Genomic DNA, 72089 nt, shown 5'->3' with positions numbered 1-72089 from the left:
ATTTGCAATTCCCAGTGAAATCATTCTTTGAGTGCTTAGAAAAGGAAATTCATACGGATGTATAACTGTGTTAGACGTCTTCATTTATATTCCGATTGAACGTTTGTAAAAATCAATAATTAAGTCACACTCAAGGAACATATGAACGTGTCCATCAAAGGAAATATCGCCGCTCGTGATGCAGCGCACACTAATCAACATTTGCACTTGCAGACCAACTAAATAGTTGCGGAGAAAACACATTTAATTGATGACATTACTATGTTTAGCTTAGGACTTTTCAAAAGCGAAGACTGGACTCTTTAGCCATCTTCGTGTTTATAGGAATGATTAATGGAGGACTTTTAAAAGCGAAGACTGGACTCCTTAGCCATCTTCGTGTTCATAGGAATGATTAATGGAGGAATTTTAAAAGCGAAGACTGGACTCCTTAGCCATCTTTGTGTTCATAGGAATGATTAATGGAGGAATTTTAAAAGTGAAGACTGGGCTCTTTAGCCATCTTCATGTTTAAAGGATGTAGTTGAGGATTTTTTTTCAAAGAAGATCGGTCTCCATGACCATCTTCGTACTTATAGGAAAGGATATTGTATTCATTTTTGAAAAATTGAGGATTTTTAGCTGAGGACTAGATGTAGTAATATTGTCATCAATTGAATTGTTGATCCAAGACGAAATTGTTGGTTATGTCTGTGCATTTGTAGACAACCCAACAGTGCACATCCTTTTTCTTGTTTTGCATTTTTTTCACGTGCTACAATGCCTTGGACAAAGCATCATCATAACTTGGAATGTTAAAAGGCATTCAAAAAAACAACAAAGAAGAATGAGTTTGTAAAATAACCGGTTATTTCGGCTCAGTTGAATAATAGTTGGGACATAATTAGTTGAGTGCAAGCTTTGACGCTGATTCAACTCACTCGACATTAGTTGAGTGCGAAGTTTGTGAGGCTGATTCAGCCCTCAAACCGGATGCTTGTAGACCACCTTCAATAGCTTGAACACGACGTCATCAAAAATATTGTTACAGTCAGTTCATCAAAATGAAGCTGTAGGTCAACAAGCTCAAAACAGGAGTCAGTGAAAAAAGCAAGCCTGAAACTTTTTATTGGGCTCCAACTATTCAACTGATGCACGTTTGCAAAACAAGAGTTAAAAAAAAAGGATGAAAATATAAGCCATCAGATATATGATGATTGTGCAGGAACAGTTGGGATTGTCGTTTGTATCACGCTCATCTCTACCCTATCCATTGAGACACTGTGAAGTGATGTAACCAGTGAGGTTTTGTAACAACTTTATTGAATTGTAATGAGGATATCTACAAACATTTGTGTACAAATGTGTGCTAATTAGCAGGTCTTTGACCTCTGCACTTAATGTGGTGATCAAAATGTATTTGCAATTCCCAGTGAAATCATTCTTTGAGTGCTTAGAAAAGGAAATTCATACGGATGTATAACTGTGTTAGACGTCTTCATTTATATTCCGATTGAACGTTTGTAAAAATCAATAATTAAGTCACACTCAAGGAACATATGAACGTGTCCATCAAAGGAAATATCGCCGCTCGTGATGCAGCGCACACTAATCAACATTTGCACTTGCAGACCAACTAAATAGTTGCGGAGAAAACACATTTAATTGATGACATTACTATGTTTAGCTTAGGACTTTTCAAAAGCGAAGACTGGACTCTTTAGCCATCTTCGTGTTTATAGGAATGATTAATGGAGGACTTTTAAAAGCGAAGACTGGACTCCTTAGCCATCTTCGTGTTCATAGGAATGATTAATGGAGGAATTTTAAAAGCGAAGACTGGACTCCTTAGCCATCTTTGTGTTCATAGGAATGATTAATGGAGGAATTTTAAAAGTGAAGACTGGGCTCTTTAGCCATCTTCATGTTTAAAGGATGTAGTTGAGGATTTTTTTTCAAAGAAGATCGGTCTCCATGACCATCTTCGTACTTATAGGAAAGGATATTGTATTCATTTTTGAAAAATTGAGGATTTTTAGCTGAGGACTAGATGTAGTAATATTGTCATCAATTGAATTGTTGATCCAAGACGAAATTGTTGGTTATGTCTGTGCATTTGTAGACAACCCAACAGTGCACATCCTTTTTCTTGTTTTGCATTTTTTTCACGTGCTACAATGCCTTGGACAAAGCATCATCATAACTTGGAATGTTAAAAGGCATTCAAAAAAACAACAAAGAAGAATGAGTTTGTAAAATAACCGGTTATTTCGGCTCAGTTGAATAATAGTTGGGACATAATTAGTTGAGTGCAAGCTTTGACGCTGATTCAACTCACTCGACATTAGTTGAGTGCGAAGTTTGTGAGGCTGATTCAGCCCTCAAACCGGATGCTTGTAGACCACCTTCAATAGCTTGAACACGACGTCATCAAAAATATTGTTACAGTCAGTTCATCAAAATGAAGCTGTAGGTCAACAAGCTCAAAACAGGAGTCAGTGAAAAAAGCAAGCCTGAAACTTTTTATTGGGCTCCAACTATTCAACTGATGCACGTTTGCAAAACAAGAGTTAAAAAAAAAAGGATGAAAATATAAGCCATCAGATATATGATGATTGTGCAGGAACAGTTGGGATTGTCGTTTGTATCACGCTCATCTCTACCCTATCCATTGAGACACTGTGAAGTGATGTAACCAGTGAGGTTTTGTAACAACTTTATTGAATTGTAATGAGGATATCTACAAACATTTGTGTACAAATGTGTGCTAATTAGCAGGTCTTTGACCTCTGCACTTAATGTGGTGATCAAAATGTATTTGCAATTCCCAGTGAAATCATTCTTTGAGTGCTTAGAAAAGGAAATTCATACGGATGTATAACTGTGTTAGACGTCTTCATTTATATTCCGATTGAACGTTTGTAAAAATCAATAATTAAGTCACACTCAAGGAACATATGAACGTGTCCATCAAAGGAAATATCGCCGCTCGTGATGCAGCGCACACTAATCAACATTTGCACTTGCAGACCAACTAAATAGTTGCGGAGAAAACACATTTAATTGATGACATTACTATGTTTAGCTTAGGACTTTTCAAAAGCGAAGACTGGACTCTTTAGCCATCTTCGTGTTTATAGGAATGATTAATGGAGGACTTTTAAAAGCGAAGACTGGACTCCTTAGCCATCTTCGTGTTCATAGGAATGATTAATGGAGGAATTTTAAAAGCGAAGACTGGACTCCTTAGCCATCTTTGTGTTCATAGGAATGATTAATGGAGGAATTTTAAAAGTGAAGACTGGGCTCTTTAGCCATCTTCATGTTTAAAGGATGTAGTTGAGGATTTTTTTTCAAAGAAGATCGGTCTCCATGACCATCTTCGTACTTATAGGAAAGGATATTGTATTCATTTTTGAAAAATTGAGGATTTTTAGCTGAGGACTAGATGTAGTAATATTGTCATCAATTGAATTGTTGATCCAAGACGAAATTGTTGGTTATGTCTGTGCATTTGTAGACAACCCAACAGTGCACATCCTTTTTCTTGTTTTGCATTTTTTTCACGTGCTACAATGCCTTGGACAAAGCATCATCATAACTTGGAATGTTAAAAGGCATTCAAAAAAACAACAAAGAAGAATGAGTTTGTAAAATAACCGGTTATTTCGGCTCAGTTGAATAATAGTTGGGACATAATTAGTTGAGTGCAAGCTTTGACGCTGATTCAACTCACTCGACATTAGTTGAGTGCGAAGTTTGTGAGGCTGATTCAGCCCTCAAACCGGATGCTTGTAGACCACCTTCAATAGCTTGAACACGACGTCATCAAAAATATTGTTACAGTCAGTTCATCAAAATGAAGCTGTAGGTCAACAAGCTCAAAACAGGAGTCAGTGAAAAAAGCAAGCCTGAAACTTTTTATTGGGCTCCAACTATTCAACTGATGCACGTTTGCAAAACAAGAGTTAAAAAAAAAAGGATGAAAATATAAGCCATCAGATATATGATGATTGTGCAGGAACAGTTGGGATTGTCGTTTGTATCACGCTCATCTCTACCCTATCCATTGAGACACTGTGAAGTGATGTAACCAGTGAGGTTTTGTAACAACTTTATTGAATTGTAATGAGGATATCTACAAACATTTGTGTACAAATGTGTGCTAATTAGCAGGTCTTTGACCTCTGCACTTAATGTGGTGATCAAAATGTATTTGCAATTCCCAGTGAAATCATTCTTTGAGTGCTTAGAAAAGGAAATTCATACGGATGTATAACTGTGTTAGACGTCTTCATTTATATTCCGATTGAACGTTTGTAAAAATCAATAATTAAGTCACACTCAAGGAACATATGAACGTGTCCATCAAAGGAAATATCGCCGCTCGTGATGCAGCGCACACTAATCAACATTTGCACTTGCAGACCAACTAAATAGTTGCGGAGAAAACACATTTAATTGATGACATTACTATGTTTAGCTTAGGACTTTTCAAAAGCGAAGACTGGACTCTTTAGCCATCTTCGTGTTTATAGGAATGATTAATGGAGGACTTTTAAAAGCGAAGACTGGACTCCTTAGCCATCTTCGTGTTCATAGGAATGATTAATGGAGGAATTTTAAAAGCGAAGACTGGACTCCTTAGCCATCTTTGTGTTCATAGGAATGATTAATGGAGGAATTTTAAAAGTGAAGACTGGGCTCTTTAGCCATCTTCATGTTTAAAGGATGTAGTTGAGGATTTTTTTTCAAAGAAGATCGGTCTCCATGACCATCTTCGTACTTATAGGAAAGGATATTGTATTCATTTTTGAAAAATTGAGGATTTTTAGCTGAGGACTAGATGTAGTAATATTGTCATCAATTGAATTGTTGATCCAAGACGAAATTGTTGGTTATGTCTGTGCATTTGTAGACAACCCAACAGTGCACATCCTTTTTCTTGTTTTGCATTTTTTTCACGTGCTACAATGCCTTGGACAAAGCATCATCATAACTTGGAATGTTAAAAGGCATTCAAAAAAACAACAAAGAAGAATGAGTTTGTAAAATAACCGGTTATTTCGGCTCAGTTGAATAATAGTTGGGACATAATTAGTTGAGTGCAAGCTTTGACGCTGATTCAACTCACTCGACATTAGTTGAGTGCGAAGTTTGTGAGGCTGATTCAGCCCTCAAACCGGATGCTTGTAGACCACCTTCAATAGCTTGAACACGACGTCATCAAAAATATTGTTACAGTCAGTTCATCAAAATGAAGCTGTAGGTCAACAAGCTCAAAACAGGAGTCAGTGAAAAAAGCAAGCCTGAAACTTTTTATTGGGCTCCAACTATTCAACTGATGCACGTTTGCAAAACAAGAGTTAAAAAAAAAAGGATGAAAATATAAGCCATCAGATATATGATGATTGTGCAGGAACAGTTGGGATTGTCGTTTGTATCACGCTCATCTCTACCCTATCCATTGAGACACTGTGAAGTGATGTAACCAGTGAGGTTTTGTAACAACTTTATTGAATTGTAATGAGGATATCTACAAACATTTGTGTACAAATGTGTGCTAATTAGCAGGTCTTTGACCTCTGCACTTAATGTGGTGATCAAAATGTATTTGCAATTCCCAGTGAAATCATTCTTTGAGTGCTTAGAAAAGGAAATTCATACGGATGTATAACTGTGTTAGACGTCTTCATTTATATTCCGATTGAACGTTTGTAAAAATCAATAATTAAGTCACACTCAAGGAACATATGAACGTGTCCATCAAAGGAAATATCGCCGCTCGTGATGCAGCGCACACTAATCAACATTTGCACTTGCAGACCAACTAAATAGTTGCGGAGAAAACACATTTAATTGATGACATTACTATGTTTAGCTTAGGACTTTTCAAAAGCGAAGACTGGACTCTTTAGCCATCTTCGTGTTTATAGGAATGATTAATGGAGGACTTTTAAAAGCGAAGACTGGACTCCTTAGCCATCTTCGTGTTCATAGGAATGATTAATGGAGGAATTTTAAAAGCGAAGACTGGACTCCTTAGCCATCTTTGTGTTCATAGGAATGATTAATGGAGGAATTTTAAAAGTGAAGACTGGGCTCTTTAGCCATCTTCATGTTTAAAGGATGTAGTTGAGGATTTTTTTTCAAAGAAGATCGGTCTCCATGACCATCTTCGTACTTATAGGAAAGGATATTGTATTCATTTTTGAAAAATTGAGGATTTTTAGCTGAGGACTAGATGTAGTAATATTGTCATCAATTGAATTGTTGATCCAAGACGAAATTGTTGGTTATGTCTGTGCATTTGTAGACAACCCAACAGTGCACATCCTTTTTCTTGTTTTGCATTTTTTTCACGTGCTACAATGCCTTGGACAAAGCATCATCATAACTTGGAATGTTAAAAGGCATTCAAAAAAACAACAAAGAAGAATGAGTTTGTAAAATAACCGGTTATTTCGGCTCAGTTGAATAATAGTTGGGACATAATTAGTTGAGTGCAAGCTTTGACGCTGATTCAACTCACTCGACATTAGTTGAGTGCGAAGTTTGTGAGGCTGATTCAGCCCTCAAACCGGATGCTTGTAGACCACCTTCAATAGCTTGAACACGACGTCATCAAAAATATTGTTACAGTCAGTTCATCAAAATGAAGCTGTAGGTCAACAAGCTCAAAACAGGAGTCAGTGAAAAAAGCAAGCCTGAAACTTTTTATTGGGCTCCAACTATTCAACTGATGCACGTTTGCAAAACAAGAGTTAAAAAAAAAAGGATGAAAATATAAGCCATCAGATATATGATGATTGTGCAGGAACAGTTGGGATTGTCGTTTGTATCACGCTCATCTCTACCCTATCCATTGAGACACTGTGAAGTGATGTAACCAGTGAGGTTTTGTAACAACTTTATTGAATTGTAATGAGGATATCTACAAACATTTGTGTACAAATGTGTGCTAATTAGCAGGTCTTTGACCTCTGCACTTAATGTGGTGATCAAAATGTATTTGCAATTCCCAGTGAAATCATTCTTTGAGTGCTTAGAAAAGGAAATTCATACGGATGTATAACTGTGTTAGACGTCTTCATTTATATTCCGATTGAACGTTTGTAAAAATCAATAATTAAGTCACACTCAAGGAACATATGAACGTGTCCATCAAAGGAAATATCGCCGCTCGTGATGCAGCGCACACTAATCAACATTTGCACTTGCAGACCAACTAAATAGTTGCGGAGAAAACACATTTAATTGATGACATTACTATGTTTAGCTTAGGACTTTTCAAAAGCGAAGACTGGACTCTTTAGCCATCTTCGTGTTTATAGGAATGATTAATGGAGGACTTTTAAAAGCGAAGACTGGACTCCTTAGCCATCTTCGTGTTCATAGGAATGATTAATGGAGGAATTTTAAAAGCGAAGACTGGACTTCTTAGCCATCTTTGTGTTCATAGGAATGATTAATGGAGGAATTTTAAAAGTGAAGACTGGGCTCTTTAGCCATCTTCATGTTTAAAGGATGTAGTTGAGGATTTTTTTTCAAAGAAGATCGGTCTCCATGACCATCTTCGTACTTATAGGAAAGGATATTGTATTCATTTTTGAAAAATTGAGGATTTTTAGCTGAGGACTAGATGTAGTAATATTGTCATCAATTGAATTGTTGATCCAAGACGAAATTGTTGGTTATGTCTGTGCATTTGTAGACAACCCAACAGTGCACATCCTTTTTCTTGTTTTGCATTTTTTTCACGTGCTACAATGCCTTGGACAAAGCATCATCATAACTTGGAATGTTAAAAGGCATTCAAAAAAACAACAAAGAAGAATGAGTTTGTAAAATAACCGGTTATTTCGGCTCAGTTGAATAATAGTTGGGACATAATTAGTTGAGTGCAAGCTTTGACGCTGATTCAACTCACTCGACATTAGTTGAGTGCGAAGTTTGTGAGGCTGATTCAGCCCTCAAACCGGATGCTTGCAGACCACCTTCAATAGCTTGAACACGACGTCATCAAAAATATTGTTACAGTCAGTTCATCAAAATGAAGCTGTAGGTCAACAAGCTCAAAACAGGAGTCAGTGAAAAAAGCAAGCCTGAAACTTTTTATTGGGCTCCAACTATTCAACTGATGCACGTTTGCAAAACAAGAGTTAAAAAAAAAGGATGAAAATATAAGCCATCAGATATATGATGATTGTGCAGGAACAGTTGGGATTGTCGTTTGTATCACGCTCATCTCTACCCTATCCATTGAGACACTGTGAAGTGATGTAACCAGTGAGGTTTTGTAACAACTTTATTGAATTGTAATGAGGATATCTACAAACATTTGTGTACAAATGTGTGCTAATTAGCAGGTCTTTGACCTCTGCACTTAATGTGGTGATCAAAATGTATTTGCAATTCCCAGTGAAATCATTCTTTGAGTGCTTAGAAAAGGAAATTCATACGGATGTATAACTGTGTTAGACGTCTTCATTTATATTCCGATTGAACGTTTGTAAAAATCAATAATTAAGTCACACTCAAGGAACATATGAACGTGTCCATCAAAGGAAATATCGCCGCTCGTGATGCAGCGCACACTAATCAACATTTGCACTTGCAGACCAACTAAATAGTTGCGGAGAAAACACATTTAATTGATGACATTACTATGTTTAGCTTAGGACTTTTCAAAAGCGAAGACTGGACTCTTTAGCCATCTTCGTGTTTATAGGAATGATTAATGGAGGACTTTTAAAAGCGAAGACTGGACTCCTTAGCCATCTTCGTGTTCATAGGAATGATTAATGGAGGAATTTTAAAAGCGAAGACTGGACTCCTTAGCCATCTTTGTGTTCATAGGAATGATTAATGGAGGAATTTTAAAAGTGAAGACTGGGCTCTTTAGCCATCTTCATGTTTAAAGGATGTAGTTGAGGATTTTTTTTCAAAGAAGATCGGTCTCCATGACCATCTTCGTACTTATAGGAAAGGATATTGTATTCATTTTTGAAAAATTGAGGATTTTTAGCTGAGGACTAGATGTAGTAATATTGTCATCAATTGAATTGTTGATCCAAGACGAAATTGTTGGTTATGTCTGTGCATTTGTAGACAACCCAACAGTGCACATCCTTTTTCTTGTTTTGCATTTTTTTCACGTGCTACAATGCCTTGGACAAAGCATCATCATAACTTGGAATGTTAAAAGGCATTCAAAAAAACAACAAAGAAGAATGAGTTTGTAAAATAACCGGTTATTTCGGCTCAGTTGAATAATAGTTGGGACATAATTAGTTGAGTGCAAGCTTTGACGCTGATTCAACTCACTCGACATTAGTTGAGTGCGAAGTTTGTGAGGCTGATTCAGCCCTCAAACCGGATGCTTGTAGACCACCTTCAATAGCTTGAACACGACGTCATCAAAAATATTGTTACAGTCAGTTCATCAAAATGAAGCTGTAGGTCAACAAGCTCAAAACAGGAGTCAGTGAAAAAAGCAAGCCTGAAACTTTTTATTGGGCTCCAACTATTCAACTGATGCACGTTTGCAAAACAAGAGTTAAAAAAAAAAGGATGAAAATATAAGCCATCAGATATATGATGATTGTGCAGGAACAGTTGGGATTGTCGTTTGTATCACGCTCATCTCTACCCTATCCATTGAGACACTGTGAAGTGATGTAACCAGTGAGGTTTTGTAACAACTTTATTGAATTGTAATGAGGATATCTACAAACATTTGTGTACAAATGTGTGCTAATTAGCAGGTCTTTGACCTCTGCACTTAATGTGGTGATCAAAATGTATTTGCAATTCCCAGTGAAATCATTCTTTGAGTGCTTAGAAAAGGAAATTCATACGGATGTATAACTGTGTTAGACGTCTTCATTTATATTCCGATTGAACGTTTGTAAAAATCAATAATTAAGTCACACTCAAGGAACATATGAACGTGTCCATCAAAGGAAATATCGCCGCTCGTGATGCAGCGCACACTAATCAACATTTGCACTTGCAGACCAACTAAATAGTTGCGGAGAAAACACATTTAATTGATGACATTACTATGTTTAGCTTAGGACTTTTCAAAAGCGAAGACTGGACTCTTTAGCCATCTTCGTGTTTATAGGAATGATTAATGGAGGACTTTTAAAAGCGAAGACTGGACTCCTTAGCCATCTTCGTGTTCATAGGAATGATTAATGGAGGAATTTTAAAAGCGAAGACTGGACTCCTTAGCCATCTTTGTGTTCATAGGAATGATTAATGGAGGAATTTTAAAAGTGAAGACTGGGCTCTTTAGCCATCTTCATGTTTAAAGGATGTAGTTGAGGATTTTTTTTCAAAGAAGATCGGTCTCCATGACCATCTTCGTACTTATAGGAAAGGATATTGTATTCATTTTTGAAAAATTGAGGATTTTTAGCTGAGGACTAGATGTAGTAATATTGTCATCAATTGAATTGTTGATCCAAGACGAAATTGTTGGTTATGTCTGTGCATTTGTAGACAACCCAACAGTGCACATCCTTTTTCTTGTTTTGCATTTTTTTCACGTGCTACAATGCCTTGGACAAAGCATCATCATAACTTGGAATGTTAAAAGGCATTCAAAAAAACAACAAAGAAGAATGAGTTTGTAAAATAACCGGTTATTTCGGCTCAGTTGAATAATAGTTGGGACATAATTAGTTGAGTGCAAGCTTTGACGCTGATTCAACTCACTCGACATTAGTTGAGTGCGAAGTTTGTGAGGCTGATTCAGCCCTCAAACCGGATGCTTGTAGACCACCTTCAATAGCTTGAACACGACGTCATCAAAAATATTGTTACAGTCAGTTCATCAAAATGAAGCTGTAGGTCAACAAGCTCAAAACAGGAGTCAGTGAAAAAAGCAAGCCTGAAACTTTTTATTGGGCTCCAACTATTCAACTGATGCACGTTTGCAAAACAAGAGTTAAAAAAAAAAGGATGAAAATATAAGCCATCAGATATATGATGATTGTGCAGGAACAGTTGGGATTGTCGTTTGTATCACGCTCATCTCTACCCTATCCATTGAGACACTGTGAAGTGATGTAACCAGTGAGGTTTTGTAACAACTTTATTGAATTGTAATGAGGATATCTACAAACATTTGTGTACAAATGTGTGCTAATTAGCAGGTCTTTGACCTCTGCACTTAATGTGGTGATCAAAATGTATTTGCAATTCCCAGTGAAATCATTCTTTGAGTGCTTAGAAAAGGAAATTCATACGGATGTATAACTGTGTTAGACGTCTTCATTTATATTCCGATTGAACGTTTGTAACAATAAATATAACAACAAATGTGTGATAATTAGCAGGTCTTTGACCTCTGCACTTAATGTGGTGATCAAAATGTGTTTGCAATTCCCAGTGAAATCATTCTTTGAGTGCCTAAAAAGAAATTCATACGGATGTATAACTGTGTTAGACGTCTTCATTTATATTCCGACTGAACGTGTGTAACAATAAATATAACAACAAATGTGTATTAATTAGCAGGTCTTTGACCTCTGCACTTAATGTGGTTATCAAAATGTGTTTGCAATTCCCAGTGAAATCATTCTTTGAGTGCCTAAAAAGAAATTCATACGGATGTATAACTGTGTTGGACGTCTTCATTTATATTCCGACTGAACGTGTGTAACAATAAATATAACAACAAATGTGTATTAATTAGCAGGTCTTTGACCTCTGCACTTAATGTGGTTATCAAAATGTGTTTGCAATTCCCAGTGAAATCATTCTTTGAGTGCCTAAAAAGAAATTCATACGGATGTATAACTGTGTTAGACGTCTTCATTTATATTCCGACTGAACGTGTGTAACAATAAATATAACAACAAATGTGTATTAATTAGCAGGTCTTTGACCTCTGCACTTAATGTGGTTATCAAAATGTGTTTGCAATTCCCAGTGAAATCATTCTTTGAGTGCTTAAAAAAGAAATTCATACGGATGTATAACTGTGTTAGATGTCTTCATCTATATTCCATTGAACGTTTGTAACAATAAATATAACAACAAATGTGTGATAATTAGCTTGTCTTTGACCTCTGCATTTAATGTGGTGATCAAAATATATTTGCAATTCCCAGTGAAATCATTCTTTGAGTGCTTAATAAAGAAATTTGTCTTATATTTACCTGTCATATTTTCTTAGTTTTACCTGTCATATTTTCTTAGTTTAACATGTCATATTTTCTTTGTTATGCCTTTCATATTTTCTTAGTTTTACTTGTCCATTTTTCTTAGTTTTTCCTGTCATTTTTTTCTTAGTTTTACCTGTCATATTTTTTTAGTTTTACCTGTCATAAGTTCTAGTTTTACTTGTCATATTTTCATAGTATTACCTGTCTTTTTTTCTTAGTTTTACATGTCATATTATCTTAGTTAAGCCTGTCATATGTTCTTAGTTATACCTGTCATAGTATCTTGTGTAACACGTTTATCATTTGTAATGACTGTGGTATATTTCACTAGTACACCATTAACATATGTTGGAAGAAATTATAGTTCTAGTTTAATATTATACACTGTTGCTTGAACTTCATTTATATTAACATTATTACTTTGTTACCTATTCTGATTTCCGATTCCTTATCTATTTATTTCTTGGTACATTATAGTTTGGAGAATTAGATTCTTGTCTTTGATGTTGATAATAAATTTCTCTTTGGTGATCTAGATTCCAATAATATTGCTTTTAACAGGATGCATTTCTTTCTTTGTTCTTCTATTAATGAGTTAATAACACTCAAAGTCTTGCCACTTAGTTTACAGATGAATATATTAGAACAAGTATCTTCATTGTAATTGCAAGTTTTACAGATAGTCTGAAAATAACTATTTATTTCATCAGTTTCATAAGGTCCCTCATTTTTTGCCTATAAATATTCTCTTTATGTTCACGCTTGGTAGTTTTTTTGTCTCCCTTGTTTTGAATTGCAGCTTTTATTTTTCAGTTTTTTTTTTTTTTTAATTTCTGATTCTTTGTCTGGTTTTGCATCCTTTTAATTTCTTTCAGCATCTAGTTGCATTTCACTCTTCTCTTTGTGCTTTGTAAATATTCTCTATATGTTCACGCTTGGTAGTTTCTGTTTTGTCTCCCTTGTTTTGTATTGCAGCTTTTATTTTTCAGTTGTTTTTTTTTTTTATTTCTGATTCTTTGTCTGGTTTTGCTTCCTTTTAATTTATTTCAGCATCTAGTTGCATTTCTCTCTTCTCTTTGTGCTCTCGCCAACTCTTTCAATATCAACTTGATTTTCTTTCCTTTCCATTTATGTCAAAACATCTTTCTTTTCTTCATCTTTAAGACCAAACGATTCAGCAACTTTCTTTAGTTCAGTATATCCATCCATGTATCAATTAATACTTATCAAAAGTACAATGGCATTCTATATTTTTTTATAGATAATAATGATATCTAATATCTTTTATAGTTTACAATCACTTACAATATTATCAAGCCAATACTATTGTGATTAACATAACACACTAAATTGTCAACAATTTAATAATCAATGTCATAATCAATTATTATGTTTTTACAATATATTATTTGGTCATATAGAAAGAGAAAACAAAATTAATAAAATATTATAATGTAAAAAAAAAATGTAACAAAGTTTATACCAAAATGTTACAATTATATAAATGATGATATGATGATGACTCAGTGCACTGAAAACTTTGATTAAATTGAGGAGGATTCGAGCAACACATTGACCTCACTCTCTTACCCTAAAGCACATCCTGTTCCAAAAGCAAGATTTGGTCAATATATAAAAACAAACAAGCACAGCAGGAAAAAAAGACAGAAAATTTTCAAGAAATACTACATATACTTACAAATATAAATAAAAATGACTTAAAGACCCCAAGAAATTGTGCACAATATTAATACTATGTAAACATTAAAATAAACAATAGTCTAAACACAAAAATCTACTAGTGTTAAATCTGCGACCTCTAAAACCTTATGTTCTGATCATATATATATATTTTTTTTACACATTGAAAAAAGACAAAATTTAACAAGGACACAATATCAGTGATACCAAATTTTGACAAGAACAATACTGTCAACAGCTTTCTAAATATAGAACATAAAAATTAAAAATGAAAATCAAAATTATAAGTAATATATTTCAATACTGATTATCTTCCTGTAATGTCATTGAATACTAGCACTGATATAGCTCATCACTTTTAAGAGTGCTTCTTAATCTTTTCACTGTCCAACTTCAATAGAATGTATATATAAATATATATATACTTTTACTGCACAAAATTACTGACTATTACTTGAGATGTATAATATACATCAGCACAAAATTACTGCCTGTGTCCAAATTTACAATTACTGTCCAACTTCAATACAATTTTATATACTTGTACTGCACAAAATTACTATTATTTGATGAGATATATAATATACACAAATGTAATGTCTGCCTGTGTCAAAATTTACAATTACAGTTCAACTTCAATGCAATATATATATATTTGTACTGCACAAAATTACTGACTATTACTTGATGTGATATATAATATACATTGGCATAAAAATATTGTCTGCCTGTGTCAAAATTTACACTGTCCAACTTCAATATACTATTTACTAATTAATTGTTGGTGCACCTGAAGTGTCTGGTCCATTTTTGGGGCACCTTTTTCATCCTTCAACTGTCTACGAGTGTTTACATACTATTTACTAATGAGATATATAATATACACAAATTTACTGTCTGCCTGTGTCAAAATTTACAATTACAGTTCAACTTCAATGCAATATATATACTTGTACTGCACAAAATTACTGACTATTACTTGATGTGATATATAATATACATTGGCATAAAAATATTGTCTGCCTGTGTCAAAATTTACAATCACTGTCCAACTTCAATATACTATTTACTAATTAATTGTTGGTGCACCTGAAGTGTCTGGTCGATTTTTGGGGCACCTTTTTCATCCTTCAACTGTCTACGAGTGTTTACATACTATTTACTAATGAGATATATAATATACACAAATTTACTGTCTGCTTGTGTCAAAATTTACAATTACAAATCAACTTCAATGCAATATATATACTTGTACTGCACAAAATTACTGACTATTACTTGATGTGATATATAATATACATTGGCATAAAAATATTGTCTGCCTGTGTCAAAATTTACACTGTCCAACTTCAATATACTATTTACTAATTAATTGTTGGTGCACCTGAAGTGTCTGGTCAATTTTTGGGGCACCTTTTTCATCCTTCAACTGTCTACGAGTGTTTACATACTATTTACTAATGAGATATAAAATATACACATATTTACTGTCTATGGTTTCAAAATTTACAATTACTGTTCAACTTCAATGCAATATATATACTTGTACTGCACAAAATTACTGACTATTACTTGATGAGATATATAATATACATTGGCATAAAAATATTGTCTGCCTGTGTCAAAATTTACACTGTCCAACTTCAATATACTATTTACTAATTAATTGTTGGTGCACCTGAAGTGTCTGGTCGATTTTTGGGGCACCTTATTCATCCTTCAACTGTCTACGAGTGTTTACATACTATTTACTAATGAGATATAAAATATACACAAATTTACTGTCTATGGTGTCAAAATTTACAATTACTGTTCAACTTCAATGCAATATATATACTTGTACTGCACAAAATTACTGACTATTACTTGATGAGATATATAATATACATTGGCATAAAAATATTGTCTGCCTGTGTCAAAATTTACAATCACTGTCCAACTTCAATATACTATTTACTAATTAATTGTTGGTGCACCTGAAGTGTCTGGTCGATTTTTGGGGCACCTTTTTCATCCTTCAACTGTCTACGAGTGTTTACATACTATTTACTAATGAGATATAAAATATACACAAATTTACTGTCTATGGTGTCAAAATTTACAATTACTGTTCAACTTCAATGCAATATATATACTTGTACTGCACAAAATTACTGACTATTACTTGATGAGATATATAATATACATTGGCATAAAAATATTGTCTGCCTGTGTCAAAATTTACACTGTCCAACTTCAATATACTATTTACTAATTAATTGTTGGTGCACCTGAAGTGTCTGGTCGATTTTTGGGGCACCTTTTTCATCCTTCAACTGTCTACAAGTGCTTACATACTATTTACTAATGAGATATATAATATACACAAATTTACTGTCTGCCTGTGTCAAAATTTACAATTACAGTTCAACTTCAATGCAATATATATACTTGTACTGCACAAAATTACTGACTATTACTTGACGAGATATGTAATATACATTGGCATAAAAATATTGTCTGCCTGTGTCAAAATTTACAATCACTGTCCAACTTCAATATACTATTTACTAATTAATTGTTGGTGCACCTGAAGTGTCTGGTCGATTTTTGGGGCACCTTTTTCATCCTTCAACTGTCTACGAGTGTTTACATACTATTTACTAATGAGATATATAATATACACAAATTTACTGTCTGCCTGTGTCAAAATTTACAATTACAAATCAACTTCAATGCAATATATATACTTGTACTGCACAAAATTACTGACTATTACTTGATGTGATATATAATATACATTGGCATAAAAATATTGTCTGCCTGTGTCAAAATTTACACTGTCCAACTTCAATATACTATTTACTAATTAATTGTTGGTGCACCTGAAGTGTCTGGTCAATTTTTGGGGCACCTTTTTCATCCTTCAACTGTCTACGAGTGTTTACATACTATTTACTAATGAGATATAAAATATACACATATTTACTGTCTATGGTTTCAAAATTTACAATTACTGTTCAACTTCAATGCAATATATATACTTGTACTGCACAAAATTACTGACTATTACTTGATGAGATATATAATATACATTGGCATAAAAATATTGTCTGCCTGTGTCAAAATTTACACTGTCCAACTTCAATATACTATTTACTAATTAATTGTTGGTGCACCTGAAGTGTCTGGTCGATTTTTGGGGCACCTTATTCATCCTTCAACTGTCTACGAGTGTTTACATACTATTTACTAATGAGATATAAAATATACACAAATTTACTGTCTATGGTGTCAAAATTTACAATTACTGTTCAACTTCAATGCAATATATATACTTGTACTGCACAAAATTACTGACTATTACTTGATGAGATATATAATATACATTGGCATAAAAATATTGTCTGCCTGTGTCAAAATTTACAATCACTGTCCAACTTCAATATACTATTTACTAATTAATTGTTGGTGCACCTGAAGTGTCTGGTCGATTTTTGGGGCACCTTTTTCATCCTTCAACTGTCTACGAGTGTTTACATACTATTTACTAATGAGATATAAAATATACACAAATTTACTGTCTATGGTGTCAAAATTTACAATTACTGTTCAACTTCAATGCAATATATATACTTGTACTGCACAAAATTACTGACTATTACTTGATGAGATATATAATATACATTGGCATAAAATTATTGTCTGCCTGTGTCAAAATTTACAATCACTGTCCAATTTCAATATACTATTTACTAATTAATTGTTGGTGCACCTGAAGTGTCTGGTCGATTTTTGGGGCACCTTTTTCATCCTTCAACTGTCTACAAGTGCTTACATACTATTTACTAATGAGATATATAATATACACAAATTTACTGTCTGCCTGTGTCAAAATTTACAATTACAGTTCAACTTCAATGCAATATATATACTTGTACTGCACAAAATTACTGACTATTACTTGACGAGATATGTAATATACATTGGCATAAAAATATTGTCTGCCTGTGTCAAAATTTACAATCACTGTCCAACTTCAATATACTATTTACTAATTAATTGTTGGTGCACCTGAAGTGTCTGGTCGATTTTTGGGGCACCTTTTTCATCCTTCAACTGTCTACGAGTGTTTACATACTATTTACTAATGAGATATAAAATATACACAAATTTACTGTCTATGGTGTCAAAATTTACAATTACTGTTCAACTTCAATGCAATATATATACTTGTACTGCACAAAATTACTGACTATTACTTGATGAGATATATAATATACATTGGCATAAAAATATTGTCTGCCTGTGTCAAAATTTACACTGTCCAACTTCAATATACTATTTACTAATTAATTGTTGGTGCACCTGAAGTGTCTGGTCGATTTTTGGGGCACCTTATTCATCCTTCAACTGTCTACGAGTGTTTACATACTATTTACTAATGAGATATAAAATATACACAAATTTACTGTCTGCCTGTGTCAAAATTTACAATTACTGTTCAACTTCAATGCAATATATATACTTGTACTGCACAAAATTACTGACTATTACTTGATGAGATATATAATATACATTGGCATAAAAATATTGTCTGCCTGTGTCAAAATTTACAATCACTGTCCAACTTCAATATACTATTTACTAATTAATTGTTGGTGCACCTGAAGTGTCTGGTCGATTTTTGGGGCACCTTTTTCATCCTTCAACTGTCTACGAGTGTTTACATACTATTTACTAATGAGATATAAAATATACACAAATTTACTGTCTATGGTGTCAAAATTTACAATTACTGTTCAACTTCAATGCAATATATATACTTGTACTGCACAAAATTACTGACTATTACTTGATGAGATATATAATATACATTGGCATAAAAATATTGTCTGCCTGTGTCAAAATTTACACTGTCCAACTTCAATATACTATTTACTAATTAATTGTTGGTGCACCTGAAGTGTCTGGTCGATTTTTGGGGCACCTTTTTCATCCTTCAACTGTCTACGAGTGTTTACATACTATTTACTAATGAGATATAAAATATACACAAATTTACTGTCTATGGTGTAAAAATTTACAATTACTGTTCAACTTCAATGGAATATATATACTTGTACTGCACAAAATTACTGACTATTACTTGATGAGATATATAATATACATTGGCATAAAAATATTGTCTGCCTGTGTCAAAATTTACACTGTCCAACTTCAATATACTATTTACTAATTAATTGTTGGTGCACCTGAAGTGTCTGGTCAATTTTTGGGGCACCTTTTTCATCCTTCAACTGTCTACGAGTGTTTACATACTATTTACTAATGAGATATAAAATATACACAAATTTACTGTCTGCCTGTGTCAAAATTTACAATTACAGTTCAACTTCAATGCAATATATATACTTGTACTGCACAAAATTACTGACTATTACTTGATGAGATATGTAATATACATTGGCATAAAAATATTGTCTGCCTGTGTCAAAATTTACAATCACTGTCCAACTTCAATATACTATTTACTAATTAATTGTTGGTGCACCTGAAGTGTCTAGTCGATTTTTGGGGCACCTTTTTCATCCTTTAACTGTCTACGAGTGTTTGATTTGTGATAGGGCAAAGCAATTGTGAATATATAATATTAAAAATAGATTTTTATTAATTTATGTAAATGTTTACTATTTTCACCATCTGAGCTGTGAATGAATCTTGTTTTTAATGACCCAACTGTATAAAACTTAGCTCTTGAGCTATGAAGGGGGAATAACCCTTGAGAGATTATGGGCATGACATAGCCTTAATTGTGCTGATGTGCCAAAAACAAAAAATATCAATACCTTCCAACTGTTGGGCACCTATATGGTCATCAATTGTTGGAATACTTCATCCCTCATACCAACTGCTGGGCACCTCAAGTGTGTCCTGTCAGCTATTGGGGCACCACAAGTGTCCTAACAACTGTTTGGGCACCTCAAATATCCTTTTAACTGTTGAGGCACCTTAGGTATCGTATCTATTGTTGAAGCACTTCAAATGTCCTATCATTTGTTGGGGCATCTCATTTATCCTAACGACTGTTGGGCACTTCAATAATCTTATTTTTGGGCACTCCAAGTGTTCTATCAATTGTTAGGCACCTCATCGATCATACCAACTGTTGTCCACCTCAAGTTTGTCCAATCAGGTGTTGGGGCACCACAAGTGTTTCAACACTTTTTAGGCACCTCAAATGTCCTTATAACTGATGGGGCACCTCAATATCCTATCAATTGGTAGGGCACCTTAAGTATCCTAACAATTGGTAGAGCACCTCTAGTGTCCTATCAATTTGTAGGGCACCTCTTGTCCTATTGTTTGGTAGGGCACTTCAAGTATCCTATCAGTTGGTAAGGCACCTCTTTTTTCCTACCAACTGTTAGATAACCACAAGTCTCCTATTAACTGTTGGGGTACCTAAAGTATCCTATCATGGGGCATCTCATTCATCCTAACAACTCAATGGTCTTATTGTTGGGGCACTCTAAGTTTCCTATCAATTGTTGGGCACCTCATCCATCATACCAACTGTTGTTCACCTCATGTTTGTCCTATCAGTTGTTGGGGCACCACAAGTGTCCTAACAACTGCTTGTCCTTTTAACTTATGTGGCACCTCAAGTGTCCTATTAACTGTTGGGGCACATCAAGTATTCATTCAACTCTCTCTATATATATATATATTATATTATATTATGTTAGTTTTGATTACCATTATAAATAAATATATATGATTATGGTTATTATATATTATATATAATCTGCAGTGTTTTTACAAATGTGTAGTCCTGCTTATTACTCCCAGAACCACTTTTTTTTTTTTCAGTTTCATTAGCAACATATGAATTTATATATTTGAAATGTTTAATCACACTTCTTTTTACTGAAGTTTAATTTTTTGTTAACAGATATCAAGCTACAAAATAAAATTCCAATTTTTTAGGTTCTCGCCTATATCTGCAATTTATATCTATATATTAAGTTTTGTTACCTTGAACTCTTTCAAGTTTTTGTTACACAACTTTATATTTCAGATTCTTTTTGTTCTTCCTTAGGTTCAAATGTATCAGTTGTTTTTGTTGACAGATATCAAGGTACAGAAATAAGAATCTAATTTAGAGTTTTTTAAAGCTTGATTAGTCATAATATTTGCACTATTATTTCCAATATGTGCCAGAGTGTCTGCTAAATGTAACTAGTATGATTAAAAACATGGTCATTGCAAAGTCTAACATATGGACAAGTAGGATGCTTGGGGCTTGATTCAGTGAAAGAATGTTGGACAAGCAGAAGTGTTATGGATTGTGTGTGTTTTTATGGTGACTGTGGTAAGAGGTAAGCGATTGGATGTGAATGATGCAAAAGTGGCATTGTCGTCACTGGGTCTTAGTTAGGGGAGATGACTCCAGAATGTAAGACTGAAAGGTTGTGTTATTGTAGTGAGTTAGATTGTAAGAAATTTTATTACTTAAGTCTACTACATTTATTTCATGTGATCACAAGTATTATAAATGTTATATTTAGTTTTGTTCACAAGGAAGTTGTTCAAGTTCTTATTAGCTAAGATATATTATGCCTTCAACAGTTTAGTTGCCTACCAGCAGTTTGGTGCTACAAGTCAACAACAGTCAGACTAAATTAAATAAAGCCATGTCTATTTCTACATGATTTTGTTGCTACTAACCTGGTGTTACTAACAACTAACTCGAAAAGGGAGAGGGGAATTATCATCTTATTCATGTACTATTTACATTAGATTTTTACCAAATTATTAAATTTTTACTACCTTTACTATTTTAACTGTGAATAGACCTTGATTTTAATGATTTAACTGTATAGAATTTAGCCCCTGTTATGTAGAGAGAGAGAGTAGTCCTTAAGGGACTGCAGGCACGACATGGCCTAAATTGTGCAGATGTGCATAAAATCAAAGAAATAAAACATTAACAAAATGTGTATTATAATTGTCACTTTTCCTCTACTTAGAATTTTTTTCTCTCCTAGATTTTCATACTTTTGGTGAAGTCATTTCAGTTCTCAATTATTTTGTGCACCAAGTTACAAGAAAAAATTTAAGCAAGAGAGGTCACTACACTAAGACTTTGTCTTCTCATAAGAAAGGATGGCTGCCTGGTCATGTGATATGTGCACTGGACTGTGTATGGTCATCTTGATGCTCATATCTTGCCTGATGACATTTATTCTGCTGAACATTTGGTCAAGGAAGTAGATTCTCTTCAGCTCTCAAGAAACATTCAAAACATGTCAAACATTCGACAAGAATATCAAGTGCAATGTACATGTAAGTAATGTTGAAACATCTGATCTCATTTATGCATTCTTGAGGACAATCTGCAGCCACTAAACCAGTTACATCAGATCTGGATAAAGTGGTCGCTTCCTCTTCATTAAGGCTAGAACAGAAAGATTTTATAACTCTTTTACTCCATTTTCTGTCAGTGTGTTTCATGGTCATTAGTCACATCACAAAGAGGTTTAGTTTATTAACCAGTGGTTGTGTATGACTGTGTCTTTGTATGTTTTGTGTGTGAATGTTGTTCCTGTTTGTATCTATATTGTCGTTGCTATAGTGGTAATCCTCCGGGTAATCATAATCAAACTAAATTTTCATTTGTTTGGATCTTATCTGGTGGGAATTTTAAACTTAGTAATTTGCTCTTAGCTTACTTTTTGATTTTTAAGTACATTCTAAAAGAAATACAATAGATAAGGATAGAAAAAGAAAAGCAAACAATAAAGAGATTTGCTGAAACAATATAAAGTGAAATAAAAATATATATAAAAAAAAAAAGAATAAACCTGGAGATTTTGAAGGAAAGACTGCTGTTGCCAACTCAACAAAACCAATGAGTTTGTACTGCAAGCAAAAGAACTTAGTTGTGATTTCATTTTGCTAGAAATGCACAAACTTAATAGCATAATTTTCACTCTAAATATTAAAGCTTTCTGTATTCTGTACACCAGATACACTACATAGCTAGTTATTTATTGTTTTCTGGCATAATTGAAAATCTCCAATAAGTTCCTTAGACTTAAATGACTTAATTAACCTTAAAATTTTTAAAACTTTATTTGTTTGTTATTCTTTGCTGCTGTATTAGATGTCTTGGGTGTATTTTTTTTTTTCTTAAAAGTTTATTCATAAAATACTAAATTAAAACATAAAGTGAAACCTGCATCATCATAATAGTTTTGTTTAACATGAAAAGAAAAGCAACAAAAGAATTTTTTTTTTCCTTTTCAAGGCAAAAGTTTTTCTTATTAATTTTTTTATTCTTATTTAGACCAACATGATGAAAAGGTAGACAACATGAAGCTGTAGACCAACATGATGAAGATGTAGACCAACATGAAGAGGTAGACCAGCATGATGAAGATGTAGACCAACATGATGAAGATGTAGACCAACATGAAGATGAAATGTAAACCAAAAAATGGGTCAAGAGATGTATGGAATACAATGGTAAGCAATGCTGTGTATATCTCTTTATATTTTCTTTATACTAAACCCCTGAGTAAAGCTTTGCCAAGTTTTGTGTTTCACTGACTATAAAAATGTTTTTATCAAATTTTGTTCTCTTGTATTGACAGTGAACATCTTGAGAAGTAAAACAATTCTTAGAGGCAAAGACACAGACACACCGGATCTATTAGAGATTTTCCTTTTCTACCATCATTTAGAGACTTCCTTGTGCTCTAAGGGAATATGTCATTAACTTTTGATTGCTAATTGGCATTGATGTTTTTACATTCCTACTGCGTCTGAAAGAAATTAACATTTCCCTAATGCTACTTCAAAACCAGACCTTCTCAAGACAATTTTAGTGACCAAGCTGCAATATGGGACTCAGTAGGAAACAATGAAGAATGCTCCTAACCTCAGGTTGAGTAACCATGCTCACCTACTAGAGTGGCGACAAATACTTCTACACCCACAGTTATACATCCTGAACCCTGTAACCCAACCTCACAACATGGTTACATTACCGGAAGTGGTCGCAAGGTCAGAAAACCTAACAGATACAATGGATAGAACAATGAACAGGTACAAGTACTCAAGTGATGTACTTTGTGAGAACTATTTAGGTGGAATCACCATAATTGACTTGTATAAATCTTGTTCTATATTTAGGTATATCTTGACAATCAGTCCAGTCATTTGTTCATTTTTTTTTTAAATATTCCTTTTTTTTCCCTCAATCTTCTTGTTGTTTCAGTTACATGTTTTTGTATTTTGAAGGAGGAAGGTGCTATGGTATATTATCGTTATTATTATTGTACCAGTATTAAGCAAACTTGTATATCTTTAATTATTCATGAATTCTAAAGAAGAACGTCACTTCCACCGGAAAATGTTGTAACAACTATACGTGTCTTCAGTTAACATTCAATACTCTGTACAGTCACAACGCCAAAGCCTTGCTAGATTATGCTTTTAATTCAATTTGTTATCTCCCCTGCTTTAGTGTGCTATCATATAATTTTTTGTGTCACATCCCTGCACAATTTGTTCTATGCTTTTTTACAGTATAAATAGCGACTTGACATTATTTAGCTCTATTATAATATTGTTATATTATTATATTTAAAATAAAACTGTTAACATATTCTATGCTGTTATAATATAAATGTTTTGCTGTTACCATGAATACAGTTTTGAGTTTTTGTCTGATATCTTAGAGGAGAAATTTTCCATAAATAATAATAATAAGGCTTATCTTCAAGTCCGAAGATTAGTGAGAAGTATGCAGTATTCCCCAGCTAGGACCTACATATTTTGCTATAAATAAAGAGTATAATAATATTTACTACTTGGTATTGTCAGTCTTCACTAAAGCAATGAGTTTATCCCCTTAGTGTGTTTAAAATTTTCAAATACTAATTCACTTTGTATTATCTATTGGTGATCATGGGGTATCCACTTTGTCATCTCCATAGTCTCTGGTGTTAACACTCACTGTCCTGTTGGAGGTTACGGCTAGGATGTAATCTCTCTTTCTGATGGAACACATGTAAAACCAACAAAACAAACATTAGACCTAGACTTTATTAACAGGTAAATTTTTATAATTGTGAACTGGCGCTCCCAAAGCTACTTTTATGTATTTTAAATTTTACTTCTGTAGGCTAGTGCTAAGCTGTGTACTTGTATTTCTGCCTATTATATGGGTTAGGGTGGAGTACTTAAAATAGAGCCTATGCTGTTTCCTGTACTGTTGACCAGTGGTCTCTGTGTCAGTTTTAATTATTCTGTACCTGGGACTGCCTGTAAGTTTCAGAATTTTTCTTTTATTTTTTAAAATTTTACTATGTGTAAATCTGTTTTATATTTGAACAACTGTCAAAATAACTAGCAGTTTTTTTTTTCTAAAGTTTGTTTTAAAAATATGGCCAAGCCCTGCCCAGTGCTGTCATGATGGCCACTTCTAATGTTTATGTACTAGATTGTAACTGCTGCCTTAGTCATTGAAATTAAAGTCTCATTTGAATTTCTTCTTTATGTTTCTAGATTTCTTTTAGTTCGCTAGTTTAGTTTAGTTTAGTTGTCTGGTTGCTTAGATGACTCAAACCCCTTGGTCACAGAGGTGCACAGATACAACCCACCCAGTAGTGTTACAATCTGGCAACTGTAACTTCTTGTTATCCCAGGCTAGACATGACCTTAGGCCCTGACAGGCTAACATATTCTCTCATTCCAGACAGCATTGTCCCTAACAATAAATAATTACCTTGCTTTAGTTGTAGAATGAAAGATGAGCAAACAGTTAAAAGTTTCTATAGAATTCACTTGGAGGTGTGGTGGCTAAGCGGTAAAGTGCTTGGCTGCCAAACATAGGTCTAGGGTTTGAAGACCATTTTTTTTATAATGGTCCTAATATAAAGAAAAACAATTAGGCACCTTTCGGTCCACCCAGCTCAAATGGGTTCCTGACATTTAATGGAGAAAAGTAAAGGCGGTTGGTCATTGTGGTGGCCACCTGATACCATCATTGACCATAAGACACAGAAACAGATGATTTTTTGTATCATCTGTCTTACAGATCGCAAAGTCTGAAAAGGGAAATGTATTTTCACTTGAATATTTTCACATTTTGCCCTACATCAAAAAGCTTCTCCCATTTTTTGTCTATCATTCACTTTGTCTTTGGAATGGTTTCTTTTTGATAATGATTGAATATTGAAGTCAATTAGATTAGTTGACTATGAGTTTGTAGAGGGTAATCACTGACTAGATGTTAATAAGAGGGTAATCACTGACTAGATGTTAATAAGAGGGTAATCACTGACTAGATGTTAATAAGAGGGTAATCACTGACTAGATGTTAATAAGAGGGTAATCACTGACTAGATGTTAGTAGCATTTCCTGTCATATCTTTTTTGGGTAATTTCATTGCTGATTAATTTCTTCTTGTTCATTGAAGTAATTACTGTACATTTCAAGCTGTATTGAGACCAGCACAATGACCTATTTTCCCTTTACCATTAACTTTCAAATACATTAATAGTTATCTCTTAATATGAATTCAGTAATTTAGCACAGACCAGTTACAATTTAAAAAAAAAAATGAATGCCACTTTGATTGCAAGGTATACATATACATCAAAATGAGTCAATCAAATCAATGTATACGATATCACAATAAAACTGAAAGTGCTGCACAAATAAATATTTAGTTAAAAACTAAGGTACATTGGTAGTCCTGATATTACTTTTAGTAGTAGAAATAACTTAATTCATTTAGATCAGGGGTGGGCAAATTACAGACCACGGGCTACATGCGGCCTGCCAAAGTGTTTTTTGCGGCCCGCGGAAACCTACAGAATTCAGGTGAGCCCACAGATTAAACATATAAAAATGCAAATATATTAAAAATAAATAATTTTAAATATCTTATCAAATATGATACTTAAATGGCCTAAATTGTGCCGATGTGCCTAAAATCAAATCAATCAATTATGATGAAGAAGCTAAATAAACATTCTCTAAAGTTTTAAGCAAATGAAGATTATGCTTATTGGTAATATTTTGAAACAAGACACACACTCAGACCAGTATTTATGTAGAACTGTGTTGAAAGTGTTGGGTTGGCTTGGAACAAGATGTCAAGTGTAACAACTGATGGAGCCCATGCTTTAACTGAGAAAAACAGTGAATATCAGACATATTATTGACCTAATCATCTCAGTGATCAAACTTATCAGAGCCACAGACAGTGTCAAGAAGTACCACATGGCCCTCCCATGGGCAAGGTATTGAAAAGAATATGGGGTCTCAAGGAAAATTTTTTTTTTCCTTAATGACACTGACAGTGGCTTTCTTACTAATGTTTCTAATGAAGAGTTGCAATGGGCTACTTGCACATCATGAAATTTATGAGCATCTTTTCAAGCTTTTCCATTTCTCCAGTCAAGCAAGTGAAAACAGGTTTTATCATTTTGTAAATGTTAAACATACTATACCACTGACTCAAGTCCGTTTCAGCAGACAACATGAAGTTTATTTTACCATAATAATAATAATAGTACACTGCACTCCTTGTTAGTGCTACAAGTCAAGAAATAATAACAATCCTATCCACATAACAGCAGTATCAAAAGTATCCAATATATGTTAGTTACAAATCACGTCCGCATCTCAGCGGGTAACAATAAGAACAATTGCTACTAGTGACACTGGAGCTCCAACTATAGATATCCATTGCAATACGAATAATACTTTAATATTCAATAAGCACATGATGAAATCAACTCTCAAATATAATTAATCAACAATCATTAGTCCATCGACTTTCATGCTATATACATATATATACACCAGTCCAGGAAGCAACGTCCAACCTTCCTGGACCGGGAGCAAAACCTTACTGACTGAACTCAACTTTATTACAACTTTATTCATTCTACTTCCTGTTTTCTACATCAGGAATTCCACGTGTCTTTTTAACTCTTAACATGACGTGAACTTTAGATCATGCAATGTCAACTAAGACTGTGACACATTTTCCTTTGCTGAAAGGTGAAACTATTTCTAGTAAAAAGAAAAGAACAAGACTTATGGAATTTGAAAACAAATGTTAAGACGTCAAGAACTTAAACCATTTTTGAATATCCTCACTTCACCATTTAGTACAGAAGCTGATTCAGCTCCCGAGGAAATACTTCCTAGCAAATTATGACCCAAAAGAGAAGCAGTTTGAAGAGTGCATAAGATGTATTTCCACACTTAAAAAGACTTGATGCTAAACTTTGACATTTTTGGATGCACAAGAATATTTTCTTTTGTTTGAACATATGCAACCAGAAGAACAAGTGGATGCTGACTGGCTGTAATTTAACAGCAGTCACAAAGATAAGAACTAGTAAAGCTAGTTCCAGAGTTCCGGAACATTATGCATAATTAAATACTTCACATTAAGTATAACTGGATTGTTGTGAAGAATGAATGTGATGTAAAAAGACAGTAACAAAATTTTTTAAAATATTAGTTAAATTAGTTTCAAAAATTGCTAAATCTTGTTATAATTCCTCAATTTGAATGTCTAATACAGTATACAAGTAAATTAATAGACAGCTAGCATATTTTTCTAAGTTGTAAATACAAATTATATATATGTGGCCCCCTATTCCTAAAAAAAAAATTTAATGCGGCCCTCAACAGAAAAAGTTTGCCATCCCTAATTTAGATGGTTGATTTTAAAAGGGAGACAATTAAATTAGAAGTTATACTACTTAGACATAAAAAAAAAAAAGAAAGATACAAAAGGATAAAATAAAGTACCAGTTGTTATTCTTAAAATTAAAAAAAAATGTATTTAACACATTAGCATATTCTGTTCCAAAAATATAAACTTGATCAGAATATTTATTGCTAGAGTTGTATACTCTAAACATTACTACAACAGATATATTGACATGCTGATCTATTGGTTCCCATGGGATAAAACACAGTCAGGCAGTCATCTAATGAACAATGTAGTTAACACCCAGGACTATACATAAATACTTCATGTCAACTTAATAACATTGTCACTACCAACGAGGTTCAATGTACAATGAATTTACACTGAATTCTATAAATGATTATAAAAACTAAAATGCAAGTAAATAAATGCTTTCACTATGATATACATATTCTACATATATACAAACAAAACAAACTTGATATGAATAAACCAAAATTTTTATCACTTTAAAAAAAATTGTTCAGTGCAGAGAGTACATTAAATATGAGATGTTTTTAATATATAGCTATAAAAACCTTAATTATGTAATACAATAAATATGCCATTGTACAATATTTCATTTACAAAACATGGTTGAAAAAAGTCTAGTAATATAGCAGTGTTCAGTGGTAACATTTTCATAAAGAACTCTTAAAAGAAAACTACAGTTGATAATCTTATCTTATATAATACAGATGTTACTTCAAAATAGAAGATAATGCATATATTAAAAAGTAAATTAAGTTATTAGTAACAAGTAAAATACATGCCAGTGGTTTGAAATACAAATATATCCAGTTATCATTAATAATAGGTCTAATCACCTGTACAGGTACCATTTATTCAAAAAACATTCCACATAAAGATGATGTAATCTCAAAAATGAAATGTTTTCTTTTTAAATTTCTTTAGCATTTAAATTTTTTAATGGAATCCTGTGGTTAATTAACTGTACTTATACCTATTTAAATTTCAATGACAAATATCTTAAAATCCAAAGTAAATGAATAATAGGTACCTGGTCAATTTAAATGAATAAACATTGCAAGTTGTCTTAAAAAACAAACACCCAAATTGACCTTTGATCCTTCTTTCATGAACACTCTCAGCATTAAGAAAACTAAACCATTCATGAACAGTATTGTCTTGAGCATAAAAGTGTGTTATTTAGTGACTACAAAAAGTTGTATACAATTAATCTCAATCTTTTATCACTAAACGGATAGAAATCTTTCTGCTAGACAAGTAAGCAATGGATTTCAGATATCCCTCACAGCTTCTGTCGTTGAATAATTCTCAGAATAAAAACTGCTTAGAATAATATCAGTTGAGCTTGACCATCACTAAACAGAATTGACAGGTAAGGGGACACACAATTCGTTCACTGAAATTTATAATGCAGAAATTTTCAATGGTAATTATGAAATTTTTAGACAAGATAGGGCTGATAATCATGGAGGAGTTCTTTTAGCAATAAAAAACACTCTTATAGCAGAAGAAATTACCTTACCTAACTCAAAAAATATAGAATCAACATTTTGTAAAATTAATACCACCTCAACATCCCTAATAATAGGCAGCATTTACAGACCACCAAATTCTAGTTTAGAATACATGCAGGAACTATGTAATCAGATTACTACACTTAAAGAGACAGATAAAAATGCAGTTTTTTGGATTATGGGTGATTTCAACATACCTGATATAAATTGGAAAACACTAACCATAGATAAACACCAAAACCCTAAGGACATAAATGAGCTTTTCATAGAAACTTTACACAACCTAAGTTTAGATCAAATCATTAAAAAGCCAACTAGATTAAACAACACATTAGATCTCTTCTTAACCAACAGACCTGGATTAGTAGTTGATTATGATATTATCCCTGGTCTATCAGACCATGAGATCATAAAAATACACAGTCAGATAAAAGCAGTAGCCAATACAAAACCCAAAAGAAAAATTTTACTCTGGAATAAATGTAACCTAACACAACTACACCAAGCTGCATTAAACTTTCAACAAACATTCTTATTAGAAAAAGACATTAACCAACCAGTCGATGACCTCTGGAATTTCATTAAAAACCATCTTAAAAGCATTATAGAAAATCATATAAAATCATATACCAACTAAATACACATCAAACAAAATAAATAAATGCTGGTTTAATAATAGACTAAAGAAGCTTTGTAAACAGAAGGAAAACCTATATAGAAAATTTAAAGAAACCAAGGCAGAAAGAGTTTACAAAAAGTATATAAAAATTAAACACCTAACCCAAAAAGTAAGCATACAACTGCAGAGTGAATCAAAAACAATGTAATATCTAAAGATAACAACAAAAACCTATGGACATACATTAAGTCTAAGAAAATGGAAACAACAGGCATAGCGCATTAAAAGATGAACATAACATAATACATAATCATAATGAAACTAAAGCAAACATCCTAAACAAATACTTTGCATCAGCATTCTCAGCCCCAGGAGACAAAGACATATTACTTAATTTGAACCAAGTAGACAACATAGAAGATTTAGTAGTACAAGAAAATGGAGTTCAAAAACTATTAGCCAACACCAAACCAAATAAAGCGTCTGGACCTGATGGTATTCCAGCTAGATTACTCAAAGAACTAAGCAATGAACTAGCCCCAGTGTTCAAAATACTCTTTCAGGCATCGCTTAACCAGGGCAGAGTACCAAAGGACTAGAAAGAAGCTAATGTCACCCCCCTATTTAAAAAAGGAGAAAAATCTGACCCAAGAAACTACAGACCAGTATCACTTACCAGCATCACATGTAAAATCCTAGAACACATAATATGTAGCAACATCATAAACCACTTAGACAAACATAATGTCCTCACCCCATACCAACATGGCTTTAGGAAATATAGATCATGTGAAACACAACTAATAGGACTAATTGATGATTTTTCAAAAGGTTTAGATAATAGTGAACAAATAGATGCTATCTTACTAGATTTTTCCAAGGCTTTTGACAAAAAATTAAAATATTTCGGCATTAATGGTCCACTGCATCAGTGGATTAAAGATTTTCTGATAGGGAGAGAACAAACTGTAATAATAAATGGCTCTAAATCAACACCGATAACAGTAAACTCAGGTGTACCTCAAGGAACAGTCTTGGGTCCACCAATATTTTTAATTTACATAAATGATTTACCAAATTGCATTAGTTCAGGAACAAAAGTCAGATTATTTGCAGACGATTGCATAATATATAGAACAATAAAAACAACACAAGACACAGATATTTTACAAAGAGAATTAGATGAATTACAGAAATGGGAATCAAATTGGAGCATGTCTTTCCACCCAGAAAAATGTCAGTTGTTAAGAGTAACAAAAAAACTAAAACAAATTAATTCCACTTATCTTATTCATGGCAAACCAGTAACACAGACTAAAAACGCAAAATACCTAGGTGTTATAATAAATGAAAAACTATCATGGAATCCACATATTGATGAAACTATAAAAAAAATTCAACAAAGCATTAGGGTTTATTAAAAGAAATTTCTATAAATCAAATAAGAACATAAAACTAAAATGTTATTTAACCTTAGTTAGGCCAATAATAGAATATCCATCCTCTGTTTGGGACCCCTCAACTCAAGAAAACATTAAGAAACTGGAAAAAACACAAAATAGAGCAGTGAGATTCATAACAAACGAATATTCACATTTGATTAGAGTAACACCATTAGTAAAATCACTAAATTTAGAAAGCCTTCAGGTCAGAACACTCAAAAGTAAAGTAGCAATTATACATAAAACACTGAACCATAATCTTCAAATACAAAAACAAAATTTAATAAAATACTCTGAAAGACACAAAGATAAAGGCACATTCCTCATCTCATATGCTAGGACAAATTTGTACAAATACTCCTTCTTCCCTAGTGCTATTAGAGCATGGAATGGGTTGCCTGAGCTAGCCAGGAAAACCAGTGACTTGGCAGAATTTAAGTCACTGGTTAATATGCATGACTAAATGCATGACGCGTAGGACGTAATCATCTTCTTTTTTGAAGTAACGTCTGTATTATATAAGATAAGATAATTGCTATGATGCTACCTAGGTATGTGAACTTATCTAGCTGTTCAAGCTTTGAGTGTAAGGGCACCAGTTTCCTTATATCCTAGTTGCATAATTTTAGTTTTATCCAAGTTTATGTGGAAGCCTATTTTGGATGCCTCTCTATCTAGGCTCTCCATCATTCCTTGAACAATTTTTTGTATTTCCGAGGATTGCAATGTCATCGGCAAAGTCCAAGTTCATCATTCAATTCCATGAACCACTGAAGGCAGTCTGTATCATTGCATTCCTTATTTAGTAGTCAAAAGGAAGAGGAAGGAATACAATATTCACCCGTGTGAATGTAAGAAAACTCTGTTGTTCCTTCTTGTTTTAATGCAGCAGCTACATTGGCTGTAGAGATGTTGAAGGATTTGGATGAAGTTTTTTAGGGCTGACATATTCTCTATTTCCAAAGCCATTTTCCATGGATACTATCAAATACTTGTTTGAAGTCTACCAAACTGATCATTAGCTATTGTTGGTATTCAAGACTTTGATCTATAATGTTTCATACAATGAAAATCTTTTCAGCACATGATCTGCCTCTTTGGAAGCCTGCTTGCTCTTTTCTGATCTCATCCACAGCCTGTCATCTGTGTTCAGCACTATTCAGTTGAGGTGACTACAATACATGAAAAAAATGTTGAATGGTTTTAAGAATTAGCCTTAACCCTAAAACCTCAGCATTAAATACAAGTCACAAAATTGGTGTTTAGGGTTAACCCGTTTAACTCTAGAAACAGGTCTAAACAAGTCTCAATTTATTGCCTGTCAACACAACATTCTTGACCAATTCCTGGGGCATTTACTGAATTTCTTATTTTTTAATATACTATTGATCCCTTAATATTTACTATCACTGTACTGAAAGTGTTTTGAAGGATATGAAGAATTAAAAAAAAAGTTTTCTGATCAAGAAATGCATGGAAAAAAGACTAGAAAGACAATATCAGTTTCAATTTGAACAGAGTAAAGCAGTTAATTCAGATCTACAACAGCTTTTGGAGGTTTGGGCAAGGATATAATATTGTTTCAATGTGAAGATACATTTAAACAGCAAAGCTAAACAAAAGTATCCTTATTACAAAGGCTTCTGTTGCTTCTTTTGCTTCTTCTGATAAGCTTTTGGTTCCTAAATCCACAAACACAGTCATTCTTTTAGTATTAGAATCATACATTGTTTGCCTCTTTATGCACATTGCATCAATCATGAAGGCTTCATGGGTGTAAGTGTTTGGATTCCCTTCAATACAATTTCTTTAAGTATCCTGCATTCATTGGTTCATCCCTGGTGATCCACCACAGCATGCATTTGTTCATTCTTGGTGATCCATCACAGCATACATTTGTTCATCCCTTGTCATCCACCACAGCATGCTTTTGTTCATCCCTGGTGATCCATCACAGCATACATTTGTTCATCCCTGGTGATCCATCACAGCATGCATTAGTTCATCCCTGGTGATCCATTACAGCATGCATTTGTTCATCCCTGGTGATCCATCACAGCAGCAAGATAAAATAGCCTGATTACCACAAACAGGGAGGTGCGGTGGCTGAGTGGTAAGGCGCTTAGCTTCTGAACCAGGGGTCCAGGGTTCAAATCCTGGTGAAGACCCAGCTCTAATGGGTAGCTGACATTAGTTGGGGAAAAGTAAAGGCAGTTGGTCATTTTGTTCGTTAGCCATAGGCTACAGAATCAGATGACCTATGCATAAAATAAACACAGTTAAGTAGATTGAACTCAAATTCTACAAAGTCAATGAAATTTACATAAACGAGTCATTTAGAAAATGAACCTTTCTCCAAGTCTTCATCAAGCCTTTCCTTCTGTTTTAATTGCATTGATATTGTCATAACAAGTCCTTTCAAAATGTTTTGAGTCAAGTCTTAACTCTATTTTTCTATTAACACACTTGGATTTTGCTGCTCATCTTTTGCCCTTTGTCAACAATCAGCCTAATGACATTTGTATAGGCCATGCAGAGCTGAGCTTGTCATCTGTGACATTTGTTTTTACACATCAATATTATGCAAACCCTCTTTCTCCATGCATATTTTTTATCATCTGATGCAGACAAAGCTGTTGTCCTTTAAGGATCCAATGGTTTTCTTTTTAATTTTGCCCCTGACTTTCAAAACAGGTTTTATTTTGGCCTTAAATGTGTGTTCCACTGCCTTCTTGAGAGCTTAATTGTCTCTATCAGGAAGCATCAGTTGCCAGCTACTCTCATCTACACCAGTGCCAGTGTTGATATTACCTTCTGTCCTCTAATTTGCAAAAAAAATATTACTTTTTAGCATGAGACGAATAAAAAAAATGCCAGAGGTAGTAAAAAGATAAATCTGATTCAAACATTATCTTCAACTCTTTGAAAGAAACCCATTGGTGCTTGAATGTTGTGTGATGGATGGGAGACCTATCCTTATAAAGTTCTTTGCCATCTTGATCTAGAGGAGCTAAGAAAATATCCAAGATACCGGCTTTCAAATCTGAGAGTATCTAGCATCAAAATCTCAAGATCACTGCTCCCAAAGTGACTAACATCTGACAGTAAATTTAAAAAAATATAAAAAACAATTAATATTTATTTTTTCTTGTATTGGACAAAGCATGTATTATTAATATTATATTATTATAGACAATAAGGTCTGAAAGGGGAACTTTTTTAATGCTTTTTTTTTAAAGAAAATTCTAAATAATGAACTGATAGTGAGCTTAACAATGATCATGTATAAGGCTTGTCTTGGAGTCCAAAGATTAGTGAGGAGTGCAGTATTTCCCATGGCTGCGCAGCCCAGCAGTGACCTACATATTTTGCCACATCCAGGGCAAGCATAACCATTTTTCGCAGGTGGTCGATTTAGATTTTCTTTTCGCCGTCTGCGTTTGTCTTCGGCAGCGGATTTTCTTTTGGTCTCAAATGTGTATCCCGCAACCTTCATGAGTGACCTCCAGCTGTATCCTTCTGAGGCTGCATGCAACCAGGTGCTCTCTTCTATGTCAGCCAAGGAAAGCTGACGCCTAAGTTGGTCATGAAATGTTTCCGTGGGGCGACTCTGTTACGTCAACCACATTTTAGCTAACCAAAAAAGACTGCCTTTGGCATATGTTCATCTCCCATACGGGATACGTGCCCTACCCAGCATAACTGCCAGACCATAATACATGATCATGTATATTGAGACATCAACCAATCAACTCCCTGCCTACAACTAAAATAAAAAACTACTTAAACTCATTAATGCATGGCTAAAGCTAGAGCCATGTATCAAAGTTCTTTTCTAAAACTCTATTACAACTGTACAGAAATAAAGTTAAAATGCTGTCAATATGATCATTTGAGTCACTATCTGCTTCATATAGTATGTCAATGTTTCCCCACAGAAAGCCTGACTAGGTGTTCCACAAACTACTGGAATAATTAACTAGTACATGAATTAATTATTAAGTAAAGCAGAAAAAAAAACACAACAATTTGATTTTATTAGTCCTTCTCCATAAAGGAAATTCTTTCCTTACAACATCACAATGGACTTTGAACTGATCTAGTTTCTGACAGATCATCCATTAAATGATCTCTGGTCAAGTTTGTCTGAATCCATAACATTTCAAACAAGTTATACAAGCTATCATTACTTCAGTTTCCTACAGTCTATTTAAGTGCAGCAGGATTTTCTGATTATGTTGTAACAAAGTCAAAGTCTAAAAACAGGCTTGAGTCCACAACACATTTTACAATTCATTTGACCAATATCATTCTTGATATTGAAAAAAATATGATCATCAAGTATACAATATCATCAAAGTTAATCAACATAATTTTTTCACATGTTTTTGTATGCATTTTATGAAGGCCTAGATATATATTTGAAAATAAGTAATAAAAATTAAATATAGAATATGATTTATTAGTTTTATAGTTTAATTTAAATAAAAGGAAATAATCCATCCTAAAAAAATAAGCTAAGTGTTCCCCTAAATTCTCCAACTGTATGAAGTGTTGAATAAAACTATTTCACTTTTTTGTAAAGCATAATAGTAATAAGAATTATGTTTAGACAACATTTGAATAGTAACACAACGATTATATAGGAAACTAAAAGCAGTGATAAATCTAGGAATAAAAAATACTGATAACAGTGAAAATAATTTCACAACAGTTTTACAAGTTTTAATAATTCTTTTAGACATTTAAAACAATGTTTAATGATTATAAATCTGTCTACTAAAGCAAAAAAAATTACTTTAATTTTCAAATTAAATTATTGTGACCAAGAAAGCTATCACCCTAACTTCAATACTGCTTACCAAGACAGATTGCAACTTATAGTTCGTCCATCGTGGTTCGATGATGACCACTTTGTCATCCAGGGGGCTGAGGGCTTTGCACTGGGGTTTTATGCCTCCTCATGTGACTGGTGAGACCTATGTGAGCCCGGAATGTTCGGCCGCACACTGGGCAGGTTATTCCAGCTGGAGCTAGTGTCGTGGGCCTTGCTTTTCATTTCTGGCGTTTTTCTTCTGCCAGCGTTGTTCTTTTTTCCCCAGCAACCTGTGCGCCAGTTTTCACAGCGCGACGCCATGATGCTCTGTCATGTGCCTCTATCTCCCAGTTGCCTGGGTCTATGCTGAACGCCTTCAGAGAAGCTTTGAGGGTGTCCCTGAAGCGCTTTCTTTGACCACCTTGCGAGCGCTTTCCTTTCCTTCGTTTAGGGATGCAGTGGTCTTCCATTCTGTAGACGTGACCTGCCCATCGCAGCTGGGACTGCATCAGGATTGTGTGGATGCTTTGCAGACATGCTCTTCGAAGGACTTCTGTATCTGGTATTTTGTCTTGCCATTTGACATTTAGTATTTTTCTCAGACATGTCATGTGGAAGTGGTTTAGTTTCTTTGCATGTTTACTGTACACTGTCCATGTTTCTGTAGGGAGGATGACGGCTCTATAGACCCCTAGCTTGGTGTTTGTGGTGATACCACGTCTGTTCCAGACATTTGTAGACAGTCTGCCGTAGGATGCACTGGCCTTGGCGATACGCAGGTCGATTTCACTATCGATTTTTCCATTTCTGGAGAGTGTGCTGCCAAGATATGTGAATTGGTCCACTGCATTTATATCCTGTCCATTTATAGTAATGCTTGGATCCGAGAAGGCTTTCCCAGGAGCAGGTAGATATAAGACTTCAGTCTTGTTCGTATTGATGGTAAGGCCAAAGTCTGAGCATGCTCTTGAGAAGTCACTGACGATGATCTGCAGATTGTTTTCAGAGCAGGCATTTAGGGCACAGTGGTCAGCAAATAGCAAGTCTCTGATTACTGCTGCATTTGTTTTTGTTTTTGCTTTAAGCCGCCTCGGGTTGAATAGGCCACCATCAAATCTGTATGATATATTTATCAAGACAGATTGCAACTTAGTTTCTGGATCAATGACAACAACCACTTCATGATTTTCTCATACAATGTAGATCAGAGATTTCTGTGTAAAGAAAGGAGATTCAATTCAGAAGTTGCAAGTCAGAAATACAAAAAGCAACACAAATATGTATTTGCAAATACAGACAAAAATATACCACTCAAGGGTGAATTCATTCATAGAAATTTATGGAAGAATACATAGAAATATGAGAAGTAAATAGCTTGATAGACAGAAACATGACCTGTAAATTACTTAATAGGGTTAATGTTAGAATTGAAATTTAACAGTAGACTTCAAATAAGAAAAGAATGTTAATGTATGTTAAATTACAGGTTTCACTAGTTTAGCTAATAGCAATTTGAATATTATTTTACACTTGGTAACTACATGCTTCAACTTTACTCTGTGCAAAAGTGCAGTCCTACCTTGATTTCTATCAAGTGATCTCCAGCCTACATGTTTCAGTTCTTTACCAGCCATTAACATAAGACAATCAAAGCCATATTGTAAATCATGTGAACTATCTGAATTGTTCTTCTCTTCTACAGCAAGATGTCTTCACTCAATGCATAATTCCCCTAGAATGAAGAAGATAAGATAATCCATGCATTGTTAACAGAAAGATGTCAATTAACTGTGATGTCATCCTCTGAGCTGAGTCAGCTAGAGCTGCTCCCAATGTTTATCCCTGTCAAAAATGGATTGCTTTGGCAAGTCTTTCAAAACCTTTTACAACTTACACCTTCAAGTGTCTTTCAATGAACAAATCATGTTGATCATCTGCCAACATAAAGAAGTATACATAGATATTAGCATTTCAAAGTCATGGGCCAAAAGCTCAGTCATTTTTCATTTCGTTTCTATATCAATATTTTGATTTTTTGTCGGCTAAAGGATTTGTGTACCTCATAGAAAAGAGTGGGGTCCTGGGTTTGAACCTCAATGAAGATTGGGATTTTGAATTTTTAGGGTGCCCCTCAGTAACCCAACACTAATGGGTAACTGATTTTAGGTGGGGAAAATTAAGGTGGTTAGTCATTGTGCTGGACACATGACGACCTGCTCATTAACCACTAGCCATAGAAACATAACCTTGACATCATTAGCTCCATAGATCGCAAGGTCTGAAAGGTAAACTTTACTTTTTGTAATACTTTTTAAAAAATTAATATCCATAGTGCATCCCATTACTTCTTACTTATGTATAATAGATTTCTCTTTTCCCTTCCTTGTGTTTCTTGAATCTAGTATCTTTTTATAGAGCATTTTGATACCTCTACAAAGATGCAGAAGACGTATCCAGATGCAGTCTTTTATGCATCATGCCACTAGACTATCTGATGAAGCTGGCCTCTCCACCAACCGACAAAACATTCAACGCTTTCATCCCCTTCCCCCTTGGTGTCGCCCAACAACCCCAGACATACGATTGAAATTAGTAGACCCTAATGCCACTAAGCAAAGCCGTTCATCTAACGACCTTCAAATCCTAGCTCTGGAGACCATTAATACCTTCAAGCCCAGTGCTATTTTTGCATACACTGATGGGTCGGCATCAATAGATTCTGGAAGAGCAGGCTATGGAGCCTACATCGACTTTCTTGGCTCTTACACAGTCAAAATCTTTGGACCATGTGGTAGTGTTTGCAGTTTTGATGCGGAGACCATGGCAGTCTGTGAAGCCTTAAAAGTCATTGACTCTCAACTCGGCGAGGGACATTTGAGGACAACACAGATTGTTGTGGTCACTGACACAAAATCTGTACTACAGGCTTTGCAAAGCCTCGGACCATGGCCCCCCAATATCAACACTGTCATCATGGCTTCACATAACATTAAACAACGCTATGGCACCCCTGTAATTATGCAGTGGGTACCGAGTCACATAGGTGTGACTGGCAACACAATTGCAGACTCTTTGGCCCACCAGGGAGGGCAAATTCCACCCACTGATGAGGCTGTAAGCTTTCAGCAAGCCCTAGCTATAATACAAAAAACAGAAATGGAAAAGTGGTTTGAGTGCTGGGACAAGTCCCAAAAAGCCAGTGGAGTCTGGGAGCGCATGAGGCGCCCTGACCGCACTTCCCCGTGGTGGAGGCTGTCCAGCCTGAGCAAGCTATTATAGCACAGTGCAGGACAGGCCACTGTCCTGTTGGCTCATATTTCTCGCGGCTATGGCCAAATTTTGATTCACGGTGCCCCCGCTGCGGGGAAGAAGAGGAAACCGTGCCTCATATTCTGTTTGACTGCCCCAGACTTGCTGATCTCCGTCTCGACAGGTCTGGGAAACCCAAAATTCTCGACCTGTATGGCGACATTTATGCACTACGCAAGACAGCAGGGTTTCTGTCCAGGGCTTTTGCAAGAGAGGATTTGAGCCTCTCAAGCCCTCACTCTAATGGAGTTTGATGATGATGATGATGATGATGATACCTCCACAAAGCTAATGGATTATATTATTTGTCATAATGTCCAAAAATAGGAACTAATTATTTTATAATGAGAATGTGGGTATGTGTGTTGTCTATCCAGTATCCAAAACTACACATTTTTCAAGAAAAAATCAACAAATTAAACATATTGAAAAGGTAATAAAAATTAACAAGGCTTATGTGAAGGTCTTTCCAAATTTTATTAAGATTTTTGGTTAAACAGTAGAGTTCTTTTTATTTGTTTAAATAGATCATTAAGTGTAATACTTCAAGACCTATATCTAGTTCCTAATCTTCAGACAGGTGATCATGGATAAAATCTGAACATTTTCATTTCAATGTATGGATTCCATGGTGGAAAGGTGTTCTACAGCTTCTGCAAAGATCATGCAGTATCCACCCTAGACAAACAGTATCCACCTTAGACAAACAGTATCCAATTCTATATAAAAAAATACATACATATAATTTTCTTTACATAAAAGAAAAAGAGAAAGATTACCTGAGGGGACAGACACCATCAGTATAGCAATATTTTTTTGAGATATCAGTTACTGGTTCGGAAACTGAAGATAGATCAGTCACTGTACAAAACTTGGTCAGTAAAATTTGAAAATTAGACAACTTCATGGTAAACAATAAAATCGCCACCTGAAAACACAAATAAACAATAAGAGGATGTAGACACACACAAAAATTATTACAATGTATGATTTTAATTCAATGTGAGCCAAAGGAATAGTTATAACCTTATATAGCCTTAAACACATCAAACATTTGAACTAGTGGCCAATACTGCACAACATTTTAAGGATAAATGGATAAAATATACAGTTGAATAAATGTGAATATTATAGTCAATATAAACAAATATGAGACTGTGTGACAAAAGTGTAACTTAAATATTACATACTGTTTGTGTTTTTTTTTCTCTGTGTTCTCATTATAAATTGTAGGGTTCAGATATATATATATTTATCGAAGATGAACTCCATTCTTTTCAGATCAGGCAGCTTTCCATACAATCTTTATTCTAAAGGACTGTTGGGGGCCAGTATTTTGAATGGGCCTCATGATAAAACAAGGCCACGTGTTTCAACATTCAGAATAAGTGTTGCCTCATTATGTTGTGCCCTGTTCAAAGGTGAAAAATAATTCATTGACTGAGTCCCGATAGAATGTAACATGCATCCTTAATCCTGATGTTTGAGTGACAACTGTTATATTTTTGGTTTATACTACTCTTTTTTTCTTTTTCTATTCTCTTCTGGATATAGTGGAATTTAAGAAAAGAAAAAGTAAAGTACCACTTTCAGACCTTGTGGTCTATAGGGCAGATGATGTAAAGGGCATCTGTTTCTGTGGCCTATGGTTAACGAGGGTGTCATGTGTCCAACCACCTCTACTTTTCCCTAACTAATGTCAGGTACCCACTAGAGCTGGGTGGATTCAAGAGGTGCCCAAAGATCCCAAAATTAAAAACCCCAGTCTTCAGCAGGATTCAAACCCTGCACCCTGGTTCAGTAGCCAAGTGCTTTACCACTTAGCCACTGCACCTCCCATGGAATTTAAGACTGCTTAGTTATTCTCCCATTTGGGCAGTGTCAGCTTTTTCTTCTCCTCTATTTGAAAGTGTGCTGGGATCCCATTGGAGAACAGTTTTCTTGCTATTATTGTTGAGATTTATAAGAGCTGTCCTGACCTTTTTGATAGAGGAGGCATCAGATTTTTTTAAACATTAGAAAGAAATGTTTATTCATTAGAAAGTGTGCATGAGAGATCGCCAGTGGCAATGAAATTTTCTAATCTTTCTCAATTGAGCCATTTATTGAATAAGACAGCTCCTCTGTTACTGGTGGATTCTTAAGATGATCCATCTGTATAATTGACCCACTAGTTATTGGTTTATTAGATTTGTAGAAAAATATTCACCATTTTCTTGAGATCTTTCTGATTGTGATAAGATTTTTTGGTTATGTTTTCAATACTGTCTCTTACAGCAGAAAGAGAGCTTAGGTCCCAGGGGAGAGAGTCATTGCACTGTTTAACTGATTCATAAATTATATTTTATAAGTGGTGTTTCTTTGAGATTCTTGTATGAAATGAGGTCTTTTCAGTTAGTTTTGAGTGCCAGACTTGTGGGTTTAAGTTTTGAGTGGGTAGCTCTCTTAGGTTTCCATTTTAGTAAACTGAGTAAGGATTATTATTTCTCTTATTTTGTCCAGAGAAACCAGGGAAAAAATGATCTCTTCCATTGCTTTGAAGGTTGTTGTTTTCATTGTTTGGAGTTAGGTTTTTGTTTTACTTTTTTACTTTGACAATTTTCTGTAGAATTGACTGCTGAATCATATGATGTAGCACTATGTTCTAGAGTGATGTAGCTGGTACATTTCTTTTTCAAAATGTAATTTGCTTATGGAAGCTCACAGCCAGCTAGGTGGTTGGTGTTAGCCTTCCCTGGTTGTCCAAGAAGTCTACATCTGAGTTGCCAGTTACACTGATGTGATTTGGTATCCACTGCATCTAGTGTGTTGTAGCTGGTACATTTCTATTTTAAAATGTTGTGACTTGGTATCCACTGCATATAGCGTGATGTAGCTGGTACATTTCTATTTCAAAATGTTGTGACTTGGTATCCACTGCATCTACCGTGATGTAGCTGGTACATTTCTATTTCAAAATGTTGTGACTTGGTATCCACTGCATCTACCGTGATGTAGCTGGTACATTTCTATTTCAAAATGTTGTGACTTGGTATCCACTGCATCTACCGTGATGTAGCTGGTACATTTCTATTTCAAAATGTTGTGACTTGGTATCCACTGCATCTAGTGAGTTGTAGCTGGTACATTTCTATTTCAAAATGTTGTGACTTGGTATCCACTGCATCTAGCATGATGTAGCTGGTACATTTCTATTTCAAAATGTTGTGATTTGCTCCCAATTAATATTTTATATCTTTTTCAATTTCACTTTTTTTTTAGTTGACTTTAAAGACTGTCATTTTAATCATACTGCCATGTAAGATCTTTAAATTTGTTGAACCATGGATTGGGCAATCATAAATCTATAAAGTTAGTATGAGTGAAAGCATAAATGAGTTTGAATATAACTATATCAAACAGACTAAAAAAGTAAAAGTTCTCCTTTCAGACTTTGTGGTCTATAGGGCAGATGATGTTAAGGTCATCTGTTTCTGTGGCCTATGATTTACAAGGGTGTCATGTGGCCAGCACAACGACCAATCACCTTTACTTTTCCCCAACCAATGTCAGGTACCCATTAGAGCTGGGTGGACTCAGAGGCGCCCAAACATCCAGAAATTAGAAATCCCAGTTTTCACCAGGATTCATAGCTGGGACCCCCAGCATGGAAGCCAAGAGCTTTACCACTCAGCCACCACGCCTCCATCAAATTGATTAGGCTAAAAGTAGTCCTATAGTCTTTTGAGTGAAAAGAACACAAGAAAACAGTGTTTAATGAATAAAAAATGGAAGAAGAAACTTTTTTTTCCCACTAAAGTAAATCAAAGTAAAGTTCCCCTTTCAGACCTTACAATCTATGGGGCTGAGGATGTAAAGGTCATCTGTTTCTGTGGCCCATGGTTAATGAGGTTGTCAGCACAACAACCACCTGCCTTTACCTTCCCCATCACATCAGGTACCTTTAGGTTGGTAGATATAGTCATGTGATCAGGGCACGGCACACATATTGTTGGTAAAAATCTGGTTTCTATGCACAGTCAACACACGCTTTTAGGCACTTACCATGGATAAGTCGAGCAAAGAAAGATATATTCAGGAAATTACAGAAATAAATAATATTGATATTTACACTTTGAAAGCAAGCCATCATAATAAAGAAAATGATTTGCTGCCCGCCTTGTGTTATCCAGATCTTCACTTATAATCTTGTTCTACTGAAAGTGCCTACACAATCACAAAGGATGAATTCAAGGTATTCCGAATCAATTTTATTGTTAGACCTAGATTAGATCTAGATCTACTAATCTAGACTAGATTCTAGATCTATATTCTAGCTATTTAAGTTAGCATATCTAGACAGATATACAACATTCATATAGATTGTGATAGAGATCTACTCTTTACTCAAGCCTTTAAGGTCTAGTATTCTAGATCTAGATCTATGGCTATATAGATCTATTATATATTATATACAAAATCTGTATGATGTCTCAGATTAGAGTGTGACTAGATCTAGAGTCTAGCCTACATAATACTTAGGCTTAGTAGGTCATTCTAGATCTCATCTAGACTCTATAGAATAGATCTAGATAACATCTAAAATCTACATATCTCTGTTGCTGCATATTTTAAGCATATGAGACTTAATCTTTATCTAATAGATATAGCTAGATCTAGTCTTCACTTCTAGGTCACTTGATAAGATAAATAAATTTAGCTTTTATATAGCGCTACTTTCATGCTTATAGCATGCTCAGAGCGCTATGGTCCAATCAATCTCATTGGTGGACCGGAGAGGAGGGGTATCTGGAAGGTTTTCAGTGCTGCCTTTAGGTGCTCATTAAACACATCTCTGCACAAGTCGAATGTCGAACCACAAACCCCCTCCATAGGTAGCCGCAAGCAATCTTGAGAGACAGATCTATAATATTATATATATATATATATATATTACATATTAGTATTATAATTTATTAGATTAGAGATAACTTATAAATATATATATGGACTATGGTTACAGATAATAGTTACTTATTATTAGATACTAGTATTATCTAGATCAGATCTAACTTCTAAACCAAAGAAAACTTTACTATCCAGTTTAGATCTAAGTCTAGGGCTGAAGACTTTTTAAAGTTTATTCTAGGACTAGGCTCATCGGGTCTAGTAACTTGATAAATCTAATGGTCCTAGATCTGATACTAGTTCTGTGTTTCTTTTACAACTTTCAAATGCTCCTTAAAATTTGAAGCTAATTACACCTTAGCCCAAACCTTTTGGTTGTTGCGGCTGAAGCACTTGACTAGTCTCGATTGAATTTTTGGTGTAGACTTGGGTTTTTAATTTCTATATTTTTAGGACGCTTCGAAGTCCAACCAATGTCTTGATATGAACAGGTATTTTTTATTATTTTTTTTTCTTTTCATTATACAAGAGCTCTACATCTATTACTAAAATGTTATCGCTATTTTTACTTTTGAAAATGTCTACAGGCTTACAAGAGTTTAGCAGCTTACAACCAGTTCCTAGATGGTTGGGTTCAAGATATTATGGCTTTTAAACCACTAGCAAAGGTAAGTAATAAATATTGTTATATTATACTAAATATCTTGATATTCATTGTATTTGCATGTATATGAGACCAATGTCTTGATATGAACAGGTATTTTTAATTATTTTTTTTTCTTTTCATTAGGTTCTTCACTCTCAGTGGTTAGCAGAAAAGGTACTGCAGCCCTGGATAAGTCGAGATGGTATTATTCTATCAGCCCACTGTTCTTGTACAGTTGGACTTGGAGAGTCCTGCACTCATGTGGCAGCCACTTTATTTATGCTGGAAGCCAACACCAGACTAAAAGAGAGTAAGACAGTTACAGGCTTGTCATCTTACTGGATAAATCCATCAGAGCTTAAAAAAGTTTTGCCAACTAAGGTTTCTGAGATTGACTTCACCTCATTAAAAAACAAAAAGTTAAATTTGATTCTCTTGTGAACAACATCACTTCTAAAAATAAAAATTTAAAGGCTATTAAATCCAAAGAAACTATAAAGCTTAGTCTAAATATTTTTAATTCATTTATTGAAAGTAATGAGACAACACCTTGAGGTGTTGTTCCAATCAGATATTTTACTATGTTGTGCTTATAGGATGGCTGCCTGGTCATGCGGTTTGCGCGCTGGACTGTCGTTCGGATTTATCGACGGTCGAGGGTTAAACCCTACCCGCTCCCATCCCCCGTCGTCCTGCGGGAGGTTTGGACTAGGAAGTAAACTATCTTCAACTCTGAAGGAACATCCGAAACATGTAAAACATTTTACAAACAAACATATATATATGGAGTACCAGGTTCCAATCTCGTTGAAGACTGGTAATTTGAATTTTGGGATACCTCTAAGTCCAACCAGATTTAAATGGTATTTGACATTAGTTGGGGAAAAGTAAGGTGGTTGGTCATTGTGCTGGACAAGACATCCTCGTTAACCTAGTCCACAGAAACAGGTGACCTTTACATCATCTGCCTTATAGATCGTAAGGTCTTTAAAGTTAACTTGTTTATTAAAAAAAACATTTTATTTCTAGATCAATACCTGTTCTATGTAACTGTTTGAATAACAATGGACGCCAAGAACTAGTTGTTTTTTTTATAAAGTATCTTAGTTATTAATTCAAATAAAGATGTCTGCCTGGTCATGCATTTTGCACAATGGACTGTTTAGACTTACAGATCCCTGTGGAAATCATTTCTAAAAAGTTAAATCAAAAAAAATCAAACAAAGCATTAGGATTTATTAAAAGAAATTTCTATAAATCAAATAAGAACATAAAACTAAAATGTTATTTAACCTTGGTTAGGCCAATAATAGAATATGCATCCTCTGTTTGGGACCCCTCAACTCAAGAAAACATTAAGAAACTAGAACAGACACAAAATAGAGCAGTGCGATTCATAACAAACGAATATTCACATTTGACTAGAGTAACATCTTTAGTAAAATCACTAAATTTAGAAAGCCTTCAGGACAGAAGGCTCAAAAGTAAAGTAGCAATAATACATAAAACACTGAACCATAATCTTCAAATACAAAAACAAAATTTAATAAAATACTCTGAAAGACACAAAGATAAAGGCACATTCCTCGTCCCATATGCTAGGACAAATTTGTACAAATACTCCTTCTTCCCTAGTGCTATTAGAGCATGGAATGGGTTGCCTGAGCTAGCCAGGAAAACCAGTGACTTGGCAGAATTTAAGTCATTGGTTAATATGCATGACTAAATGCATGACGCGTAGGACGTAATCATCTTCTTTTTTGAAGTAACGTCTGTATTATATAAGATAAGATAAGAAATCTAAATCTAATCTAGATTGAAAGATTCTAGTCAATCTAGCTAGAGCTTGAGAGTCGAGTACTATGTCACATGCTATGTGTGGGGATCTAGTATGTTTAGAGCATACTATTATGTAGAATCTATTTATATTGACTCAAGCTCTATACTAGATCTACACCAATTACAGACTATTTATAATACTATCACGATCTAGATGCATGTTTATAATCTAGACTTGTATTCATTATTACATTAATTATCTAGATTCTAGATACAGTTTTAAGTCTTAGATCTAGACCATGAAAAAACCTTCTAGATACGAATCTTGATTAGATTTCTAACTTACAACTTGTATTTGACCTACATGTTACTTTATTGTTGTTTTTTAAAATTACTATTTAGATCAGTAGATCTACTAAATGTAGCCTGAGAAGATTTACCTATAAATCCTATATGTTAAGATATATAATCTAGATCTGTAGCATTTACTTTTGACTTTAGCCATAGGAGTAAGTGATACACTATTGTTGGAGCATAGTGATATGAAATCTAGTCTTTATACTAGAATATAGTATAACTAGCATTCCAGACTAACATAGGTGGACATAGGTTTCACCAGTCACATGAGGAAGCACTAAACCCCAGTGTAAAGCCCTCAGCCATGAAGGACAAACTATTTATTGTATCATCTAGTTAATATAGATCTATCTACTTTATCTTATTATAATTAAATCCACTAAATTGTACTGTAAAATGTTTTACATTTTGGAAGTTCCTTCGTAGTTCAAACCTCCCCAGGACAACAGCCAAGTCTTTTCAAAGTAATCTCTTTTTGAAGTAATCTCTTCATCCCTAGAGCCTTGCCAAGTTCTAGGCCTAGGTCGTCTAGGAATGCTAAAAAATCTCATTCCTTTTTTGTTTAATGACGTATATATAGTATATGAGTTTTTTTAGCACCCTTTTATGCAGCAGTAGCTAGGCATTTTGTTTAAATTAATGCACTAAAAAAGGTCAAAGTAGAGATTGTGTTTTGGAAACTTAAACCCGATTGTATTAGATCTAGATTTACTATAGTCAGTATAGCCAGAGTAAGGCTACTAATGTAAACTTACAAACAAAATGGCGGATCAGCGGATCGCATCATGTCTACCAACCCAAAGGGTCGAATGACCTAAAGATCTAAAATCCAAAATCCCAGCCTTTACTGGGATTTGAACCGGAGACCTTTTAAAACATTATCATTAATCATGGCTAGATTTGAAAGAAAAATTATCTTGTTAATTATTTACCTCCATATTCATGAATTATTTATAATCTGGATTAATAGGGCTGGCTCAGTCCTTTTGCTATTAGTATTAGTTAGGGTCTTACCATACTCATTATCATACTGTCTGATCTTAGACAGTTTTCTCACATACTATCCATCACTGAGTATCAGTATATTTATATATGTCTGTAGACACTGTAGTCTAGTGTAATCTGATTGAAGTTTGAAGACATCACTGTTACTGTAAGTTAGATGTAAGTCTAGTCTAGAATTCAATTAAAAAACGTATTCTTAGAATATTATTGGTAGTCCACAACATCAGTGGCCACAACCGTGGCCCAGTAATTTGGGTAAAACTTCCCATCGAATACCCCTAGTTATTAGACTGTCATGGTGGATCTTAGTTTACTAACTAGACCTAGACTAATCAGTGATCTTTTTGAAAAGAGACGATTAAAGAATTATTTGGAAAGGGATCAATCATGTAAAGAAAATCGTTGAGAGGTGTAATTGTTTATAATTTAATTTTTCGCGTCAACGACAGCTGATTTTGTTTGTTTATTTTTATTTGTACGTATTAAATACTAAAATAAGATATATAAATTAAATTATATGCGCTGTCTAGGTATAATTAGGATTAAGGTCTCATTAAATAACAATTTTATTAGAAGAAGAAAAGAAAAACTTTATGCTACTTATAAAAAGGACTTGAATAAAACGAAAAATTAAGTTATGGCGTTATGTCGACTAGATCTAAATCATATATATATATAGTTCGTCCATCGTGGTTCGATGATGACCACTTTGTCATCCAGGGGGCTGAGGGCTTTGCACTGGGGTTTTATGTCTCCTCATGTGGCTGGAGAGACCTATGTGAGCCCGGAATGTTCGGCCGCACACTGGGCAGGTTATTCCAGCTGGAGCTAGTGTCGTGGGCCTTGCTGTTCTTTTCTGGCGTTTTTCTTTTGCCAGCATTGTTCTTTTTTCCTCAGCAACCTGTGCGCCAGTTTTCACAGCGCGACGTTATGATGCTCTGTCGTGTGCCTCTGTCTCCCAGGTGCCTGGGTCTATGCTGAACGCCTTCAGAGAAGCTTTGAGGGTGTCCCTGAAGCACTTTCTTTGACCACCTTGCGAGCTCTTTCCTTCGCTTAGTTGGCCATACAAGAGATCTAAATCATATATCATATAGTTTGTCCATCGTTGTTCCATGATGACCACTTTTGTCATCCAGGTGTCTGGGGGCGTTGCACTGGGGTTTTGTGCTTTCTCGTGTGGCTGTTGAAACCTATGTTAGCCCGGAATATTCAGCTGCACACTGGGCAGGTTATTCCAGATGGACTTAATTTTTTTTTTTAGTGGAGTAAAGTAGTGCCATTAGAGAATGAAATGGGTTGCCTGAATAAGCAAGAAAACCAACGAATTAGCAGAGTTTAAGTCACTTATTAACACGTATGACTAGAATGGCACATTAAACACGTTGGACGTAGATCTTCTTCTTCGTTCTCATTGTTATGTTGGAGTGTTCAGATGAGTAGACCAATACATGAGATGAACTGCGAAGTAGTTTTGAAATCAGGGAGCTCTCCATATAATTTCCTTTCTATTGGGGTGATTTGGGGCAAATGACTTATACTGGCCTCTTGGTAAAGAGAGCAGTTTTGGAGGACGTGGTCTGCATTCTCTGGTGATACTCCACATGGGCAGATTTCACAAGTTCCAATTTTGAGCTTCCGGACGTAGATCTAATTATCTTCTTTTTTGAAGTAACCTCTCTTTTATAGAATAATATAAGACAAACGCTAATTTATTTATTTTGTCATTTTTGTCATCATTCGTTTTATAAAAAATAAACGGGAGTTAAAATTATTTATAGTTTTTTGAAAGTCAATTGCAACAATAACAATAGCTATGCACATTTCATAAGATCTCATAGATCTAATTTTACGTATTTAAATGTAATATCAATCTTGCGATCTATGGGGCGGATGTCATCTGTCTCTAACTTGAGCAGGGTGTCATGTGGCCAGCACAAGATCTATGGGGCGGATGTCATCTGTCTCTAACTTGAGCAGGGTGTCATGTGGCCAGCACAAGATCTATGGGGCGGATGATGTTAATGTCATCTGTCTCTAACTTGAGCAGGGTGTCATGTGGCCAGCACAAGATCTATGGGGCGGATGTCATCTGTCTCTAACTTGAGCAGGGTGTCATGTGGCCAGCACAAGATCTATGGGGCGGATGTCATCTGTCTCTAACTTGAGCAGGGTGTCATGTGGCCAGCACAAGATCTATGGGGCGGATGTCATCTGTCTCTAACTTGAGAAGGGTGTCATGTGGCCAGCACAAGATCTATGGGGCGGATGCCATCTGTCTCTAACTTGAGCAGGGTGTCATGTGGCCAGCACAAGATCTATGGGGCGGATGTCATCTGTCTCTAACTTGAGCAGGGTGTCATGTGGCCAGCACAAGATTTATGGGGCGGATGATGTTAATGTCATCTGTCTCTAACTTGAGCAGGGTGTCATGTGGCCAGCACAAGATCTATGGGGCGGATGATGTTAATGTCATCTGTCTCTAACATGAGCATGGTGTCATGTGGCCAGCACAAGATCTATGGGGCGGATGTCATCTGTCTCTAACATGAGCATGATGTCATGTGGCCAGCACAAGATCTATGGGGCGGATGTCATCTGTCTCTAACTTGAGCAGGGTGTCATGTGGCCAGCACAAGATTTATGGGGCGGATGATGTTAATGTCATCTGTCTCTAACTTGAGCAGGGTGTCATGTGGCCAGCACAAGATCTATGGGGCGGATGTCATCTGTCTCTAACTTGAGCAGGGTGTCATGTGGCCAGCACAAGATCTATGGGGCGGATGTCATCTGTCTCTAACTTGAGCAGGGTGTCATGTGGCCAGCACAAGATCTATGGGGCGGATGCCATATGTCTCTAACTTGAGCAGGGTGTCATGTGGCCAGCACAAGATCTATGGGGCGGATGTCATCTGTCTCTAACTTGAGCAGGGTGTCATGTGGCCAGCACAAGATTTATGGGGCGGATGATGTTAATGTCATCTGTCTCTAACTTGAGCAGGGTGTCATAGGGCCAGCACAAGATCTATGGGGCGGATGATGTTAATGTCATCTGTCTCTAACATGAGCATGGTGTCATGTGGCCAGCACAAGATCTATGGGGCGGATGTCATCTGTCTCTAACATGAGCATGATGTCATGTGGCCAGCACAAGATCTATGGGGCGGATGATGTTAATGTCATCTGTCTCTAACATGAGCATGGTGTCATGTGGCCAGCACAAGATCTATGGGGCGGATGATGTTAATGTCACCTGTCTCTAACATGAGCATGGTGTCATGTGGCCAGCACAAGATCTATGGGCGGATGTCATCTGTCTCTAACATGAGCAGTGTGTCATGTGGCCAGCACAAGATCTATGGGGCGGATGATGTTAATGTCATCTGTCTCTAGCATGAGCATGGTGTCATGTGTCCAGCACAAGATCTATGGGGCGGATGATGTTAATGTCATCTGTCTCTAACATGAGCATGGTGTCATGTGGCCAGCACATGATCTATGGGGCGGATGATGTTAATGTCATCTGTCTCTAACAAGAGCATGGTGTCATGTGTCCAGCACAAGATCTATGGGGCGGATGATGTTAATGTCATCTGTCTCTAACATGAGCATATTGTCACGTGGCCAGCACAAGATCTATGGGGCGGATGATGTTAATGTCATCTGTCTCTAACATGAGCATGGTGTCATGTGGCCAGCACAAGATCAATGGGCGGATGATGTTAATGTCATCTGTCTCTAACATGAGCATGGTGTCATGTGTCCAGCACAAGATCTATGGGGCGGATGATGTTAATGTCATCAGTCTCTAACATGAGCAAGGTGTCATGTGTCCAGCACAAGATCTATGGGGCGGATGATGTTAATGTCATCAGTCTCTAACATGAGCATGGTGTCATGTGACCAGCACAAGATCTATGGGGCGGATGTCATCTGTCTCTAACATGAGCATGGTGTCATGTGGCCAGCACAACGATAAACCGCCTTTACTTTCTTCAACTACAGACAGGTTACATTACAGTTGGATGGACAATCATCCTGAAACTGAAAATCTCTGTCTTCGCCGAGATTGGAACTCAGAACCACACGTTCGGAAGCCAGGCGCTTAATCACTCAGCCACCGCGCCCATCCAAACAATTTTGCTATTAATGTTTGTTTCTTAATTTAGGAATAAATGTGTCCTCAAAAAAAATTGTTTTGAAATAAATATATTCCTAGCCATCAGTATAAATTATCAGATAATATCTGCTTGAAATACTTGTATTAGGAGCTGTCGTCATTGAGAAGTACTAAGAAGTAGAACTCATAGAGCCTGTTTTTGAGTGTGTAATAATTCTTTCGTGCGTGAATGTTGTTTGTATTTGCATCTATACAGTTATTATTACAGTAGTTACGCTGAGGTGTTCAATTGTAGTCAAACTGAATTTCCATTTGATTGGATTAATAAACATTATCTTATCTTTAACTTTATCTATCCCTAAGTCTAATGGACCGTCGTCGACGTCTTACTTCATTCCTCTCTGTTTTTTGCCTTAGTTAGAACTTCTTTCAATGGCAGGTCCGTCCATTCTCTTATGTTGTATTGTATCTTATCTTATCTTAAATAAAGTTTACATATCAAAACATAATTTAGAAAATCTTCTTACATATTTCTCTATGCCCTTGACTGGCAAGTTTCAAGTACTCTGAGATCTGCCCACTTAGTATAGTCTCAAGATGACACCTACAGACTACTTCTCTGTTGCCTCCTGCGAAATGGACGATGCCACCCACCCCTACAGCTACAGCAGCAGACAGCATAAGAAAGACGAACCCATCCAAGGCATTCTTATCCTCTTATCTTATATAATACAGACGTTACTTCAAAAAAAGAAGATGATTACGTCCTACGCGTTATGCATTTAGTCATGCATATTAACATGACATCCACTCCTGCTGTCACGCATGGCCGTTAAGTTGGTATGACTGTTGGATAAATCCGTTAGTTCAAATTTTTGTGACAGCATAGCGTTCGGTCTACCAATAAAAAGTTAGTATACCAATTTGCTGTGGAAAAAAAAGAAACTCTACATTATTCCAAGGTATAGGTTTGACATATGTCTACTAATTCATGCACAAATAAACTAAATCTAGATCTACATATCGAGGCATGGCGACCGGATGTTAAAGCGCTTGGCTACCTAAAAGTGGGTAAGATTATATCTTGGCAAAAGCAAACATAAACCAATCTATCTATCAATCTATCAATCTATCTATCTATCTATCTATCTATCTATCTATCTATCTATCTATCTATCTATCTATCTATCTATCTATCTATCTATCTATCTATCATCTATCTATCTATCTATCTATCTATCTGTCTGTCTGTCTGTCTATCCGTCCGTCCGTCCGTCCGTCCGTCTGTCTGTGTCTGTCTGTGTCTGTCTGTCTGTCTGTCTATCTATCTATCTATCTATCTATCTATCTATCTATCTATCTATCTTTCTGTCTGTCTGTCTATTCCCGAAAATACACATCTACTAAAGTAATCTAGTTGTATATATTTATTTTGGCCTTGTTATATTTTTTGTCGGTACAAATATCCTAGACGTTACTGCTTACAAAGAGGAAATAAAAAGGCGCCATTCTTGGAAAAACAAACTCAAAAATGGTTGCATTTGAATTGTGAAAATCCACTGCCGAGGACAGATGTAGACGGCGAAAAGAAAATCTAAATCGAACACCGGTGGACAACGGTTAAGCCTACGCTAGATGTGGCAAAATATGTAGGTCACAGCTGGGGCTGCTTAGCCACGAGAAATACTGCATTCCCCACTAATTTTCGGACTCGAAGAGAAGCCTTATAATTATATCTGAGTAAAAGCGCTATTATTAAAATGTAAAAAAAAAATAAAAAAATTAAAATATCAATTTCAGTTACGTTCTTCTAAATAGAAACTTTTCTATCTAAGGGACAAGATTGATTCACAGCATTGGCGTATCTAGGGTTTGGGAGCCCTGGCAGCGCCTTAATTTTGACATTCGACATCATGGTATGAGATAATGGGAAGCGTGTTCGAGAGGCCAAGTTCGCTTGAACTTGGCTTGGCTTGGCTACCTAGAAGGGGGCTCGAGATTCGACACCCGACTCGGGCAGAGTTGCGTTTACTGAGCGCCTAAAGGCAGCACGGAAAACCAACTCCTAGATACCCCCCTCCCCTCACTGGTCCACAAATGAGATTGGACCAAAAGCGTTTGGGTTTCATGCTATAAGCATGAAAGTAGCGCTATATAAAAGCTATAATAATAATATTTAATCTAAAAACTAATTTCGGGCTCTCATTTGGAGGATCCCTCCAATGGTGGGCCCTGGGGTGTTTAAAATGTGGACCTCCCCTTCCCCCACCCTAGCTACGCCACTGATTCACTGGGTTCTTTTGAATAAAACAATTTAATGCCTCTTCACCAACGCGATTCTATTGTCTACCTCCTTTTTACGGCAGAACGGACCAATTTCTTCCGACTAACAAACTATCATACTATTGATGGTTTTTTTTTTTTGAGTGAACAAAAAAGGCCGGTAGAGGTCTCGCTAAACAGGAGGATGGTCTCTACCATTCATATATCCTTCTTTTACTGTTTCTTAATTTCATTTTCTTTAACATGATTTATTACACATTTACCACACTAAAATTGACCCAGTCCTTTTTTAGATCCCTCCAGAAGATGCACAGTATGCGTCGCAGGCAGCGTAGGTGGAAGCTATTAAATCTGTGTTCTTGACGCATGTAAGTTGCCCAGCTCTCACTGCCATAAAGAAGTGTGCTCAGAACGCAGGCATTGTAGACAAGGATTTTTGTTGCCGTGGTCAATTGGGTATTTTCCCACACACGCTTGGAGAGTTTTGCCATTGCTGCAGAAGCCTTCCTTATTCTTTTTGTCAGCTCAGTGTCTATATCTAGGTTGCTTGCTATTGTTGTTCCCAAGTATGTTAATTCCTGCACCACCGCAAGTGTATGATTTCCAATGTGTATTGTTATGACATGATTAGGAATTAGTTATTTGTTTCGGGAATAAGGGGAAAGTTTTAATTAGCGACAAGTGACGTGACAGATCTTTAAAAAATAAGAACGCTCTAAGCGATGCAAAAAAGGAAGACGCTTCTTGTAGAGTAGTAGACTTGAGTACGACATAATTGACATCGGACGATTCCCTTCTTGAGTATTAAATACCTGTATAGAACAACATATCAGCGTCGACTACATATTTGATTGTTTCGGCCTTTCGCCGGTGTTACTGAATTAGTTGAGTTCAGCGTTACTTCCAGTCAGATCTACACTAGACATATGGTCAAGAATCAACACCGTGCGGAAACTTAACAGTATCACTGGTATTTCTGCAACACCTTGTGCCAGGATTTCAGTCTTGGAGAGGCTGATTGTGAGGCCAAACTCTTGACAAACAGCTGCCAGTGCATTCACAAGCCTCTGCAATCCTATTCTTGTGAATGAGACATGAGTACAGTATCGTCGGCGAACAGCAGTTCTCTAATCAAGATAAGCCGTCTCTTATATATATATGAGAATTATGAGAATAGAGTAAGAAAGTATAAAGAGAATAGACAAAGAAAGTATAAGATAAGATAACTTTTATTGATCCAATCAAATGGAAATTCGGTTTGACTACAATTGACAACCTCAGCGTAACTCCTGTACAACAATATAGATGCACAATATAGATGCACATACGAATGACATTCACACACGAAAAACACATACACATAACCAGCGCTTTATAAATAGACTTCTATGTACTTCTCGATGACGACAGAATGTTAATTTTCAATGATGGTAATCCAGGGTCTATTATTACTGAATGTTTTAATTTTCTTCTTTGGTACAATCATGCTTTCACAGAACTGGATGTACGAATTAACAGTTGTGGTAAGTTCATCTGACTGGGCAGTTGTTTACAAACATGCCCCAATCTGTTTTGCTCCAGACAACTTTGTGGCTGTAAAACAGCGTCGTCAGACCATGACTGGATGGACCGTACTTCGGGTTTTGTTGTTTTAAAAACCGGTTTGTACGTTGGTGTAAGATGGATTGTGTGGTCCGACTCTCCAAGGGGAAATAACGATCGAGATGTGTAGGCCACTTCTATGTTGCTATAACACATGTTCAAAGTTTTATCGTGCCGTGTGGGACAATTAACATATTGAGTATATGTAGACAAGTGTTGATCCAACGAAAGATGATTGAAATCTCCCATAACTAGTCGGGAGGAACCATAGGAAGGGGTTCACCTCCTCCGGCCCGAGCCTCAAGGCGGCGACGATGGACGCCATCGAAGCTCTGACTGCTCCCTGTCTTTATAGAAATAGTAGTAGAAAAAGAAAAAAAAATGCAAAAAAAAAACCACTCCTTAAAAAAAGGAAACGAAGACACCACACTCCTCGCGGAATCGAAAGTAATCAAAACGGAAGTTTAACCCTTAAAGTGCTGAGTGGAGTCTACTGTCTACAAGCAGAGCCTGCCTTACATAATTGAAGGTAAAACGAATAGGGCGGCCCAATGCGAAGTGAATAATGTGGCCTCAATTGAAATAGAAAAGCAAAAAATTAATACCTAAAATATGCAATCAATAATAAACTTTCCTGTTTCACCTGTATTCATATCAAAATCAACAAATACGTTATATTCACATAGCTCCTAAGGCACTATTGTCCTTCGTGGACGATCCATGAGACTAGAAATAACGTTTCCATTATGTCAACAGAGGGACGACATAACGGTCTTCTAACAAATGTCATCTAACAAGTACATGTAAATAGTTGTGACTTAACCTTGACTCGTAGTAGAGACTTACAATTAGAGCTAGGGGAGAGGACGTAGAGCCTTAGAGTTCTGCTTGAGATTTAATTCACGTTTCGCGATTTTTTTTTTTCTGAAAAAAATTCTTTGAGTCGGACTAAGGATGGTCCAGCTACAAGATTGGGGGGGGGGATATAGGTCGAGTGTAACCTGATCAAGAAAAGAAAACTGCTCCTCTATTACACTAAATTTGTTGAACAATATGTGGTTGGGGGTGGGTAGCGGTTCCACTTACTGCTTCCCCCTCTCTTTTCATTAATCCACTAGTATTTACATTCTTCTATGGAGACAGTTTTTCTCTTCTACCGTACCGGTGGCTATTTTTACCCTTTCTTTTTCCGTACCTTTCAACACGCGCCGACACGTACGATCGTAGTTTTCACGGCAGAACTAGGTGTGATGTAATCACCTTTCCCTGTTCGGAGCTTCGCCAGCGCCGGCTCCGTATTACATCAGTTACTGTTAGGATCACCGGCAGGCTCGTAAAGGGGAAGGGCAAGGTACGGTGAGTTATCTTGGTCAATACTGATCTCGTCGTTCACTTTCTTTGTTAGATCACCGACATACAGTTCAACTGAGGTCTAAGTCTAAAATGTGACGTAACATAAACGATGTCCCGATCAAATTTCTCTAGTTTGGATCCTATATCGTCGGCCAGCTTCAAAAGCAGTTATGTATGACAAATGCACTCTGCTTGTCACACTCATAAATAAAATAAATTATAGCTTTTGTATAGCGCTACTTTCATGCTTATAGCATGCTCAGCTATGGTCCAATCTCATTTGTGGACCAGTGGGAGGAGGGGGCAACTGGGAGAAATTTTCCGTGCTGGCTTTTAGGCGCTCAGTAACCACAACTCTGCTCGCGTCGGGTGTCGAACCTCGCACGCTTCTCACAGTGTCTCTCCCCCCTCGTTCCCCTATTTGGTCCAGAGAAGTAGTAACACTCAGACTATTTCATCTTGCTGCTCTTTTATCCCATTGAAGAGATTTAATAAAATCATATTGATTTTTTATCGGCCCAGTCTCTATTTGGAGCCATCACAAGGTTACTAACTCCGATGCCATTGTAACATTTCCCGAATCTTCCTTTCCATGCCACAATCCAATCACGACTTGCTCAACTTTGTTGTAGATATTGCTTATTTTTATATTGTTCACTGTTTTACATTCAATAGTTTTATTATTTCTCTTTATTCTATTACAGTTTGTGTGTGTCAGGCCTACCCATGTATCTAATTAACCCTGTGCATTAAGCAGTCATTTAAAATTAGCCAATTTGTTTGCTAACTATTGGTAATTAATTATTTTGTTTGGAATCGAAAAAGTGAAAGAAATTGTACTTGAATGATGTGGTGGTGTAAATATTTGTTCTTATTATATATTATAATATACATGTATATTATATAAAAACAACGAAGATTAAATTACGCTATGACTACAACATGTCAAGCTTAAAGTTGAGGGTTATATATTTGATGTTAATATTTTTTCTATTATTTTTTTCGCCTTTGTAGATCTATGCTATTACTTTTATTACATAATTTATATATAGTTTTTAGTTATTGCTTAAAGTACAAAAGCTTGTTTGCAAAACAGCAACAGAAAAAAGTTGGCAAGTAATTCAAGGGAGATAGTCTAGTATTAAGCCTTAAAATCAAAATGGCGTATTTCCAATGACAATATATGGTAATAAGAAATAAAACTTAAAAATATATATTTTAAAAACTATTTATCTCCGAAGAAATCACATTACATATCTGTATTCATGGGCGCCCGCAAGGGGGTGCACTGGATTCTGAGTATCGAAATTTTAGCCATTTGTTCGCGCCATCAAATCAATGTTAATGTCGCAGGGCTGAGCCGAAGCCTCTTCGAGCCCTAAGTTTGAAAAAAAACCTGCTTGGACGCCAAACAGTAAAAAAAAAAAAACCTGTGTGAACACACAGTTCTGTTTGGGAGAGACCCTAGACAATGCCTATATAAAGCATTGCTGTTGACCGATGCGTTTGACCCCCGACACGTGGGCTAGATACACGGCCGAAGGCCGAGAATGCACCGGGATCTTCTGCCATTTTCCTTCAATGTACCAAGCTAACTGTGCGGGACCCGCCATTTATGTAACGGTCCCTTTGAGGAACAGCGCATGGATTGGTGACAGGTTTGTGGGGACTTATTTACAACTCCGCCCGTGCAACGAGTGGACTCTCGTCTACCCGTGGGCATCCCCACGGGAGTCCTGTGTTGCTACCCATTTAGCCTAGCCACTTCCTCAAATGGCCGTTTCCACGCGGGCGCCACGATGAGGCAGGGCAACGTGCCCGCGCATCAAATCAATTAACTTCTAAGTAGCAACTGAACAAGTAGTGCTTCCACTGGTTAATGTAGTGTAGTGATTAGCCTAGGCGTATGGAAAGGATGGCCAACCATGTACGAGCGCGCCTCTGAATTCTGAGTAGCCACGTTTTAGCCAATTTAAAAAAAAATAATTTTATAATGAAATGCATCTTCCAGAACTGTTTTTTTTTTTTGGTTTATTACGTAGATGTAGATTTAGTCAAAATCCGGGGGGGGGGCGGGTTCAACTGCATCATGGGTGCCCATGTATTATAGATTCAAGAGTTTAATAAATTAATGTTTAGGAAAACTTTTCGCATCGGATCGTCTTCTAAGTCTAAATCATGCGCCTGTCTCACAGGTGGCTGTAGCAATGCTGAAGGCTTTCAGAGAAGCTTTGAGGGTGTCCCTAAAGCATTTGCTTTGTCCACCTTGTGAGCGCTTTCCTTCCCTTAATTGGCCATACAGGATTCGTTTAGGGATGAAGCGGTCTTCCACTCTGCAGATGGGTGCTGCCCATCGAAGCCTGAACTGCATCAAGATTGTGTGGGTGCTTTGCTGGCCGCTTTTTCGAAGGACTTCAGTATTGGCTATTTTTTCTTGCCATTTAACATTACGTATTTTTATTAGACAGTTCATGTGGAAGTGGTTCAGTTTTCTTTTTGCATGTTTTTTATAGACACACTTGAGACCAAATCAAAATTCGCGACAGAGGACAGACGTAGACGACGAAAAGAAAATCTTAATCGACCGCCGGCGGACAATATTTTTGCCTGCTCTGGATTTGGTAAAATATTTAGGTCACAGCTGGGGCTGAGTAGCCACGGGAAATATTGCATTCTTCATTAATCTTCGGACTCGAACACAAGCCTTATTATTATTATGTAGGTCTGTGATCTTATATATGTAGCATTATTTAAATCAGTTCCCCCTCCCCATTGTACCGCTGATTCCTTGCTTTACTTAAGTCTGTAATGACAATTGAAGTAATTACCTTGTGTTCCTTATGTTTCTTGTTTCCTTGTGTTCCTTATGTTTCTTGTTTCTTGTGTTCCTCGTGTTCCTTCTCTCTATCTGTTAGTTTCTGCAGACTTCTACTTATAAGAAAATAGTCCTTGTAATCACAACAAATTTCCACAAGGATCAATAAAGCAGTCTTAGTCTTAGTTGTAATTCATATCTTGCATATATTGGGCCATAACAATACAGGGCTAGGTAGGCAGTACTGGCTAGTCCACGATATGTAGTCTTGAGCATATATTGGGCCATAACAATACAGGGCCAGGTAGGCAGTACTTTCTAGTCCACGATATGTAGTCTTGAGCATATATTGGGCCATAACAATACAGGGCCAGGTAGGCAGTACTGGCTAGTCCACGATATGTAGTCTTGAGCATATATTGGGCCATAACAATACAGGGCCAGGTAGGCAGTACTGGCTAGTCCACGATATGTAGTCTTGAGCATATATTGGGCCATAACAATACAGGGCCAGGTAGGCAGTACTGGCTAGTCCACGATATGTAGTCTTGAGCATATATTGGGCCATAACAATACAGGGCCAGGTAGGCAGTACTGGCTAGTCCACGATATGTAGTCTTGAGCATATATTGGGCCATAACAATACAGGGCCAGGTAGGCAGTACTGGCTAGTCCACGATATGTAGTCTTGTCTTGAGCATATATTGGGCCATAACAATACAGGGCCAGGTAGGCAGTACTGGCTAGTCAACGATATGTAGTCTTGAGCATATATTGGGCCATAACAATACAGGGCCAGGTAGGCAGTACTGGCTAGTCCACGATATGTAGTCTTGTCTTGAGCATATATTGGGCCATAACAATACAGGGCCAGGTAGGCAGTACTGGCTAGTCCACGATATGTAGTCTTGATCATATATTGGGCCATAACAATACAGGGCCAGGTAGGCAGTACTGGCTAGTCCACGATATGTAGTCTTGAGCATATATATGCCCATAACAATACAGGGCCAGGTAAGAAGTACTGGCTAGTCCACGATATGTAGTCTTGAGCATATATTGGGCCATAACAATACAGGGCCAGGTAAGAAGTACTGGCTAGTCCACGATATGCATTAAGTCTTGACTTGTAATGGACCACCCTTCACTCATACACACACATGTTATTTTATAATGAAATGCGACATCCTTTTGGTGCATTTTTTGTCTTGTATTTAGCTGAATATTGGTCAGTGTTTATCACACTGACAACTTTATAAGAAAAATTTGTTATTTTACGAAAGGGATATAATGGACACAAATATTCACCAATATTCTGGCACTGTAGTTCCAATGAGCTGAAGATTAAATGTCTCGCTATACAAGGAAACAGATTGTTTACCAGCCTGCATCCTTGACCTTAGATCGGACTACTCTGGACGTGTTAGGAACATGTTCCAAATCTTGACATTTCCTGTTTTTACTGTGTGCAGCAGACCTTTTTCAATGACGTCCAGTCTTGACTTGTCCAATAAAAGCTGGATACATTCTGAAACTGCAAGATGGAGAGCAGTCCAACCTAAGTAATCACTGTTGAGACAAGTTAGAATCAGTGGCGTGCCAAATGTGGGGAGAGAAGAGCATCCGCCTCTGGTGCCGGGGCGTAAAGGGGAGGCGCCAAAACATTACAAAACATATATTTCACTAATTCAGATAAGCTAGCATGAATAATTGTATTAATCATTTCACTGATTTGTATCCGCTTTGTTAATTTTCAACCCCAGCCGAATGCAAAGTAAGTAAGTCAGACACTTAACTTAACTTTTTAAGCAGCATGGCTAAATGTACATGTATTTCTAGAACTGTGACTGTTACTACAGATAGTTCATTAGCTAGCTTCGTTTTCATTATTTGTAAGTTATGTATTTCTCACATGACTATGCAAATATGTATTACGTACACTATTGTAAGGTTGGGAGGGGGGGGGGCGCTGACAGCACTAGCCACTCCGGTTGGCTGGCATCCTTGGTACGCCTTTACATATAATCCTAATGTAAAAATAATTGTTAACTTATTAACGAAAGAGACTCACTATCTTAGTCTGAACTGAATGTCCATGTTAGTGATAAAGTGCCCAATCCATGTCATCTTTAGAATCCCAACAAGAAGAAGATTAATGAGAAGTACAGTATTTCACGTAGGCACGCAGTCCCAGCTGCGACCTACATATTTTACCACAGTCAGCGCAGGCATAACTATTGTCCGATGGTGGTCGATTTAGGTTCCAGAGAGCGAAAAAGAGAGAGAGATAGAAGGACAGAGAGGGAGCGGGTCGTTAAACTTCATTGTTACAGATAAACTAATTCACTTGCTGAAAAGTACGTTAGGGTGATCTTTAACATGTAGGCCATTTACTCAAATACTTTTTAAAAAGAAGTGGGTTCCGGCCATAATAAACAATATTAACTAATAAAACCTTGGAACAAATCAACGGGTGTAGCCGGTGTGAACTGCTAGCATGATATATATTTAATATTTTTGTTTTTTGCCTGAAATGAATTGGGGTCTATTATGTTTGCCTACAATGGCTTAAGTATTTGATGAAACATAAATGAAAAATAAAGATAAAATTTATTAAAATAGCAAGGTTACAGAGACAGTCTGTGGGAAACAAACTGAATATCGGCCCCCGACTTTGTCAAACCAGGCAAGTAACAAAGGCAGGGTTCAATATTTTCAGAATGAAATTTTATCAAAGACAAATGACAGAGAAGAATGGAGAAAAAGGGTTAACAGATCTTGTGTGGTGCCCCATCGGTCCAGCAGACCAAAGGATAGGTGAAAGTGAATGTGAAATTATATACGAACCTGGCCTAACTGATGTCTTATAATAAATATTTAATTGATCGATTTATTTTGGAACTAGAACAGGAGTATTTTGCTTGGCAACGCAGCCTTGCTGTCATCTACTTAGTTTGTCACACCCAAAGCAGACATAACCGTTGTCTTCCTGTGGTCGGTTTGGGTTCTCTTTCCGCCTGCTACTGAAAGGGGTTCTAACCAAGACAAAAGAAAGGAATGGAGAAAGACGGTCAACTAATCGTGTATGGTGCCCCAATGGTCCAACAGACTAAGGCAGTGTTTCCCAAACTTTTGACCTATGTGTACCTCATTTATAATTTTTGTAACCTTGATTACCCCTCGCCCCCCCCCCCAAAAAAAAAGAATAAAAAAAAAACCCAATCAAAATACATTATTTAATTATACACTAAATAATAATGAACGAACAATGCAATTATAAGTAAAAGTTATTGTATAAATAACAATCTATGTGGATCAATGTTGATAATGTTTGTGTGCTGAGATAACAGATCTTCGTTCTCTGGTTCTTTATGTTAATTTAAGAGGCGTTTGCTTTTTGACGTGATTTCTAGAAATGCTGACAGAGCATCTTAATGTACACATAAAGTTGGAAAAAGCAAGAAATTTTTTTGGAATGTTTTCAATCACACAACAGTTACCCCCCCCCCTCCCCCATTCGGCTAGTGTTTCCTATGGAAATATCCGATACAGTTTGAGATCAACAGACATAGCTCGTATAGAGTAACATATTCAAATATTTATCAGTTATTGAACTAAAGCCGCCCTCGATATTCATTTTCACTCCACCCACATTTAACTCTTTCTCTCCGTTTTTATTTGTCTTTATTTTGCTCATTACTATTTCACTTCCCTGTTATGACCAAGCTTCAATAGCTTTGTTGTTTGTTAGCAGAAAAAGTTGTATCTGGTACAGAATTAAAGGGAATAGCATGCTCTTTTATTTAACACAAAGTCAAGTTTATAAAATTAAACATTAATTTAATTTAATTAGGTCAAATCAACGATGGTATCGTCGATTAGGAGAGAAAGAGTTAATCATTGTTACTATTCATAAGAACTTTATAAAAATCATTTAATGGATGTCATAGTAACAGCTCTTATATATCGTCAAGTAAATTTAAGCCTTATTTTTTCTTCACAGTTATGCTTCAATATGAGGCGAGTGAAGTCACAGGAGATCAAATGCCTGACCAGGTCAATGTAACTTTTAGCACAGAAACAAAATCTCTAACCAAACTTAATCTCAGACGCTCGCGGCATTTTAACCTCGATATTCCTTTGTATACTTTGGACACCGACCAGGAAGGAATTTTCCATAGACATAAAGTGAAAACCAGACCTAAAAAGGTAAAAACAGTACATTTTAAATTATTTTTTTTAAAGAAATAGTTCCAATAGTCAACATACAAATTACAATGAAGAAAAACTTATTGTGCGAAACTTACTGAAAAGAATGTGATTGTGTTGCGAGCAAGTGTCTGGAGTAATGCACCCCTAAATTATTGTTTACATGTCCAGTGGTTAAGTGTGGGATTTAGGAAATTTAAGCATTGGAATATTTGACACCGGACATTAACGAACCCGGTAATTTATCGACCCAGAAATTTAGGTACCGGTAAATTAGGGATAGTTTATCATTAGAATAGTTTCTTGATTTCATTCAAAAAAAAATTCATATCAACAGTGAAAAATACACTCACACACACACACACAAGACTGGCTGCTCGAGTAAAATGTACACACATCGGCATACCATTCCACACGCTTAACACACGCAAAAAAAAATAATAGATAACTCAATAAGACTACTGCTATTAACTCTTTCTCTTCGTAATTATTTTCCTCGTTTTGATAGTATTATTCGTTTTGCTCATTTGTACGTAATTTCACTATACTGTTTTGTTTAAACTTCAAAAACTTAACGTTTCTGTTTGTTATCAGAAAATGTTGTATTTGGTATCAAAATGCTCTTTTAACATAACACATATTAAAGCTTATAAATCTAAAAATCAATTTAGTTTAATGGGGATCAAATCAACGTTGGCATCGTCGATTAGGAGAAAGAGTTAAAGCTTCCTCCAGTCGCGAGACGACTTTTGGACGTCTGATAGAAATGTGAAGAAAGCCTGTGGCTGGAATGACATCGCCTCCCTCTCCATGCAGCTGTTCTGGTACAGCTGCGTCGCAGGTTAAAGGCAGGTGCTGGTACAGCTGCGTCGCAGGTTAAAGGCAGGTGCTGGTACAGCTGCGTTGCAGGTTAAATTCAGCGACTCTCCGATTTTTCCTCAGGGTTGATTTTCTCAGCCTTTACCAAGTTTGGATATCACAACAAAATTAATGTGTATTATTTAGTTGGCCACGGGGATTTCGCCCCACAGTGTTTATTATGTGTATTTCATTAAAAACTTTTTTTTTATTATTATAGCTTTTATATAGCGCTACTTTCATGCTTATAGCATGCTCAGAGCGCTTTTGGTCCAATCTCATATACCTAACCCAGAGGGGGTATATATTTATAGCTTTTATAGCTTTTATATAGCGCTACTTTCATGCTTATAGCATGATCAGAGCGCTTTGGTCCAATCTCATTTGTGGACCAGTGGGGGGGGGGGAGGGGGTATCTAGGAGTTGGTTTTCCGTGCTCTCAGTAAACACATCTCTGCCCGAGTCGGGTGTCGAACCTCGAGCCCCCTTCTAGGTAGCCAAGCCAAGCCAAGTGCACTTGGCCTCTCGACCACGCTTCCAATGTTATTCTGTTCATATTTGTACGTTGTTCATTAGAACACAGTATATCGGCCTGTTTTTTTTTCTCCATAACGCCAGTGTATTTTTCAATAAAAATTCAGATCTTGAGTTCGAAGCCTCATATAGACTAAGAAATGTATATCTGAGCTGAGTTGTGTTTGCTGAGCGCATAAAGGCTGCACAGAAAGATTCTCTCATGCCCAGATCCCCTCCAAAGAGATTGAGCCAGAGAGCAATGCTACGAGTAGCCTACTATACAGAAACTATACAAATTCTCTTAATCAGATAATTTTTTTTGTTGGTGATTTTCCCTAATGTAATTAGCTTTAAGCTTAATGAATACTTTGTTCGAAAATCCTAAAGGTCGATCCACATATGTTTCTTTTTTCAGGCCGATATGCGTGCTGGTCTATTCCGCGGTTAATCTACTCTATTGTTCTCTTTCTTTCTTCCGGATAGAGAGGACTTGACATTTGTGAGCTCAAAAGTTAGTTATTTATGTATTCTATCTTGGTCCAGAATGTCTAGTTTTTTTTTATTGCCTTCGTTTTTAATATGTGCTGTTCTTCATTGAAGAGCCTTACAAATTGTTTGAATTTTTTTTTCTTTTCAAATAAATACCTAACAATAAAGAGTAACCGACTTTTCCCCAGACGGTCGCTTCTTCAAGTTTTATAGACAGGGACGCTAGTTACGATGAGATGAATGCGGACACAGCGATAGATAATCTACAAGCATTTAACATAGGCTCTGGGAGTAGCATCGTTGGCATTTATGATCACGTGATGCTGTTAGGCTAACAGGGTAAGAATTACCCTACATTACTTAGTAGCCCCGCCCCCCCCCCCCAACTAAAAAAAAAAGAAAAAGCCGCTAATAGTCTTGCATGGTTGGTCCGGCCCTCGTTTAAGCCCCCCCCCCCCTCCAAAAAAAAAAACAAACTAGAAAGATATTTTTAAAATCTGATATTATGATATTTTAAATATTACAAAGTTCTAATGCAATGGCTTTTTAAAAATCTTTTGAAAAAATACTGCTACGAATCTCCACTATCCAGACTCTCTGCAGACTGCACCACACGACACAACGAACTTAAAGAACCTCACAACTCAAAGCTCCTAAGTATTAGTAACAGTTTAATTTCAAATACATCACAATTGGCGACAACATTAACACAGAGTAAACAAATCTCTTTTATATAGCGTCTCAACTGGCCTTCTCGAACCTTCTTGACCACTCCAGTTGATCACTTCCGCCGTGACCTGCGTGGGTAATATTTACAACACTGGTCCTTGCCGAACTGGCGAGTATTGTCGCTGGTCACGGTTGACCGCTCGTCCTGTGCTAGACTGGGGCGATTTGGGTAGGCTAAAAACACATACAGTTACGACCACCTGTGTCACCACCAAGTTTCAAACAATACCTTTTTTTTTTAAATTAATGATGCAAGTTGTTTTTTTCGCATAAATATACTCTTTTGAAAACAATTCATCAATTAAAGACACATAGATAAAGGCACATTTTTTATTCCATATGAAAGTTTGTACAAGTGCTCCCTCTTCCCAGTGCTATTAGAGGAAGTAGGGGCTGCCTTAATCAGCCAGGAAAACCAACGACTTGGCATATTTTAAGTGACTTATAAACATGTATGACTAGATTGATACATGAATACGCGTAAAATCTTATCATCTTCTCTATTGAAGTAACGTCTTTGATTTGTAAGAAAATTAATACATCCTTGCCTTTCTTAAGTCGTAGAACGACTGTGGTTTATCTCGTAGAACGACTGTGGTTTATCTCGTAGAACGACTGTGGTTTATTGTGGTTTATCTCGTAGAACGACTGTGGTTTATTGTGGTTTATCTCGTAGAACGACTGTGGTTTATCTCGTAGAACGACTGTGGTTTATTGTGGTTTATCTCGTAGAACGACTGTGGTTTATCTCGTAGAACGACTGTGGTTCATCTCACTGCTGACACCTATTCTCGAGACTAATTTCTATGATGATGAATACAAGAATGTAAGGGAAATTATATTAAAAGGAAAAAATATTTTTTTGTATATGCTGAGTAACATTTATCCATACAATTTAGCTATTAGTTGAAAAAAAATGTCATTAATTATATATTTCATTTGGTTTTCCTGATCAGTATCTCGCTGATCTTGGTATCTGAACAAACGTCGAATCCAGACCTTGTTGGTGAGTTTGCTAGTACTCGATTCTCTCCGTGAGACTCAGCTTTTGTTAAACGGTTGAGTGCAGAATTCAAGTTGACATCCTCAGGACTGTGCAAGTTCACATCATTCGTAGGCTTCCTGTCGTGGAAGCTACATTCGTAGGCTTCCTGTCGTGGAAGCTACATTCGTAGGCTTCCTGTCGTGGAATCTACATTCGTAGGCTTCCTGTCGTGGAAGCTACATTTGTAGGAATTGCTATCACAAACAGCGCTAATATCACTAGCGTCTCGGTTAAGTAAAGGATCGTATCTCTTTTTGACATGGTAGCCATCATGGTACCTATCGGTTTATCTGTCTTGTTAAGCATGGTACCTATCGGTTTATCTGTCTTGTTAAGCTTGGTTCCTTTCAGTTCATCTGTCTTGTTATACATGGCACCTATTGATTCATCTGTCTTGTTAAGCATAGTTCCTATTAGTTCATCTGTCTTGTTAAGCATGGTTCCTATCAGTTCATCTGTCTTGTTAAGCATGGTTCCTATCAGTTCATCTGTCCTGTTAAGCATGGTACCAATCAGTTCATCTGTCTTGTTAAGCATGGTTCCTATCAGTTCATCTGTCTTGTGAAGCATGGTTCCTATAAGTTTATATGTCCTGTTAAGCATGGTACCAATCAGTTCATCTGTCTTGTTAAGCATGGTTCCTATCAGTTCATCTGTCTTGTTAAGCATGGTTCCTATCAGTTCATCTGTCTTGTTAAGCATGGTTCCTATCAGTTCATCTGTCCTGTTAAGCATGGTACCAATCAGTTCATCTGTCTTGTTAAGCATGGTTCCTATCAGTTCATCTGTCTTGTGAAGCATGGTTCCTATAAGTTTATATGTCCTGTTAAGCATGGTACCAATCAGTTCATCTGTCTTGTTAAGCATGGTTCCTATCAGTTCATCTGTCTTGTTAAGCATGGTTCCTATCAGTTCATCTGTCTTGTTAAGCATGGTTCCTATCAGTTCATCTGTCTTGTTAAGCATGGTTCCTATCAGTTCATCTGTCTTGTTAAGCATGGTTCCTATCAGTTCATCTGTCTTGTTAAGCATGGTTCCTATCAATTCATCTGTCCTGTTAAGCATGGTACCAATCAGTTCATCTGTCTTGTTAAGCATGGTTCCTATCAGTTCATCTGTCTTGTTAAGCATGGTTCCTATAAGTTTATATGTCCTGTTAAGCATGGTACCAATCAGTTCATCTGTCTTGTTAAGCATGGTTCCTATCAGTTCATCTGTCTTGTTAAGCATGGTTCCTATCAGTTCATCTGTCTTGTTAAGCATGGTTCCTATCAGTTCATCTGTCTTGTTAAGCATGGTTCCTATCAATTCATCTGTCCTGTTAAGTATGGTTCCTATAAGTTTATATGTCCTGTTAAGCATGGTACCAATCAGTTCATCTGTCTTGTTAAGCATGGTTCCTATCAGTTCATCTGTCTTGTTAAGCATGGTTCCTATCAGTTCATCTGTCTTGTTAAGCATGGTTCCTATCAGTTCATCTGTCTTGTTAAGCATGGTTCCTATCAGTTCATCTGTCTTGTTAAGCATGGTTCCTATCAGTTCATCTGTCTTGTTAAGCATGGTTCCTATCAATTCATCTGTCTTGCTAAGCATGGTACCTATACGTTTATATGTCCTGTTAAGCATGGTACCAATCAGTTCATCTGTCTTGTTAAGCATGGTTCCTATCAGTTCATCTGTCTTGTTAAGCATGGTACCAATCAGTTCATCTGTCTTGTTAAGCATGGTTCCTATCAGTTCATCTGTCTTGTTAAGCATGGTTCCTATCAGTTCATCTGTCTTGTTAAGCATGGTACCAATCAGTTCATCTGTGTTGTTAAGCATGGTACCAATCGGTTCATCTGTGTTGTTAAGCATGGTACCAATCGGTTCATCCGTCTTGTTAAGCATGGTACCAATCGGTTCATCTGTCTTGTTAAGCATGGTACCAATCAGTTCATCTGTCTTGTTAAGCATGGTTCCTATCAGTTCATCTGTCTTGTTAAGCATGGTACCAATCAGTTCATCTGTCTTGCTAAGCATGGTACCTATAAGTTTATATGTCCTGTTAAGCATGGTACCAATCAGTTCATCTGTCTTGTTAAGCATGGTTCCTATCAGTTCATCTGTCTTGTTAAGCGTGGTTCCTATCAGTTCATCTGTCTTGTTAAGCATGGTTCCTATCAGTTCATCTGTCTTGTTAAGCATGGTTCCTATCAGTTCATCTGTCTTGTTAAGCATGGTTCCTATCAGTTCATCTGTCTTGTTAAGCATGGTTCCTATCAATTTATCTGTCTTGTTAAACATGGTTCCTATAAGTTTATATGTCCTGTTAAGCATGGTACCAATCAGTTCATCTGTCTTGTTAAGCATGGTTCCTATCAGTTCATCTGTCTTGTTAAGCATGGTTCCTATCAGTTCATCTGTCTTGTTAAGCATGGTTCCTATCAGTTCATCTGTCTTGTTAAGCATGGTTCCTATCAGTTCATCTGTCTTGTTAAGCATGGTTCCTATCAGTTCATCTGTCTTGTTAAGCATGGTTCCTATCAATTCATCTGTCCTGTTAAGCATGGTTCCTATCAGTTCATCTGTCTTGTTAAGCATGGTTCCTATCAGTTCATCTGTCTTGTTAAGCATGGTTCCTATCAGTTCATCTGTCTTGTTAAGCATGGTTCCTATCAGTTCATCTGTCTTGTTAAGCATGGTTCCTATCAGTTCATCTGTCTTGTTAAGCATGGTTCCTATCAGTTCATCTGTCTTGTTAAGCATGGTTCCTATCAGTTCATCTGTCTTGTTAAGCATGGTTCCTATCAATTCATCTGTCTTGCTAAGCATGGTACCTATACGTTTATATGTCCTGTTAAGCATGGTACCAATCAGTTCATCTGTCTTGTTAAGCATGGTTCCTATCAGTTCATCTGTCTTGTTAAGCATGGTACCAATCAGTTCATCTGTCTTGTTAAGCATGGTTCCTATCAGTTCATCTGTCTTGTTAAGCATGGTTCCTATCAGTTCATCTGTCTTGTTAAGCATGGTACCAATCAGTTCATCTGTGTTGTTAAGCATGGTACCAATCGGTTCATCTGTCTTGTTAAGCATGGT

At 36.0% G+C, this 72089-nt stretch overlaps 2 protein-coding genes and 1 long non-coding RNA gene across 12 annotated transcripts in view; all 3 read left to right on the top strand.

The window, feature by feature from the left end:
- Positions 1 to 25399, top strand: part of LOC129923356 (uncharacterized) — a 36939-nt gene extending 11540 nt beyond the window's left edge. For 5 of the 9 annotated variants that reach the window (XR_008775313.1, XR_008775311.1, XR_008775310.1 and 2 more), the window contains 4 exons: positions 20920 to 20979; positions 21911 to 22187; positions 23191 to 23369; positions 23498 to 25399. This is a non-coding gene — a long non-coding RNA (uncharacterized LOC129923356). The other 4 variants (XR_008775308.1, XR_008775312.1, XR_008775315.1 and 1 more) reach the window with 4 other exon arrangements.
- A 19093-nt stretch (positions 25400 to 44492) lies between these two features.
- Positions 44493 to 46620, top strand: LOC129923460 (uncharacterized). Of its 2 annotated transcripts, XM_056014423.1 has the most exons (3): positions 44493 to 44552; positions 45793 to 45873; positions 45996 to 46620. In XM_056014423.1, exons 2-3 carry the CDS (start codon positions 45850 to 45852, stop codon positions 46290 to 46292), a joined length of 321 nt encoding a protein of 106 aa, XP_055870398.1. In that variant the 5' UTR covers positions 44493 to 44552; positions 45793 to 45849; the 3' UTR covers positions 46293 to 46620. The 2 variants fall into 2 exon arrangements, with proteins under 2 accessions (XP_055870398.1, XP_055870399.1); XM_056014424.1 differs by lacking the exon at positions 44493 to 44552 and having other exon boundaries at positions 45386 to 45873.
- A 12810-nt stretch (positions 46621 to 59430) lies between these two features.
- LOC129923373 (uncharacterized) lies at positions 59431 to 67579 on the top strand. Its single transcript, XM_056013950.1, has 3 exons — positions 59431 to 59533; positions 65166 to 65371; positions 67423 to 67579. Exons 1-3 carry the CDS (start codon positions 59521 to 59523, stop codon positions 67567 to 67569), a joined length of 366 nt encoding a protein of 121 aa, XP_055869925.1. The 5' UTR covers positions 59431 to 59520; the 3' UTR covers positions 67570 to 67579.
- The last annotated feature ends 4510 nt before the right edge of the window (positions 67580 to 72089 follow it).

This window comes from Biomphalaria glabrata, chromosome 16 (assembly GCF_947242115.1).
Source record: "Biomphalaria glabrata chromosome 16, xgBioGlab47.1, whole genome shotgun sequence".
NCBI classification, from domain to species: domain Eukaryota; kingdom Metazoa; phylum Mollusca; class Gastropoda; family Planorbidae; genus Biomphalaria; species Biomphalaria glabrata.
This window is presented reverse-complemented; position numbering and strand designations above follow the sequence as displayed.

What these genes read in the sequence shown, in the direction of transcription:
- LOC129923460 (XM_056014423.1), top strand. Translation starts at nt 45,850, where the DNA reads ATGGCTTTTAAACCACTAGCAAAG. An exon ending in CTTTTAAACCACTAGCAAAG is followed by an intron (nt 45,874 to 45,995) that starts GTAAGTAATAAA and finishes TCTTTTCATTAG; the next exon opens with GTTCTTCACTCTCAGTGGTT.
- LOC129923373 (XM_056013950.1), top strand. An exon ending in TGAAAACCAGACCTAAAAAG is followed by an intron (nt 65,372 to 67,422) that starts GTAAAAACAGTA and finishes ACTTTTCCCCAG; the next exon opens with ACGGTCGCTTCTTCAAGTTT.